The sequence below is a fragment of the Podarcis cretensis genome (genome assembly GCF_951804945.1).
Source record: "Podarcis cretensis genome assembly, chromosome: 3".
Classification (NCBI taxonomy): domain Eukaryota; kingdom Metazoa; phylum Chordata; class Lepidosauria; order Squamata; family Lacertidae; genus Podarcis; species Podarcis cretensis.
This window is the reverse complement of record NC_137172.1, coordinates 21,803,172-21,874,730: the sequence shown is the minus strand read 5'-3', so window position 1 is coordinate 21,874,730 and position 71,559 is coordinate 21,803,172. Positions and strand designations below refer to the sequence as shown.

Genomic DNA, 71,559 nt, shown 5'->3' with positions numbered 1-71,559 from the left:
TTCCACATGAACTACAGATGACTCTTAAGGGCGTGATTTAAGGGCACCAGCTATCCAGGATTCAGTTGAAGCATTACAATCTCCTTCAGTTGGACAAAGAGTCGTTCAGATCTAGTGATGGTTAGCAAGCGCTCAGTCTCCTCCCTAAAACCTTGCTTACAGTCCCCAGCCTGGATGACTGCAGTGGTGACTTTGTGGGGGACAAATTGGGTAACTGGCTGGGGCCCCCACACTTCAGCCCCCCCCAAAACCTTGTACAAAACCTCAGGTAAAGGTAAAGGGACCCCTGACCATTAGGTCCTTTCGTGGCCGATTCTGGGGTTGCGGTGCTCATCTTGCTTTACTGGCCGAGGGAGCCGGCGTACAGCTTCTGGGTCATGTGGCCAGCATGACTAAGCCACTTCTAGTGAACCAGAGCAGTGCACGGAAACACCGTTTATCTTCCCTCCGGAGCGGTACCTATTTATCTACTTGCACTTTTGACGTGCTTTCGAACTGCTAGGTTGGCAGGAGCTCACCCCGTTGTGGGGATTCGAACTGCCGACCTTCTGATTGGCAAGTCCTAGCGTCTGTGGTATAACCCACAGCGCCACCCGCATCCCTGTACAAAACCTTACCCGTATCCTTTATAGTTAGCCAGTCTCAGCCTGCCTTGTCTTTGGCTTAGCAACATTGCAGACAAGCACGTGCCTTCCTACAAAACACAAGACTTTCCAACCCCTAGAGCCAGACCCATTCACATCAGTACTACGCTACTTCCTTGACTAGGAGCTGTCCCTATGCCTTTTCTTCTGCCCATGCCCAATTGCCAACTTCACTCAGGATGTCAGGAGAAGGCAGCCATCATTTTGTATTTGTCAGAGGGGAAAGGAGAATAGATTCAACATTTCACGGGTTTCGTTTCACAAGGAAACCTAAGCAGCATGGAGAATAGAATAGAATTTATTAATTTCGGTCACAGGCCAATTCCAGCTCACATACAATATCAGGGAAGTCATAAAATACGATACGGATACAGTGGTATCTCGGGTTAAGAACTTAATTCGTTTTGGAGGTCTGTTCTTAACCTGAAACTGTTCTTAACCTGAAGCACCACTTTAGCTAATGGGGCCTCCTGCTGCCACCACGCCGCCAGAGCATGATTTCTGTTCTTATCCTGAAGCAAAGTTCTTAACTCGAGGTAAGATTTCTGGGTTAGCGGAGTCTGTAACCTGAAGCATATGTAACCTGAAGCGTATGTAACCCGAGGTACTACTGTACATTTGAATTTGCAATTGGGTATCACAGGCAATACAGATATAGCAGCAGTTTAAAATATAAGTTAAATCTTAATCACTAAAATATAACCTAAACTTGTCATTTAATGTCTTAGTCATTATGGTAGCACGGCTTGTTCCCTAAGTTTTATGGCAGTCGCACAGAATTTGGCCACCATTAGCATGATCTCTGGATCCTTGACAGAGTGGAAAGAATATTGTCTTCCGATCTCTTGTACTGGCTCTGACTAGGAGCTAAAGAAGAACGGGAAGGTGGCACTTGAGAGTAACTCAGTTGTTGAGCAGAATATCTGCCTGAGGCAGGTAAAAGGCGGGATCTCCACCCACCTAACACTGACCCCACAATGTATCTGTGCACCTTGAGCAAGGCATTGATTCAACAAAGTTGCTGAGTGAGATCAATTCTTTTAGGTTATCTCACCCTCAAGAAAAGCGTACAGCTTGTTAAGTCCTTCAGTGTATTTGTAAGTGCAGCATTCAAGGTACTTACCCTAATTTATGTGTAGTACTTCTCATGATTCTTGCTGTACCTGTAGCTTTAGAGTCTGGTGAGAGATCAACAACAACATTTCAAAAAAACTGCACCCCTGTCTTTACCCAGTACAGAATAAGGACATATATGCAGATTTGCTAAGCATACACAATCTCTTCAGATGGCACATTTTCTAGGGGCAAAATTTGGTTTGTCTTGAAACAAGTGAAATAAATAATAATAATATATTGGCAAGTAAATTAAGTTTAGTAATAATAATACTAATGCAGTATTTACACCCCTGAAATTATGACTTTTACAAAACGAACTTTTCAAAACTGCACACTGCAACTGAAATGTGGATTGATTTTTCTGGGCACCTTTGCAGTTGGTTATTTGTTAAATAGCTCTTTTAATCCCTTTCTAATACCAGCTACTGTCCTGAAAACACTTAGCCAAAAAAAGTTTACCCTACCAACATCCTTTTCTATTAGGGATCTGCCACAATAAACGTGAGATAAATCATAACAAATATCTGGTTTGCGAGAAATTCCAGAGCATCAAAACCCAAACTCAGGGAGACATACACAGACTTCTTCCTATGTTATTTGTAATGAGAAACTGCAGTATGGCCTGGAGGCACGATGGGTCCCTGTGGTTATCCAGCACCTCAAACACTCAGTCTGAATTAGGTGTACACATAAGCTTTCACGGGGAAAAAGAGCAAATGTATATACTGTGCTTAATGCAAGTGGCTAGTGAGATCTGTGGCATTGATTGAAAAGTAGTATTTTGCCTAAAGGCCTTTTATGAATGGAGGTTTCATATTGACTTCAAAGGGACTGGAGCATGTAGGGAAAGGGAAATGTTTGCAACATGCATCAGTTAACACTTTTCTATTTTTGTAGGCAACCCAGGAATGTGCTTTAAAAGCTGCAGGTTCACTTTTCCCTGCCCAAAACATGGAGAGAGGCAGAAATGAAATCGGCGAGAGATTGCTCCCCCTGAAACAAAGAGGAAATATGATGATACTTTTATTTGGACCAACTACTGTTTAAAGTGCTGGGAGCAAGTTTGCAAAAACCATACCTTTTTTTCTTTTTTTAAAGGCCTGGGGAAAATAAATCAATTAGTGTTGCATTACTAGGCTGATATTTACCTTGCTAGAGTGCCATATACGAAGTACATGGACGTAGTTTTCCAGAAACAGTCTGACCAGTGCAGAATACAGTGGTACCTCAGGTTAAGTACTTAATTCGTTCTGGAGGTCCATACTTAACCTGAAACTGTTCTTAACTGTTCTTAACTTTAGCTAATGGGGCCTCCTGCTGCCGCTGCACCACCGGAGCCCGATTTCTGTTCTCATCTTGAAGCAAAGTTCTTAACCTGAAGCACTATTTCTGGGTTAGCAGGGTCTGTAACCTGAAGCATATGTAACCTGAAGCGTATGTAACCTGAAGTACCACTGTACAGTGGAACTGTTAATTTATTTTAATCCGGACACCATCTTTCAGTTAATGCAGCCTAATAGTTTGCTGTTACTATTTTGTTCGTATTTATTATTTCTTACATCATGGAATCCAAGATGGTGGCACATGTGGTTCCCAAGAGGTCTCCCATCCAGGCACTGACCAGACCCAGACCTGCTTAGCTTCTGCAAGGTTGGTAGCCAAGCCAGATCTCCCCTAACCCTAATTTGCGCTTCTCATTCTTGGTGCCAAAATACAGGTCTTTGCTTTTGTCTCTGTTGGATTTCATCCTGTTGGTTTTGGCTGAGCTTTCCGGCCGGTCAGATTCATTTTTAATATTTATTCTGTCTTTTATGGTGTTAGCTACCCCTCCCAGTTTTGTGTCATCTGTAGATTTGACAAGCATCCCCTCTATTTCTCTACCCCACTCATGGATAAAGATGTTCAACAGTCAGGGGCTCATGACAAAGCCTGTTGGAACTCCAATTGAGACCTCCAACCATCCAAGGTTGACACAGAGCCATTAATGGGTATGGTTGTTCTATCAGCTATGCATCCACGCAACAGTAACATCATCCAGCCTGCATTATTTATTTATGTATGAGCAGCCCTCTATCAGTGATGAACCTGGGTCAGCATAACACAATATGTGGATGGCCCAGTAGTGGACTATTATTGTTTCAATGACATTTTGCAGAAGCCACTTCCAAACAAAAAACCCTACCAGTCTTTGAAGGGCTCCTAAATTTCTGGTAAGTGCCGTGCTGGATTTATGTATAAATTAAACAAGCTATAGCGTAGGGCCCCACTCTCTTGGGGGCCCCCAAACAAATTAAAGGAAAAAAACCAGGATGTACATTTCCAAAATATAAGACAAAAAACAAATAAAATAAAACCTACATACAGCAACAGTGTTTTGTGTTGTGTAGGCTCCTATGATGTAAGTAATGGGTCCGCCTGCTAGCCTGCTCCCTAAAATATCACTGGTTTGCTCCTTTCTATATATAGGGTGCCTACATTCTGCATGGACTGGTTGTATGGCAACATGTGCAAATAGATACCCATTAAGTCCATAAATGGGACGCGGGTGGCGCTGTGGGTTAAACCACAGACCCTAGGGCTTGCCGATCAGAAGGTCGGCGGTTCGAATCCCCATGACGGGGTGAGCTCCCGTTGCTTGGTCCCTGCTCCTGCTAACCTAGAAGTTCGAAAGCACGTCAAAGTGCAAGTAGATAAATAGGTACCACTCCAGTGGGAAGGTAAACGGCATTTCCGTCCACTACTCTGGTTTGCCAGAAGCGGCTTAGTCATGCTGGCCACATGACCTGGAAGCTGTACGCCGGCTCCCTCGGCCAATAAAGCGAGATGAGCACCGCAACCCCACAGTCGGCCACGACTGGACCTAATGGTCAGGGGTCCCTTTACCTTTATACAGAGGGTGCTTACATTCTGCATGGACTGGTTGCATGACAACATGTGCAAATGGCTTTAGATACCTATTAGGTCCATAAATTATAATATATTCCACACACACAAAAACAACAATTACTGGTAGTTGTTGACAAAGGACAGCTGGACATATAAAGGGCCCCATTACCTTCAGTAGCCGAGGGCCTCATCAAACCTAAATCCGGCCCTGGGTAAGTGCTTGAATCCTGATTGCAGAATTATGGTGGGCAGAAACTGACCCTGTATTGTCATTGGCCCAGTCCTGCAGAGCATCATTCAGCCAGCACCTTCTGTGCCAACTTTTAAATGCCTGCTGAAAATGTTTCTATTCTTCCAGGCCCAAGCAGTCAATTAATAGCACACACCCCACAATGGTGTGTTGATGTTTGTTTCTGATTTCTGTTTGCTCTTAACTTGTTTTAAACTTGATTTTATTTTATTTTCTGACTTTATGTTTTTATATTGTTGTGAACCACTGTGATATATTTTAACGATACTGTAGTAGATAAGTGATTTTTTAAAAAAATAAGTAAGTAAATACATAGATACATGCAGTGTGTAGGTACCCTGAAATTGCTCCTCCTCTCTGCCTTCTATTTCAGAGGGAAACCAACAGAGGACAGCTGTGGAAAATCAGTTCTTCATTCTGGCTGATCATGCCTGAAGTTATGAAAAGTGCCCAAATATTGCCCCCTGTAGCTAGGCTAACACCAGCTTCTGAAAGGGGAGGGTTCAAAGGTTGAAAGTTCTGCACAGGGCTTGAGTTTCCAGCTCCAAGATTTTCTCCAAGCTCCTTTCCAGCTTGATGAATTTTTAACCTTGAGTTTTTAATCCTATTTCAGTTATGAACAAGCTTTGGTAAATAGCCCAGTACTAGGAAGAAAGGGGACAACCCAAGATGGATGGAGGTTCTTTGACCTTTCCAGTCAGCCAAAGCGTCCGATAGGCAGACGCTTAATGGGGAAATCAAATAAAGTGACTCTAGCGGCTTTTTAAAAGTCCGCAGGGAAAACAGTACATATGTTACATGCTTTTCATTTCCACATTCCAAGAGCATCAGCAAAAGCAGTGGCTCAGGGGGGAACAGACCCATCATCTTATCCCAAACAGTTGTTTTTCTTGTCTTCAGAGCTGGAGTCTTTTTGCACATTTTAGCATGTGAGAGGAGTGAGATGGACGTCTCCAGGATTTGCTTTTGTAAAAAAAAAAAAAGGGGGGGGGAGACGCATTAGGAAAAGGCAGAACTGCCTCTTTAAAACCATGCCTTGTATGTCTCTAGGGTGTTTATTGTGGTCTGTGTACAAAATGGTACCTAGTGTCTTCTCTCTCTTTTTCTTCAGATGAACATAAAGGTAAAGGTAAAGGTACCCCTGCCCGTACGGGCCAGTCTTGACAGACTCTAGGGTTGTGTGCTCATCTCACTCTAAAAGCCGGGGGTCAGCGCTGTCCGGAGACACTTCCAGGTCACGTGGCCAGCGTGACGAAGCTGCTCTGGCGAACCGGCACCAGAGCAGCACACGGAAACGCCGTTTACCTTCCCGCTATAAAGCGGTCCCTATTTATCTACTTGCACTTAAGGGTGCTTTCGAACTGCTAGGTGGGCAGGAGCTGGGACCGAACAACAGGAGCTCACCCCGCCGCGGGGATTCGAACCGCCGACCATGCGATCGGCAAGTCCTAGGCGCTGAGGTTTTACCCACAGCGCCACCCGCGTCCCTAATTCAGATGAACATACATGTTTCAAAATCTGTTTTCTTCTATGTCATTGGCAATGTATGGAATAGTTCTCTGAGGTGAAACAGCATGCAAAAGTTGGGGGGAGGATGAACTTGAAGATGTGGTAGAGCCAGTGATGTTTTCTTTAAAAATGTTTAGGGCTACTCTCATTTTCCTACCCATATTGAGATACTGCCCCTCAATGAGGCCAAACTTAGATTCACAAAATGTTTAGGGGCGTGGGTACCCCTGTGTACCCCCAGAAAAAAAAGCACTGGGTAGAGCTGATTGCTGGTGTAAATTAGAACTGAACTGAAACCATGGTGTGGAACCTTTTCTGGTTCAGACTCCCTCTGGTCAACCTTCCAGGGTCCACATGCCAGATGTCAGAAGCACTGGAGGTCACTGTGGAAGAAGCAACAAATGTGAATTTTATCTTTACAGCAGACTGGCTTTGACATACACTCAGCCACTCAAATCTCCATTTAGGCAACCAAGCAGCATTACCAGAGTTCAAAGACACATTGCAGCCAGGCAAAAACATTGAAGGAGCAGATGGATTAGGGTTGGTAAAGTGGTGTGTCTTGAGGGGAGTTCTGGAGGCCAGATAGAAAGGCCTGGAGGGCCACTTTCGACCTGTGAGGCTGAGGTTTCCCACCCCTGATAAGTTTTTCACATTGTCAGAACAAGCCTCCTTTCTTCAACAGTGCTATGGCACTTCTTATTAAAATATTGAAATATTCCGTTATTCATTAAAATTCCCCTTTCTTGCTCATAACTCAGTTCACTCACTATACATGATGCTGCCACGTAAGCCAATTTGATTAGCTACCTGGCTTTGTGCTGAATGTCATCCCATTCACAACATGATCCCTTATTGTCCGGCCCAGGAAGCATTGCCCTTGCTCTCAACTGCCTTCAGTTCCCCTTAGTGATGTTACCATGTAGCCATATCTTACACAAAGTTCCAATGTCTTCCTGTTCAGTATATAATCCCCAATAGTTTGTGATCACCTGTCTTTCAGAATGCTGATGATGGTGAAAAAGAAGTGGCCACAACATGGATATTCTCACAGATAATTTTTTGGAAAATATTTCTGTCCCCCCCCCTGAATTTGCTACTTGTGAACTGAAAATTAAAATGGGCTAATATTCTGCACAATCTTACCGTAAAGTGTTATGTTTTATTTTGCCCTTAAGCAAGCCTAGACTTGCTACTAAAATTTGAAAACCTCAGATTTCAGAGCATTTTGAGGAGGGATCTACTAGTATTGAAATCCCTATACAAATTATTGCAGTGAATTTGAAAAATAGCATTTTTAAAAGGGGGGGGAGGAGAAATGTAATGGTTGCATAATTGAGCATTACTTCATTTTGTGATAAGTTCATTCTTATGCTATTTAGCCTTCCTCACAAACTTGCCACATATTACAGTATTTTTCATACCACATGCCTTTCTTCCAGACTCTCCAGCTTTCTCAAGAAAGGTCTGATCCAATCGTATGAACTTTCACACACACACACACAGAAACACCCTCTTTGGAATTTTATGAAGACTATGTTGCAGGGCAACCAATCGGTAAAACACATATTGTGAGAACAAGTAAATATTTGACCCATGATGCAGTGTGACTGTCAGTGATAGAAACGTGAATCTTGACACTGTAGCCTCCAATGACTTGGTAGCCTCTAAATGAAAATGAAACTAGCTGAAATCCATTGCTTTAAACAATTTTCTTTTAATATGCAATTTATTCTATGAGTTTTATACATCCCCAAGCAAGACAAGGAGCCACAATCCTCAAGCCAGTTCTTCTGCTCTTTTCTCTTGTCTCTTTGACCAAAGTGGGGATCTTTTGTGCCTCCAGCTTTTGCTGGGCTGCAGCTCCCATCGCCCTCAAGTCACCCAAGCATAGTGAAGATCTCAGGGAATATGTAGTCCAGCAGCAATACATAGAGACACATTAAGTTCCCTGTCCCTGCTTTTTTGAGATTACTTTTTTGGTAAATGTCTTAAGACACACATTCTTGGAATCAGTTACAGATAGGTAGCCGTTTTGGTCTGCCATAGTCAAAACAAAATAAAAAAAATTCCTTCCAGTAGCACCTTAAAGACCAACTAAGTTAGTTCTTGGTATGAGCTTTCGTGTGCATGCACACTTATCTGAAGAAGGTATCTGAAGAAGTGTGCATGCACACGAAAGCTCATACCAAGAACTAACTTAGTTGGTCTTTAAGGTGCTACTGGAAGGAATTTTTTTATTTTGTTTTGATTCTTGGAATCCTTTGATATCATCAAGTTGGACCAGATCAGCTTCCTCTTATTGCGCAGCCTGGGAGTCATTCTGGACTCACAGCTGTCCATGGAGGCACAGCTCAATTCTGTGTCCAGGGCACCTGTCTACCAGCTCCATCTGGTATGCAGGCTGAGACCCTACCTGTCTGCGGACTGTCTCGCCAGAGTGGTGCATGCTCTGGTTATCACCCACTTGGACTACTACAATGTGCTCTATGTGGGGCTACCTTTGAAGGTGACCCGGAAACTGCAACTAATCCAGAATGCGGCAGCTAGACTGGTGACTGGGAGCGGCCGCCAAGACCCTATAACACTGGTCTTGAAAGACCTACACTGGCTCTCAGTACGTTTCCAAGCATAATTCAAAGTGTTGGTGCTGACCTTTAAAGCCCTAAACGGCCTCTGTCCAGTATACCTGAAGGAGCGTCTCCACCTCCATCATTCTGCCCGGACACTGAGGTCCAGCACAGAGGGCCTTCTGTCAGTTCCCTCGCTGCGAGAAGCCAAGTTACATGGAACCAGGCAGAGGGCCTTTTCAGTAGTGGCACCCGCCCTGTGGAACGCCCTCCAATAAGATGTCAAAGAGAAAAATAACTACCAAACTTTTAGAAGACATCTGAAGGCAGCCCTGTTTAGGGAAGCTTTTAATGTTTAATAGGTTATTGTATTTTAGTGTTTTGTTGGAAGCCGCCCAGAGTGGCTGGGGAAACCCAGCCAGATAGGCGGGGTATACCGTAAATAATAAAGTATTCGTATTCGTATTCGTATTGTTATTCTTAACCATCTTTCCATTCAACTCTCCTGTTAATCCTTTTGGGTTAAAGCAGGTTTGTAACTAGCCACTTGCATATTCACCCGTGGCAAGTAAGAATTGTCTCCAGTCAATTAGTCAGACAAAATGTACCCTGGAGGAGAGTTGGTTGTCTCTCTCTGCCCACCCCCCACCTTCCAGTTTCTTGACATGTCACAAATTGGTTCCAGAGGTGTTTGGGAGAACGACAGGCTGGTCAAAAGAACTGGGAGCTAGTAGTTTTTGCGAACTTGTTCCCAAGGCTGGTTTTTTAAAAATGTAAATCTGAGATATTGTCTGCTGTTCTTGGATTAAAAGAATGATTTCTACTGCTGAGATTGGAGAAAGTTTATTTATTAGAGTTTTCATATCATGCCTTTCCCTCGTAAAAATAGATCCAGCAACAGTGAACAAATTTAAAATAAACAAAGGTCTTTATAAGTAACTTTAACTATGCCATATCAAAAAGCAACAGAAGCAGATTCAGAAAAGTCAGCACAACTTATTGGAATTAGGAATCATGTTTAAGCATGCTTGGTGTTAATCAACACTTACTATAGGAATAAAGATCATTCACCCAATGATGAAGTTATAATTTTTAATCTGTGATTGCAATTGTAGGAAGAGAACAATCTGGCTAAAGTCGGTCGCGACTGGACTTAACTGTCAGGGATACATTTACCTTTGTGACTCTCCCTTTGATTTCAATTGTACGAGGTGGGTGAAAATGCAATGTTTACATCGAGAAAATGCTAATGGATTTTATTCTGTGAACCGCCTGGTATAGGGTGGTATATTAATAATAATAATAATAATAATAATAATAATAATAATAATAATAGCTTAAAAGTGTAGATTGATAGCTGACATGTTTAACTTGCATGTAGAAGACAAAAGGTCACGTCTCAACTCAAGAATCACTGGGTGGCATTGAATAAATCTCACACTTTGTTTCTCCAACTGTAAAATGGGGAGCGTTGATCACTTATTTTGCAGGCTTGCTGTGAGGTAAGAGAGTTACAGGCTGAAAACAACTTGGCACACAGTTAGATAAAGAGTTCTGGAGAATGTGGAAACTTGCACGCTCTTTTGTGACATTTGGGTTGACCCAGCTGTGGATCTGCATGCAGAATTATCAATAGCAATAACTTTCAAAATGTTCATCCCAGCAGTGAAATGAACTGTTCTTCCGCAAACAAAGTGCTTGAAGGGTTTGTATGATAGAGATAATAGTCTTCTTTCCTCCTTTAATCCATTCATAATACAGGATCATTGTTGAGGGCAACTGTGCCTTTTCGACGCATTTCACGAAAGGGCCCAATTTTGCGCAGAGGCCTCTAGGCGCAACAGTGAGACGAAAGAATAACAGTAATTAAAGAAAGCAAGAAAGGAAGGGTTTGGTGATAATTAGAAACAAAGTAATTAAGAATCCAATAAATTATATGCACACATATAATTAGAACACAGGTAAACACACTGGGCATTTGCTCTGTTGGGGAATGGAGTAGCAGAGTGTTGAGAATGCAGAGACTGAGATATAAAATTAGCTGCCGTGAAATGTTTTCCACTTGGTTTATTGCTTGTCCAGCTCTGACTGGTGTAACTTGTAATTAGCTTCTCTGCCTACACTAGTGTGGTTCCAAAGAACTATGGATTAAGGAGAAACTCTAGAATTTCTCAGCGTCTTGACAAGTTACAACCTGAAACGCTACACTTAGTCCATTAAAGGGTTTTTTCCCCCCGTCTTCCTTCCCCCCTTCACAGTGACATTTTAGTGTAGCTAGGGAAATTTGCCATCTCGCCATTTATCATTTTCAGGGCATGGATAGAAAAAAGGAGGTTGCTATGAAGAACACAAATAAAATGGATTGCATGTATAGAGGTGAGCTGAAGAAAGCTGATAAATACACTCCCCTGAATGTCAGCAAATGTCACTTGAGAAGCCATTTGCTGCTACCATAAGAGCCTCATGAACCAACAAAGAGGAGTAGGGAAACCAAGCACAGCAGGCTGGGCGGACACGTTTCTACATGAATAAGCAATGAGCGTGCTCAGAAGTTACACCAGAGAAGTTGTTAAACTTGATAGATGAAGCTTTTCATTCGAACCTCTCTCCTGCCCCATAGCCTTAAGAGGCATCAGAGAATATAGGAGACCTCTTTGCAATGCATTGTGGGGTTTAAAACATTACATTTCATTCCTACTTGCTCAAAGAAATAGCTTTATTAAATCACTGTGTTAAGCCACCCTAGCAGCACACACATTATCTCGGAACAGAACAAGTCGACAGCGTACAGAAAAAATGAACAGGAAGGAAATAGTATAGCACCATCTACTGGTTGGAGGTGCAACAAACCAATCATTATGCTTTTATTTTTATCTGACCACACCCTCCACACTTTCATCTCTTCCGTAAGAGCAAATTTTTGTCTGCATGGCTATTGATTGATGAGTTCAGTGGTGGTCCTTTGGTTCCATATGCTTCCTTACTTTATGTTTAATATTTCCTTCCATCAATTTTTCAGGAACAGACATTAGGCTAACCACCCTTGCAATTTTCAAAATCTGTTTGGATTCTCTTATAAAAAGTGTTTTGCATTGGCCACTTCCCATTCCTCAGATATGGCTGACCTTAGGGACAACTTACATTTTTTTTTTAAAAAAAAAAGATCAGCAATTTCCTCCTTTCTAGCATAGGGCCTGGGGATCTGGGGGTTGTATTTAGTCCAGATCAACTAGTGTGGAGCACAAGATTCCACAAAACTAAAGAAAAAAGTATCCTAATCAGGTCTCAGTCATTTGATGTTGCAAAACCTGAGTGGAATTTAATTCTTCTAAGGCAGCAAATTGCGGACTTCAGTTGGCCGTGAGGCTAAGTAGACACTGGGAGAGGAGCGGCCAAAGTGCCAACACACCATTTGGCCAAGAGTTATAATCATAGAACTGTAGAGTCAGAAGGGACCCTGAGGATCATCTAGTCCAACCCCTTGCAATGCAGGGATATGCAGCTGCCCCATATTGGGATTGAACCTGCAACCTTGGTATTATCAGCACTAACGCTCTAACCAACTGAGCTATCCAAGTACTTTGTTAACATTTATTTTTATGCTTGCTGGGTTGCTGTTTTTTAATGTGCATGACTCATCCGAAGGTATGAGTATACATACCGAAGGTATACAAATTATATAAATAAAACATTTGTTGGCTTGTTGTTATATTGTCTAGCAAGGCGAGCATGCACCATTATTCATCAATTTGCCCCCTTTATGGGATCTGCCATGCACAAAACATGCTTCCCTAGCTATACAGTCATACCTCATATTACGTCCGCTTCATGTTACGTTCTTTCAGGTTACGTCCCGCGGCGACCCAGAAGTACCGGAAAGGGTTACTTCCGGGTTTCGCTGCTCACGCATGTGCAGTAGCGCAAAATGATGTCATGTGCATGCGCAGAAACGGTGAACCACAACCTGTGTGTGCGCAGACACGCCGCTGCGGGTTGCACTCTTTTCATGTTTCGAACGGGCCTCCGGAATGGATCCTGTTCGCAACCAGAGGTACCAATGTAAAGTCATTTGTTTCAATGGCAGGGTGCATACAGCCTTTGCATGAATGAGTCTCCCTGCACTGACATTAGCAAGGCAGCTCCTCCTGTACATCAAAACTCTCTGTATGCAGATTGTGCCCAGATCCTTGGCTAGTGGTAGCTGTGTTCTTTGTTGGATGGTGATTGTGTATGTTTCACTTTCCAAATAGAGGAATAAAGTGTCCTATGAACGGGGTGCAGAACAAAAACCATACTGTGTATTTTTAATTTAAATGGCCAAACACTGTAATGCTAGCTAACCAGCCATTCTTGTCTGTTAATAGCATCCATTGGTTTGTAATAATAATAATAATAAAAATGGGAATACTAATGACTAAAATTTTGTATGCATTGCCTTTTTGTGTTTTCATTTTTTAGGCCTCATTGGCATTCAATATGGCACACTTCCTTTGAAACATATTTATAAAATAACTACGGTATAATTAAATCAACAAAGCCATCTTTAAAGACACTTAATAGCTCAGTTTTTCATTCCATAAATTTGTTTTATTTTTTAAAAAAGAGGGGAAGACAAGAGTTCTGCCTCAATTCAACTATTCTGTTTCCTTGGGATTTTTTTTCTCGTACTCCTTTGCATCTTAAATCTGTGTATATCTAATTTTTTGACAACTATTGATTATTAATAAAGTGCTCATGAAAGATACGCTTCATAGCTGCTTCAACAGGAATAATGTTTTTGTTAATGGGGAATGTAACATATCTTGACAGATACAATATAGAAAATACACCTCTCCCCCTCTAACAGCCCACATAATCGCTAATGTTGTGGTTCTGAATACACAGGAAGTGGCTCAACAGATATGGCAGGTAATAATCAGAGTGGATGCTATTTTATAAAATGTAACTAAAAATATTTTAATGATATAAAAGCAATAGATAAATAAAAGCAATTACATTTAATTTGGCTTTCAGCTTGTGAGCAATTTTTTGTTAGCTTTAATAATGGAGAAAGCTCATGCAGAAGGGCTAATGGTAGATTTGGTGTTAGCACCATTCATCAGGGTTTCTAAGTAGTACTTAGCCTGGGATATTTCCCAAGTAAAGGTAAAATATTCTCTGGGAGGGAACCTGGGACAATAATGCATTTACCAGTATTTCCCCTAACATGCAACTTGATGGCATTCTTCTCGGGAGTTTGCAAATATTACCGTTGATTAAAATAATGCACAGGCTTTGTAAAGATAAACAAAGACTCCATTCACAGGAACAAGAGTAAGCAGCATTAGGTACTTCTGTGGGAGTTGTTCAGGAGTATGTGCCTGTTTTTGTACTGTTCCTGTGCCTTTTATGCTCAGGTGTAGATTCCCAAAGTTATCTCCACAAGCAGAGACATATTTTCATTGAAGCCGTGTGGAGGTATTACATATCTCTCTCTCCAGGGCTGGCCCATGTATGAGGTAAAGCAGCCTGCCTCAGGCGGCAGAATACTGTGGGACAAAGTCCCCACAGGTACCCCACCCACCCAACTAGGGTTGGGGGGTGTAACTTCCAGCAATATCTCGCAGAACTCTCATGAAATCGCATGAGATAGCCATGCCAACCCCGTAAACAAGGCTTCGAGGGAGCAAGGAGCAATGGGGACAGCAACACCCTGGTTTGCCTCAGGTGGCAAAATGAGATGGGCTGCCCCTGTCTGTAACCCCAGAAGTAGTAATTTCCTAGCAAAATATAATAATAATAATAATAAATAATAAATTTTATTTATACCCTGCCCTCCCCGGCCAGAGCCGGGCTCAGGGCGGCTAACACCAGTAAAATCACAATAAATCACATAATGGGGGAAAAACAATTTATAATATAGGTTAAAATGCAATTTAAAATGCAGCCTCATTTTAAAAGTAACCCATGGATCAAAACCGTAAGGGGAGGGAAAACATAAGGGTCAGACTGAGTCCAAACTAAAGGCCAGGCGGAACAGCTCTGTCTTGCAGGCCCTGCGGAAAGATGTCAAGTCCCGCAAGGCCCTAGTCTCTTGTGACAGAGTGTTCCACCAAGTTGGGGCCAGTACTGAAAAGGTCCTGGCCCTAGTTGAGACCAATCTAACCACCTTGCGACTTGGGACCTCCAAAGTGTTGTCATTTGTGGTCCTTATGGTCCTCCGTGGGGCATACCAGGAGAGGCGGTCCTGTAGGTACGTGGGTCCTAGGCCGCGTAGGGCTTTAAAGGTCAAAACCAGCACCTTAAAGACTAGTCTGGGATAGGTTTTCCCATGGGATATTTCCTGGTAAAAATTATCAGTGCTATCAGCTCTGGGTCCCACCCACTGGGAAGCCATCCTGAACAAGACACACTGAAATGCGGTAGAACTGGAAAAGGACACATGGATTAACATCTCATGGAGTTCAGTGGTGCCTGTCCTGACTGACTTCCTGTTAGCTTGTGACCTTCCAAGGTGGGCCAGGCTTCAAAAGTGGGGTGAAGCTGGTCTTATGGCAGCAGTTGAGTTGAACGAGAAGGGGGCTGGCACAGGCAGTGCAGGCAAGCGAGCTGGGCTTGTGGCGATAGGGCAAGTTGAGCGAGAGGGTGATACGGTGGTATGGGCAAGCTGCAGAACTGTGGCGAGGAGGAAGGGGAGGGGGTTAATGGGAGGGGGGCTTGGGCAAGGAGTAAAGGGAAGGGACTCCAGCTCAGAGTAAGTGGAGGAGGCTTTGGGAAGGAGTTGGATTGTGAAGTGGGGGTAGGGGAGTTATTGAGTGAAGTCAGCAGGGGCATCGGCCACTTGCATACCCAGCCTACTCAGATGTTCAGAATAATAATAATAATAATAATAATAATAATAATAATAATAATAATAATTTATTTATACCCCGCACATCTGGCTGGGATTCCCCAGCCACTCTGGGCGGCTTCCAACAGAATATTAAAATACAATAGTCTATTAAACATTAAAAGCTTCCCTAAACAGGGCTGCCTTCAGATATCTTCTAAAAGTCTGGTAGTTATTTTTCTCTTTAACATCTGGTCGGAGGGCGTTCCACAGGGCGGGTGCCACTACTGAGAAGAGTTTGGATTTGGATTTGATATCCCGCTTTATCACTTCCCGAAGGAGTCTCAAAGTGGCTAACAATCTCCTTTCCCTTCCTTCCCCACAACAAACACTCTGTGAGGTGAGTGGGGCTGAGAGACTTCAGAGAAGTGTGACTGGCCCAAGGTCACCCAGCAGCTGCATGTGGAGGAGCGGAGACATGAACCCGGTTCCCCAGATTACAATACTACCGCTCTTAACCACTACACCAAACTGGCTCTCAGAGAAGGCCCTCTCTGCCTGGTTCCCTGTAATCTGGCTTCTCGCAGCGAGGGAACCGCCAGAAGGCCCTCGGCACTAGACCTCAGTGTCCGGGCAGAACGATGGGAGTGGAGACGCTCCTTCAGGTATCCTCGTTTTAACTTGTTTTAGTCTGTTGTGGTTTTCTCTTCATGTAGGGACGTAGGTGGCGCTGTGGGTTAAAGCCTCAGCGCCTAGGACTTGCCGATCGAAAGGTCGGCGGTTTGAATCCCTGCGGCGGGGTGCGCTCCCGCTGCTCGGTCCCAGCGCCTGCCAACCTAGCAGTTCGAAAGCACCTCCGGGTGCAAGTAGATAAATAGGGACCACTTACCAGCGGGAAGGTAAACGGCGTTTCCGTGTGCGACTCTGGCTCGCCAGATGCAGCTTTGTCACGCTGGCCAGGTGACCCGGAAGTGTCTCCGGACAGCGCTGGCCCCTGGCCTCTTGAGTGAGATGTGCGCACAACCCCAGAGTCTGTCAAGACTGGCCCGTACGGGCAGGGGTACCTTTACCTTTACCTATGTTTCAAATTATAGCTGTAATTTTTTAGCGGTGGATTTATTATTTTATCATTTTTTAAAATTGCTTTGAAGTTTTTTCTGCAATCAAGTGGTATATAGAGTTTATGAAATAGATAAATAGTAAATGTTTGGATAGATAGATAACACACACTTATAGAGAGAAATATAGTAGTTCACTAACTTTTATAGATATACAGTAATACTTTTGTAATATATTAAATTTTTAATTTATAGATATATGTGTATATATGTAGTTGCTTATATGTATATTCTTGGATATATTAATCTACTCAAAGCAAGCCAGCCAATCACCTAAACACACATTAATCCAATGTCAATCCTGGAAAAAAACCAATAAAAATGATGAAATTCTAGCTACTCAGAATGTCGAATCCGCCTTTGATGTTTTCTTTAAATTCATTCTCTTACAGAAGCAATAATTCTTAGGCTCCTCCTACTGCAGAAATACGGTAGACATCATTGTTAGATTCATTATTTAAATTGTTACCAAGGTTACAAATTACCATCACTGTGAGCAACAGGTCCCTCTGAAGCAGTATCATTACAGATTAACTGTAATGTGTGGGATTATAATAAAAGGCATAAGGGATTAGGTGCAAAGGGAGGAAAATGTTAATAATAACTCAGATACAACCAGTACATATTATGCAGGCATTGGCTAAAGGCACATTTCTAGTGCTCATGTTGTGTGTGTGTGTGTGTGTGTGTGTGTGTGTAGCTTGGGCATTTCCAAAGGGCTGTCTTGTAACATGTAGAACTGTTGCAAACTTCAAGAGCTAAAACAAGGCTGGCCTTAATGGAGGTTGTTAAAGTGTTTTCCTCAGGTGATGTGTGCTATTTGGGAGTTATCTGGCTGACAGGAAAATATGTTCCAACAATGTGGGAAGAAAATAGAAATTAAGATGCGGCTGCAATCATATAATGCACAATGATAAGGGAGGTTTGTGGAGGGTGGCCAAGGCATTTTGCCACCTTAGGCAAAGGACAAGATGGCTCCCCTTTTCCCAGTTCCATGCACAGAAGGTGGCTGACTTGGTGGTTGGTAATGAGGTAGCGTTGGTGGTGGCTGGGGCCTATTGGGACTGGTGGGGTGGAAAGCAGGGAGACCAACGATAGATGAAGCCACTTTCAACGAGAGGTAGAGCCAACCAGCCTCCACTGGCCATGTCTTTCACCCTACCTGAGGCCAGCAGACAAGTTTAGGGGGTACATAGGCAGTTGCCTTACTCTGTCAAATGGTAGGGCCATCAAGTCGTTCCTTTGCACCTCTCCACTTCCTCCGGTGTGTGTAGCCGCATGACATCTGGAGCAAGAAGGAGGGGGAAATGCCATACAGACTCCTGTTTTACTGTGGCAGGATTTTTTCCCAGCCAAAAACCTGTATAAAATTGCGTAAGGTACGGTAAGTTGGGAAAACCCTAAGGGATAAACTAAGTTAACAAGCTGCCTGGGATCAGGGTATACTAATCTTCTTTAATCCAAGTACTTTTGCTTAATTGGGCTGTGGATAATGCGTGTATTTGTACCTCTCCAAAAAGGCAATGTGGGATATCATCAGCACTACCTCCACTGAAAACTATAGCACTTGCTGTTTATCTGGCACATCAAGGTATTTGAGGTGTTGCATGTATCTCAGACATTCTAACATCCTCCTTGTAATTAGAGGGCAAAATCCTCATTCCCTTATTGCAGTTGGTTGGGTGGGATGATGATGAAGTCCCACTGTGTTCAATGGGGCTTAAAGGTAAAGGTAAAGGGACCCCTGACCATTAAGTCCAGTTGTGGCCGACTCTGGGGTTGCGGCGCTCATCTCGCTTTATTGGCCAAGGGAGCCGGCGTACAGCTTCCGGGTCATGTGGCCAGCATGACGAAGCCGCTTCTGGCAAACCAGAGCAGCGCACAGAAACGCCATTTACCTTCCCACTGGAGCGGTACCTATTTATCTACTTGCACTTTGATGTGCTTTTGAACTGCTAGGTTGGCAGGAGCTGGGACAGAGCAATGGGAGCTCACCCCGTTGCAGGGATTCGAACTGCTGACCATCTGATCAGCAATCCTAGGCTCTGTGGTTTAACCCACAGTGCCACCCACGTCCCTGTTCAATGGGGCTTACCGCCAGATAAATGCACAAAGGGTTTCAAACCTAAGTTTTGTGATTCACAGCTCACACTGGGTTGTATCCAATGTTAGTGTTGCTCATAAGGGACCCACTGGAATCAGTGGACATGATGAACTTAGGCCCATTAATTTCAATTGGTCTGCTCTGTGCAGGACTTGGTGGTGGTGTTTGGAGTTAACTTGGAAAATTAATGGAACAGAGAATCTGTGCTGGAGGAGCACACTTTATCCTTCAGATAATCACACTGAGACTCGGAGCGTAGTAAAAATAAGAGAGCTAAGTTTATTAAAGGAAATACATACTTGATAGGAAAGTTCCTGAGGTGGAGATACAAAGAGTCATGCTTGCATTTTGTCAGAAGCACGAGATTCCCGAAAAAGATGTCTCCTCTTCCAAGATGAGGTTGAAGTAGCAGGAAGTAGGAAATGAGGTCAGCAACCTTAGAGTATCATTCTAACACATCAGCACAAAAATGGCAGTCTAGGAAGGTTGAAGGTCTAGATACCCTTCCCATTTGCAGTGCAAGCTGAGTTGAATCCCAACACTTCCAACACTTAGTGGGGGGAAACAGAATATATCAGTGCTTGCAGATCCAGCGTGGCCTTCAGGGACATCTCCATCCACTTGTTACAGCAGCGTCTGATACTAAGGACATGCCCTGTGTGGTATAATGGCTAGGGTTGGATCTGGACTGGAAATCTGAGCTTCAAGGGCCCACCTAATTATGAAGCTGATTAGATAACCTTACCTGACCCAGCCTGGCTATGCAGAGAGCAAAAGATGGTGAAGTGCCTGAAAACCAAGTCCTCTGAATAAAGGTTGAATGAGCTGGAAATGCTTAACCTGGGGAAGAGACAACTAAGAGGTGACATGACCGTCATCTTCAAATGTTTGAAATGGTGCCTCATAGATGATAGTGCATATTTGTTCTCTGTTGCTCTCGAGAGTAGGACACCAAACCAATGGGTTCAAATGACAAGGGAAAGGGTTTTAGCCTATGCAATAGGGAGAAATTCCTGACATTATGAGCTGTTCAATGGTGGAACAGAGCTATCCAGATACTATAGCACTAGATATTCTGCGTCAACAGGGGATTGGATTAGGTTACCTTTGAGGCTGGTTCATTTGTTTAGGTTGTGCGTGTTTTTCCATGTCCAAATATGGACACTTCTCTGCTGGCAGTAATTAGATTTGGGGGAGGAATCTGAACTCAAGAAAACTACTCTATGCCATTGTTGTTGTTGTTGTTGTTGTTGTTGTTGTTGTCCTTATTGAAAGATAAAACGTACATAATTACAAGTGTACAGAGTAAGATATTTTTGTTATGCAGCATTTTGCATGATTCACAAAAGTGACCCAAAATCACTTACAACACAGTATAAACACAAAACCAATTAAAACAAACAGACAAAGCCCTTTAAAATCGCATCTATACATCTAAAAGGCGGCTCCTACAGAACCTGATCTACTGAAAAGGGCCACAAGGACTTGAAACTATTCAGATGAAGAGTCAAAAGCCTGAGGGAGGCGAGTTTTTGCCTGGTACCTAAAAATGAATAAAGATGTTACCCTGCAAACTGGATCAGGCCAAAGGCCCATCTAGTTCAGCTTCCTGTTCTCAACGTAGTAAATCAGATGCTTTGGGGAATCTTGCAAGGAAGACCTGAGGGCAACAACACCAGCAGCTGCAATCTGAATCTTCCATGGAGGAAAGGCAAGTGGTCCTATCTACCTCTAAATGTCCAGGCATGAGAGGTGCAGTTGCTTCCCAGCCCTCAAACTTGATGAAACTTGAATCATTTAGAAATTATTATCTCCCAAGGCATTTTTGTTGGGGATTGTAGGGAAAGACCTGCCAAAAAAAGCTGAAAAACATCTTCATGTATGCGACAACGGCTGCGAGAGTTCTGGTAGCACAAGGATGTAAGACTGAAGAGACCCCAACTAAAGAATCATGGCAAGAAAAATTGACGGACTATGCAGAACTGGCAAAACTGACATATAAGCTAAGGGACAAGGATGACTGTGACTTTAAGGATGAATGGGAACCCTTTACAAAGTATCTGAAGACGCAACAAAGCGAACTGGACTCCTTGGCAGGTTTTGAATAAACATTCACAAACTTTTTATTGATAATAATCAGCTAAATAGTTTGAGGATCTATACAACACATGCAGAAAACAGCAGTCTCAGAGAAACCAAAGACTGGAACTGAGGGAAGTCGGGGGGTGGGGGCGGGGGGGTTGTGTGGGAGGGGGGAGGGAGGAAAAATGGGGGGGAAACAAAGATGATATGTTTTTGGATAATATGTCTTGTTTTAATTTTGAATATATATTTTTTTAAAAAAAGAAATTATTATCTCCGTGGATTAAGGGCAGGGACATACCAGAAGCACATGGAATGAAGCTTGACCATCACCAAACCCCAAAGAGATACCGTATTTTTCGCCCTATAGGACGCACTTTTTCCCCTTCAAAAATGAAGGGGAAATGTGTGTGCGTCCTATGGGGCGAATGCAGACCCAGCTCTCCCAGGGCTAGCAGAGAGCTTGCTTGCACCCAGAAGCTTGGGGCGCGCTGAGCTCCACACGCCCCAAGCTTCGGGATTAGCACAGCGCTCCGCTAGCCATGGGAAAGCCGCGCGGCTCTCCCAGGGCTAGCAGAGACCTTGCCGGCAGCCAGAAGCTTGGGGCGCACTGAGCTCCGCACGCCCCAAGCGTCGGGATTAGCGCAGCGCTCTGCTAGCCGTGGGAGAGCCGCGCGAAGTTGCGCGGCTTTCCCAAGGCTAGCGAAGACCTTGCTGGCACCCAGAAGCTTGGGGCGCGCTGAACTCCGCACGCCCCAAGCTTCGGGATTAGCGCAGCGCTCCACTAGCCGTGGGAGAGCCACGCGGCTCACCCATGGCTAGCGGAGACCTTGTCGGCACCCAGAAGCTTGGAGCGCGCTGAACTCCGCACGCCCCAAGCTTCGGGATTAGCGCAGAGCACCTGGGGGGAAAATAAATTTCTTTCCTTTATTTCCCCCCCAAAAAACTAGGTGCGTCCTATGGGCCGGTGTGTCCTATGGGGCGAAAAATACGGTATGTGTAAAGGGGACTAAGGGCTGGGGAGACAGATCTCAGTTCCTACAGTCAAGGAAGAGGAAGGGATTATGAATGGAGAAAATGAAATAGCATTATCTTTCCCTGCCCCCAAAGAGCCATCCTATTAATATGCTTCTTATTTAAAGAAAGCCTAAATAATATTTATTATTTTCTGCATTTATTTGTCACTTATGGCATAAGGTAAAGATAAGGGGACCACTGACCGTTAGGTCCAGCTGTGGTCGACTCTGGGGTTGCAGTGCTCATCTCGCTTTATTGGCTGAGGAAGCCGGTGTACAGCTTCCGGGTCATGTGGCCAGCATGACTAAGCCCCTTCTGGCGAACCAGAGGAGCACACGGAAACACCGTTTACCTTCCCGCCGGAGTGATACCTATTTATCTACTTGCACTTTGACGTGCTTTCGAACTGCTAGGTTGGCAGGAGAAGGCCCGGTAACGGGAGCTCACCCCGTCGTGGGGATTCGAAGTGCCGATCCTCTGATCAGCAAGCCCTAGGCTCTGTGGTTTAACCCACAGTGCCACCCGCGTCCCTCACTTATGGCATAAAACGCCTCAAATCAGCTTACAATGCAAAATTCAAAATACATCAAAAAGATACTTAAAGGTTGTTGACGAAAAGTGTTCGCCATGCTGCAATGTTAAAACAACAACTCCAGTTCCACCTTCCTGGAAGATGAAGAAATAAAATAACAATATAATATAGCCTTGTGCACGACAACCCTAAACACCTTTATTCGGAAGTCACATTGTCTCCAACAAGGCTTTGCTTCTGCGGGAGTTTGTATAGACTTCCACATTTACAAGGGAGTCCCCTTCAACTCAGTGGGGTTTATTCCTGGGTAAACATCCTTTGGGTGTGGAGAGGAGCTGCTATAAAGAGAGAAGATGAACATGATAGCAGCCCTGGAACTGGCAGGACTATCTGTTTGTTGTTTCTGGGAATATATCCCCCCCCCTTCAAAAAAAGAAGAAACGAAATAAAAACTGTTCATATTTTTGTAACTGGCAAATCTATTTCAAATCTAGGACTGCCTCCTAGGTGATGGTAGGACTGTGTCTGAATGGGGTGGAGATAATTATTATTTTTCTTGTATAAGGAAGGAAGGAAGAAAAAAGGAATGAAACGGTCCTGCTGAATCAGTCCAATGGCACCTCTTGTCCAGAATCCTGTTCTCACATTGGCCAACCAGACCAGATGCCCCAAAGGAGGACCTGAGCACAACAGTGCTGTCCCCACTTGTGATTCAGGGGCCCACTGAAAGCTAGTGTATTGTGATGGTTGGAGTGTTGGCCCAAGATGTGGGAGATGGGCTGGAGGCGAGCAGTTTCTAGTCCCCCACTCATGAATCTTACTGGGTGACTTTGGGCCAATTACAGTCTATCCGCCTAACCTGCTTCACAGGGTTGTTGATAGCATAAAGTGGGGAGGAGGAAAGCCAGATAAGCACCTTGAGCTCCTGACGGAATCGTAGAAACTTAAGAGCTGGACTAGAGGACTCTGCGGGTCATCTAGACCAGTGTTTCCCAACCTTGGGTTGTCAGCTGTTTTTGGACTACAACTCCAATCATCCCTAGCTAGCAACACCAGTGGTCAGGAATGATGGGAATTGTAGTCCTCAAACAGCTGGAGACCCAAGGTTGGGAAACACTGATCTAGACCAACCTGCTGCAATGCAGGTATTTCAGCTAGACCATACATGACAGACAGCCATTCGACCTCTGCTTAAAAACAAAGGAGAGTGGGGATGGAAATGAAATGAAATGAAATGGAATGAATGAATGAGTAAATGATGCCATGGACAGCGGAGGTAGAGCATAGTCACTCTGGCTGGCAGCCCTAGGAACCAAATCCTAGGGGGCTTAGATTTTGCCCCAATAAAATATTTGAAGAGGCCACTCCCCAAAAAAGTTGATGGGCATTGCCATTCAAATGGTGTGCGTGCACAGCATCATGTGATCGATTGTGCAGGGCAGGGCTTAGCAGCCCCCCCCCTATTTTATTCAAGTTGGCACCCCTGCTGGTGTGGGTGAGGGAGAGGGAGACGGAAAGGGAGAGGGAGGGAGATTTGCTAGCGAGTGGCCGTCTTGCCTCTGGTGTTTGATCTCCTGAAGATTGACGTACTGAACTCTTGAGCTGTCCTTTCCCGCTGCCGGCGTCCCTTTCCGTCCCGGGGTGGGGGGGCATCTAAGAACAGGAGGGGGGGTGAGTTGGAGGTTGAGCCAAACAATTCATCTTAGCGCCGCCGATCTAAAGAAAGCCAGAGAAGGACCCAAGACCCGGGAGGAGACGTGAGAGATGACCGCCTGGCTTGGTCATGAACTCTGCTTGTTATTTTGCCCCCTCTTCAAAGGTCGAGCCCGTCTACTTTTAGATGAACTTGGGCGGGCAGCGTGGCCTCCATCCTCCCCAAACAATCCCTGGACGGCGCTCTCTCTCTTTCGCTGCCCTCGCAGAGCGGGACCAGGGCAGCAGGAGGAGGTGGCCGGCCGGTGACGCCACCACCGCGCTTGTTTTCTCCTTTTGGGCCGTCGGGGGGAAACTGGAAAAACAAACAAGGCCGCGCTGGCGTGAGAAGGGCGGGGAGCGCAAGGGAGGGGAAGAGAGCCGGGCATGTCCTCCGGGAGGAAGGAAGCAGGGTCCCCAAAGGGAGCACACAAAGGAGGTCGAGGAGGAAGGAGGAGGTGCCTAACCCCCTGGTGAACCGACGGCCTCCCCGTGGACCTGGGAGGGCTTCTCACTGTCTCCGTCGGGCGTTGGGCTCTCTGCTTGGACGCAAGCCAAACTGGGCTCCTCCTGTTCTTAGATCTTGTTCTTAGATGCCCCGATGGGGTTACGCACGTCCTCGCCACTCCCCGAGCATCTGGACTGAAAAGCGCAATTGGGCGGACGGTGGGGGGGGGGGAGGGTTAATTTCTAAAGCTGGGGGCTTGGGATTCATGCCATCAGCCCCTTTTCACCCAGAGGTCCATCTTTTTCATTCCTCCATCTTCTGTTGAGCTGGAGGGAAGGAGCAGGTGGAAGCCGTTTTGGGTCTTAGATGCGCTTTATAGACCGTACCTTTAAAGCGCACACTCATCCTGTAGTTCACTCTTCACAAGCTAAGATTCCCAGCGCGAACTACAGTTCCCAGGATTCTTTGGGGAGCAGGGATGCACGCTGAATGCGTTTTAAAGCCAGGACTATCACAAAAACCCGTTTAGTGAAACCCTTTGCAACATGGGTTGATTGCCCAGCAAAATTTTAAAAGCATATATATATATATATATATATATATATATATATATATATATTCAACCTATCCAGCTTTCGGTTTATTTTGCATTCCGTACACGTATAGATAGGGATACGCGTGGCGCTGTGGGGGGCACAGCGCGTGGCGCTGTGGAGGGCACAAGGGGGAGAAGGGGACGACAGAGGACGAGATGGTTGGACAGTGTTCTCGAAGCTACAAACATGAGTTTGACCAAACTGCGGGAGGCAGTGGAAGACAGGAGTGCCTGGCGTGCTCTGGTCCAGGGGGTCATGAAGAGTCCGACAGGACTAAACGACTAAACGACAACAACAAACAAGCAAGCAAACAAGTTAGGGCAGATCCACACCACACCTTTAAACCAGTGTTCTTCAACCTTGGCTTCCCAGAAGCAGTTGGACTACAACTCCCATCATCCCCAGCCAGCTTAGCCAATAGCTACAGGTGATGGGAGTTGTAGTCCAGAATCATCTGGGAGCCTAAGGTTGAAAAATGCTGCTTTAAACTACATCCAATGTGCATTTAAAGCCCACATTTAAATCCTGGGAACTGCAATTTCCCCCATTACAGAGCTACAATTCCCAGCATCCTTAACAAACCACGACTCCAGGGATTCTTTTGGGGGAAATGCACGTGCTTTATATGTGGCTTGGAGTGCCCAGAATTCTTTTTGGGGGCGATGGAGAATGTGCTTTGAATGGGCTTTAAGCTACACCAGCGGAAATGCATTCTTCCTCTCAAAGAATTCTGGGCACTGTAGTTTACTCCTTACAGAGTTGCAAAGTACTGCAAGAATAAATGCGATATGGGTCTCTAAAGAACTGGAAATAGGAATTTTAAAAATCACTTATTTTGCCAAGAACATTATCGGATCATAATTCATTAATTTTAGAAATGCAAAAAAAAAGCAAAAAAAAAAAAAAAGCTCCACTTTCAGATGGAGGTTAAATGAAGATCTATTAGATAATCAAAACATATTACAAAAAGCAGAGAAAATACTGAAAGATTATTTTGAATTAAATGTAAATCAAGGAACAGAGCTCCAGACAGCATGGGACGCCAGTAAGGCGGTGATGAGAGGGTTTTTTATACAACAAAATGCATATCCCCAAAAAATTTGAGGAAGGAGGGGAAAAAGAGAGATTCTGAAGACTCTGATTAAAAAAAGAAAAAGAATTTATAGATAAACCAAATAAGGAAAAAACAAAGCAGCCAATTAAAATGTTACAAACACACAATGATTTTGCAGGCCTGTTTGAAGCACATTCTTCCCCTCAAAGAATTCTGGACGCTATAGTTTACTCCTTACAGAGTTGCAATTCCCAGCAGCCCTTAGCAAACTACGATGCCCAGGATTCTTTGAGGGAAAAACTATGCCTCCACTGTGCTTTAAAGGTGTCATGTGTAGACATTTGTAGTCTACTCCTGCTGAGAGTTTGAGGGCCCTGCTCCTGCCTCTTTCCACCAGGCCTAGGGCAGGGCTTGATGAACTACAAAAGGATTGCTGCAGCCCAGCAGAGAGTGCACTTTATGTTCTTTTATTTTTATTTTTTTAAAAAATATTTTCAAATTTTATAATCACAATAATTCATAAATTAAACTGTTTTTTAATTGTGTTTTTTAATTTGTAAAATTGTTTTTATGCATTGGGGGGATTATTCAGCTGTTTCTGTTTATATTTTGATTGTGTGTTTTGTGTTTTTATATTTTAATTTTATTTTGTGAACCGCTGTGTATATATAGGGTGGTATATAAATTTAATAAATACTAAGACCAATACTCCAGCATCATCGGGGTTCAGTCAGGCAGTGCAACGTTTCTGTTGCAGTCGCACCGAAGGTCGACGGCAGTTCTTCCCAACCCTTTCTTACAGACGTTGACCTAGCAATCAGGCCCTCTGATTCCATCCTACATGCCAGGGATGTTGTTGGGCTCCAGTTCCCATCAGCCTCAGCAAGCATGGTCAATTGTTCAGCGATCATGGGAGCTGCAGTCTCACAACACCTCAAACTTGGGTCCCCAGTTGTTGTTGGACTACAACTCCCATCATCCCCAGCGAGCAGGACCAGTGGTCAGGCTAATGGGAGTTGTAGTCCAGTCCCAAGCTGGAGAAACACTTGGACGTTAAGTCCCCTTGAGCTTAATTCCGAAATGACTGTGGATAGGATCCGGCTGCAGACCGAGTGGAAGGAATCGCGCCAGGGTCAGTGGACGGGAACCTAGCTGCCCAAGTTTTGCCCAGCGCGCATCCCCACCTGAGGCCGCTAGCGAGACAACGGGGCCCCGCTGGTTTTCCCAGGAGGGTCTATGCCCCCCTTGTCTTCCCGGGTTCTTTGCTCCAGACGTGCACGTGGGAAGCCGTGCCTTAACCCTCTGACCCCCAGTTGGCAAGGGAGGAATCGCTTCTGCTCGGCTAGCCCTGCTGGAGGCAAGCGGTGTCTGTCTCCAGTCCGACGGCGAGGTCCCCAAGGTGGTGGGAGAGCGCCTGGCTTGCCTTTCCTCCAGGAAGGCCTGTTTAAGCGAGGGAGGCTCCAAACTTAATGCAGCCACGGGAGGTGCCTCTTTCAAACAGCTGTTCCTCATACATATTCCATTACACCATCAGATAATGCGTCCCACCACCTTCTCAATTATTCCCAGATAAACATTTTCGAGACGTTTTGACATCTGTCTTAGTGCCTGCTATTAATTTAGTAATCACGGGAGTTGGGAAAATAAATGGAAAACGTGTATGTGTGTTAGTGCGCGCGCCTGTGTGTGTGTGTGTGTGTGTGAGAGAGAGAGAGAGAGAGAGAGAGAGAGAGACTTCAACCACGCATCGATCTGCAATCCTATGCGCCCTTCTCGGATGGTTCACTCCGTTTAACGCAGATGGAATCGGGGGCCTTAAACTATACGAGTTGAACCCCGAATAAACAGGGAATGGAACCGGGAGGAAGCCTGCACGTCCACGCCCAGTTTGCGTGGGGCTAAGCGCGCCGTGGGAGTAACGCAGCGCGATCCTAAACCATGTCCGCACAGAAGCAAAAGCCTCTTGAATTCAGCGGGGCTTACAATCAGGTTAAAGTCATTTCGGACCAAAACAGAGACCGTGTGTGGTGCAGTGGTCAGAGAGCTGGGCTAGGACTTGGGTTCAAATCCCCACTGGGCCGGTCTATTTCTCTGCGTTAACAAGACCCCAGGGTTGTTGTGAAGATGCAATTTGGGGGGGGGGGGAGAACGATGCACTCCGACATTTGGTCCTTGGAGAAGAGGAGACCTCTAAATGTAATCACTAATTAATAGCTATAATAAATAAAGCAAAACGCGTTCTTCGGCGTGACAGCGAAGACACAGAAAACATATAATCGCATTTCGAAGTACGCGAAGTAATAATGCACATTGCCACCTAAAAAGCGTGGGCTCTCATCCATAGCTGTCAACTTTTTCCTTTTCTTGCGATGAATCCTATTCGGAATACGGGAATTTCCCTTAAAAAAAGGGAAACGTTGACAGCTATGCTCTCATCAAAAGAGAGGGCTTTTCTTTTTTTAACGTAAAGAGTGCCTTTTCTGTTTATAGGCTGGTTGTTTTATAGCACCGATGATTATATTTTTATTTTATTTTATTGATTTTAAATTGCCAAGCAACCAGGAGACCCAGTGGATCGGGTGGCGTAGAAATGCTGAAATAATTAAAAATAAAATAAAATGAGGCCCATTAAGTCCGGAGTCTGAAATCCTCTAACTGCATCGCTCTCTCCACTTTTTCTAAAGGGCAGCTGGATGCAGCCCGGAGCTTCCGAGAAGGCTGAAGAAAGAGGAAAAGCACAAAGAGGGAGACAGAGACCCCTTCCCTCCCCCAAGCTGACCTCTGCAGGACTAACACCTCATCCAAAACACATTACGTCGGAGGATACCCCATTCATCCATTTCAATGGATATGTTTCGGATCCGGGTGACCCGCTGCGCCTCGTAACACTCGGGAAGCCCGTTTCCCTGGAAGTCGATGGAACTTAGAGCCACGTCAACGCTTCGGGGACTAGAACTTAAAACCAGTTTCACCATCTACCCGGCATGTCGGCTCTCGCTGCTTCAGTCAATCCGAATCCAAGCTACGTTTACTCGGGAGTAAATTCCCGATCGGCGCGCGCAGGGGTGCCGGAGGGGTCTGCCCATAAGGCCGCTTAGGGCTGGGGAACATTCGGGTCCCCCCTTTTCCTCTCCTTTACAGAATGGCGTTTATGGAACTTAAAGATTTTGGGCTTAAAATAATAATAATAATAACCCTGCCTTTTCTACCAAATGAACGCCAATGAGGTTTTTAAAAGGAATTAATACAACACACAGGATGGACTGCTCTGATCCACAGGGATATGCCTTCCAAAGAAAAGCCGCGTGTACCACCCCCTTTCCAAGCTTAATTCGAAATAAAATCCCCACTGATTTTTTTTATTCCAGTTTAGTTTCCTCCTACCGTTCTACCCACCAGATCAGCTGGAATGGACCGCTAGGCCTCAGTTCTATGCACACTTAAGGAAAGATGCGCCAAAGGACTGAGTGAGGCCTAGAAATCAGATCCTGGACACGTTTTCCTCTTGATTCAGTGGGGCTTACTCCCGAGTGAGCGGGCATCATCGTAATGTCGGGTTGGACATGCGGGCGGCTCGCTGCCAAAAGAGGCTGCCAGTTCCGAGCTTCAAAAACGAAGCCTTTTGCAGCGGGATGCGCCCACTTGAACTCTGAAATGAGGAAGATAAATAATGCGGTTCCTGAACGCGAGAGGCAAGAGCAACTTCGCTTCCACAGGCGAACTTTCGCAGTGTGAAACCAAGGTGCCCTTGCCCTCCCAAAACAACTCATTCAAAACCTCTTGCCAAACAGAGCAAAATTATTATTATTATTATTAGTTGTTGTTGTTGTTGTTGTTGTTGTTGTTAAAGCATTTTTTTCTTAGGCCATGAATACAAATGCAGAATGGAATGGGAGGCATTTGGGCAGCGATCCGCAAGCCTGTTGTGCCGAATAAAAGCTCCTTGAAGATTAAGCTTAAGGCCTACCCCGGGGTAGTTTTGCCCAGGGTCCTTCCCAACGTATTTCGATACCTTCATTCAGGAATGGGGCGCCGTGCCTTTCGCCGCTAAAACGAAACTCTTTTGTGTCTCTATTTCCTGTCCTTAATCCCTTTTTCTTGTTTTTTTTAAAGAAAACTTTTCCTAAAGTAACAGCTGTTGCCCATTCTCCATAAAGCGAGCAAGTCAAATGCAGGATGAAGGTAGAAAACGGGGGATGGGGAATAACTTTCAAGCTCTCCCTGAGCTTTCCTGCTTCTTAAATAAACCTTTCAGCGCCTGCACCCTAAACTCGTCCCCTACATTTTTATCTAGGGCAGGAGAAACTTGCTGGAAAAGTACGATACGTCTTTCAGTCCAACCTGCCCAGCTCAGGTTTACTAGCTCATTTTGTTCTCGTTCTTAGAAATACTTTGCTCTTGGTTCCTTTTTCTTTTCTTTTTTCCCGAGGTCCTCAAAAGAATTTAATTACAGTTAGATGGAGAGGAAATACTTGCCAATAAAATGAGGAATTGCTTTTTTTTTTTTTAAGAAAAGCTTTAGAAAACATTTTTGAATAATTAAAAAAAGACGGCAAAATCGACACATTAGGGGGGTATTTCCTTTGCTAAACCCTCATGTTTATATCCAGAGGTGGGGTTTTTTACACGTCTAGATTCCCTGTTTGCACATCTGGGAAGGTAAACCCTTAGTTCCATGCACATCTGGTTGGAAGCAAGACCTCCTAGTTTCAGTCAAGACTCGGCCTGGCCTTGCCAGAATAATAATTAAAATAATTCAATATCCCATGGATTTCAATGGGAAAGTTAAGCATTAAATCTTCCGGATCAAAGTCGGCCGGAGGTTCAGAGCTTCGTTCGAAACCAATTTACCCACTGATTTTCACAGGGTTTATTCCCTAATAAGTGTGTTTAGGGTTGCAGCCTGGAAAGGGCATTGATTTGAACTAGATTCTGCCCCTTGGTATTTCTACATAAATAATACGCAGACGGTAGCAGACTTTTCTCCACAACTCCAGGTCCCGAGTGTGGTTTGGCCTGCTTTGAAATTATGTTCCTTGTCGGATCTACCAGAGTTTTATATTGAAAATAAGCCCACGCAGAGATGGGTTTACTTAAAATGCGTAAATACACATTTTTCTTCAAGAGGACAGAGAAAGTTGCTTTAAAAGAACTTGTCAATAATGATTCCCGGCAGCAGTCTTTCTATATGCACGTTTATCTGAGAGTAAACCCTATTGAGTTCAATGGGGTTTATTTGCGAGCAGACAGAATTGATCTGTAAGTTGACGCGAATCTCTGTGACCACATTAATATTCGCTAACGGGAATTTGCAAAACAGAATCTCCCTGTTTTAAACGGGCCTCTCCTTTGTCTGCTCCTACTTTCAATCATTCATTTCAGCCCAGATCTATACCCGATTACCCTAAACTGCAAAAAGCATCTTGAATCTTGACCCCCGGTTGTCTGTCAATCACTCCAAACCTCCCACTAACGTTCTCACGTGCCCTGTGTATTGCGCTTGCGCGGATTTAAATGCATGGTGTGTGTGGAATTGTTTTTTTTCTTCCCCATGCGAGTGGGGAAGATCCGTTTCACAGTTCTATTCATTTGGAAAATGTAAATCCTGAATGGAAAAAAGGCTTCCCCTCCTCCTGTACAAACGTTTGTCTTTAGCTTTCAGTGAGTCAACCCAAATAGATAAACGAGGAGTTCTTTTCCTTCTTGCTTTAGGAAGAAGGGACATCGCTGTGGAAGTTTATTAAAATTAAGCAGGGTGTGGAGAAAGTAGATAGAATCTAATAATATATCATAATACTAGAACTGGGGGGTGGGATTTATGAAAAGGACGTTCAGTTAGATTTAAGCGGAACCAAAGTTATGTACTCCTTAGTCTGACTCATAATTATCCTACGGAACTCCCTGCCACAAGAGGCGGTAACAGCTTTTGGCACAGATAGCCTTTAATGGGTATGCAATACAGATCTCTCGCGGCTGTTAACGGGATGGACTCCACCCAAGTTCAAAGCCTGTCTATTTTTGAATACTAATCGCCTGCGGGGAGCAAGGAAAAACGTGTGTTTTAAAAAGTATTATCCATGGCCTGCTTGTTGCCTTCCTAGGGGCCTCTGGCTGGCTGGCTGCTGAAAATGGACTAGAATCTAGATCAAGAGTAGCCAACCTGGTGCCCTCCAGATTTTGCTGGACGCCAACTCCCAACGTCCGAGACCACTGGCTAGACTGGTTGGAATCTGTCTGATCTCTGGAGGGCGCCCTGTTGGCTAACCCTCTTCCAGATGGACCCTCGGTCAAATCCAGGTGGTCATCACATTCTCACACCTTCTAATCTTTCTTTGAAGCGCTTCGGAATTACGCATTTAAGATCAGGAGGGATTTTTAAAATGCGTTTATTTCCAACCTTTTTTCTCCAAGCGGCTCAAAGATGGTGCACATTGCTTCCCCTTCCTCATCACACATTGCTTCCCCACAACAACCCTGTGAGGTAGGGCTGAGAGGCAGTGACCAATATCACCCAGTGAGCTTCATTAGTGGCCAAGTGGGGATTGGTATCCAGGTTTCCCAGGTCCTACACTCTGCCCACTGCACCGCATTGGTTAAACGGATGTGAAAGGTGAACTCGCGGATCAATTGGTTGGTGAACAGGAAGAGTTATATATTGCCAAGAAACCATTCGTTTTCTCTAAACAGGTTTGGTCACAGGGTGGTCAAAATAATCACCCTATAAAGTCAGGAGACAATTAACAAGGGGAGCAGTCCTATCCACAAGCCATTTAAGTAGGAGGATTGGCTCTCAATTGTTTTAAAGCGGATTAAGTGACAGCTTGTATAGGAGGCATAGATATGGTGAACATCTCCATCCGCATACGTTAAACTGGAGGATTTGGGAGTCAGCTAGCAGCCAGCCCCTAACCCAGCTAAGGCCAAGCACTTTGACTGAAACCAGTAACCCGCCCCTTCCAGTTTCCTCCCAAACCGACTCAGTTGTCTGCTATGGTCCGTAGCTTCCCGTTTGGTAAATCGGGCATCCCTGAAGCCTATCTGGGACCTCAAGCCTAATCAGGCACAAGGACTGGGCTGCATAGGGTATCCTCTTCCTGGAAGTTGAAGTGGATCATGGCCACTCTGTTGACTGATCGCACTTATATATCACCTCTCCTCAAAGGAGCGCAGCGTGGCATTCTTTGTTCTCCATCCTAAGCCTCATTATCCTCACAAAAAACCTAGGAGACAGGTTAGGCTGAGAGACAGGTGACTGGCCCAAGATCTCTAGGTGATTCGAACCTGCGCCCCTTCAGACAGACACCCGACCCTCTAACTACTGCACCGTACTCCTATGTTAGACTCAAACTTAGAAAATAAGCGTTCTTTGTTCAAGTCCTTTTGCGTTCTAAAATAGGAGAGGAAAACGACCCCCCCCATACAGCCCCCACTCCGTCTAAGAACATACTTCGACGTTAATCCCTCTATGGTTAGTGAATGGAGTTTACTCTCAAATGAAACCACAATCTTCCGTGTAATAACTTGGGAATAAGCTCTAGTGAGCTCGGCCGAATTTCCTTTCCAGAAGAGACGCGTAGGATTGGCTGCGTATGAATTTATTAGTTATATATCTGGTACCTTGGGCTAGACGTACGTCTGAAACCCTAGGGAGCCTCTGGTAGTCTAGACAAGATTGGCATGACTTGGCGTAAATCAGCACCCCATATATGTTCCGGTATTTCCAATTGTTGTTGGCCGCCTTGCGCCCAACATGCAGAAAGGCGGGGTATAAACTGAATCACTCGCGTAGGGACAGGGACAGTCAGATGGCGAGGAAAGCCATACTCACAAGAATCCGGGAGGTGTGGCCAGTGCCACCATACATTAGCTTGTTGCAGCAAAAACAAGATTTGCGGACACGTTAAAGAATAACCAAATTCAGCTATCCGTTTGTGCCTGTCGTCGAAAGAGTTGCTTCTGCTTCCCCAACCAAATGGCAGGCTCGCTATTTTGAGGCGCGTTCCCTCGGTTTAAGGCAGAAGGAAGCACCCCCACATGGTGAGTTTAGGTGTAGTGTAGAGGGTGGGTTTTGAGCTCCACGTCGCAACGCCCTGAAGGAAAGAACACGGCGAATTCTGACGTTCTTGAAGTGGCTTTTGCAATGAACGCCTTTGAAAGTCAGCTGAGGGCTAGCCATGTTTTCAGGGCGATCCCTGTGCCCCTGGGTCCGCAGTGCCTACTCAGAAGTAAGTCCTATTGAATTCCGCGACTCTTACTTCCAATTCCGTGGGGTTAGGATTGCAGCCTCAAAAGTGCATTTACTCCAAAGTAAGGCTGCAAACTTTTTATTCACTTAATTTCCTGCCCCCCACCCTCCTCCCCAGATGTGTATAGGATTGCACTGTAATCCTACACTCTGCAATCCTGCTCAAGTTCCCATGTAATTGGGTGTAGGATTGCAGCCTTAAATCTCCTCGGATTTCGGCAGAACTCCCGCTGGGGCTTTTAGAAGACTCGCAACCTGCTTGCAAAAAAGAAGTGTATCCTTGATTTCAGAGCGGAGAGCGCAGGGGCAGAGGATAGGTTGCAGAAGCCTAAGTCCCTCGAGAACGGATGGTCCCTCCCTCTCTATTTAAAAGTCTTGCGGCGACTTCAACAGAGGGGTGGATTTGCTCTGCCATCCGAAGCATGTTTCCTTAGAAGTATGTCTGGTTGTGTTTAATGGACTTACTCCCTTGTAAGCGCGCGTGTGTTTAGGACGCGTGCCTTGATTGCGGTGTGTAGGCTAGAACGAGAGCGCCCTTTATCTGGTGCAAAGAGTCCAGGGCGCTTATCCCGTATTAATCCGCCGAAGGTGCTATCCTTGCATACCCGGAAGTGAATATGATTCATTCCTATGGAACTTGAAATGCAATTCTACATCTATCCGCTCGGAAGAAAGGACCATTGAGCTCGATGGAACTGGTGTCCAAAATAAAAGCAAACCCCCACTTATCTGGGTGGTTTGTCTATTGCTTATTATTATTTATATTCCGCCTAATATTATTTATATCCTACCTTTTCCTCCAAGGAACTCAAGTTAGTATACATCTCCCGGCTTAGGATCGCGCTGCTGTAGGTCTTTAAGAAGACACAAGATTCTTCCCACGTGGCTAAGACGTTGGACGGTGAGCTGGATTTGGGTCGCTTTCTCCACAAGTGACCACCGCCGAACCTGGGCTATTTGATCGTATGAATAAACACGTACGCGTATATATGCCGGTTTTCTTACAGTAGGGTCCTAGCTCGGTGGTGTTTTGCATGGTCCCAGGTTCCACCTCTGGCATGTCTCCCGTGAGAAAAGGTCAAATGTTGATGGACAGACAGTTCTGGGCTGGTCTGACTCGGTTGAAGACGACGAATAGGAAGGATCTTTGAAGCTTTGGAAAGAGATGATGATTCACTGCTAGAGCGCAGAACTTGCATGTTGAAGGTCTTCCCAGGTCCAGTTCTCAGCATCTCCAATTAAACAGGATCAAGAGATGGGCAGGACCTGTGCCTCAGACCACCACAGGGTTGCTACCAGTCAGAGTAGACGATATTGGCCTCGATAGAGAACCGTGTAAAGCAACTTCCGATGTTCCTTAAGTGGTGGGACCTGCTATACTACGGGCCTTGTCCCGTTTAACCCTTTGTGCTATGGGGATGTCTTCCGTTCCCGGCATGAATTAAAGTTCGTTGAAGTGAGAGCTGGACCATAAAGAAGGCTGATCGCCGAAGAATTGATGCTTTTGAATTCTGGTGCTGGAGGAGACTCTTGAGAATCCCATGGACTGCAAGAAGATCAAACCTATTCATTCTTAAGGAAATCAGTCCTGAGTGCTCACTGGAAGGACAGATCCTGAAGCTGAGGCTCCAATACTTTGGCCACCTCATGAGAAGAGAAGACTCCCTGGAAAAGACCCTGATGCTGGGAAAGATGGAGGGCACAAGGAGAAGGGGACGACAGAGGACGAGATGGTTGGACAGCGTTCTCGAAGCTACAAACATGAGTCTGACCAAACTGAGGGAGACAGTGGAAGACAGGAGTGCCTGGCGTGCTCTGGTCCATGGGGTCACGAAGAGTCGGACACGACTAAACAACAAATAGCTGCAGCCTTGGATCCATGGGCATAGCCAAGTAAATCAATAAAAATACTTAGCTAACTGAGGTTCTGTACCCCACCCCGCAATCCTGGCTACGCCCATGCTTAGATCTGTTGTTCTGCGGCAGAGCAATTGAGGTTCCCGCTCTACTTCGGATGGTGGCATCAGAGCAGGACTTTCGGACCATAGCTGTCAACTTTTCCCTTTTCTTGCGAGGAATCCTATTCGGAATAAGGGAATTTCCCTTAAAAAGGGTGAAACGTTGACAGCTATTTTTCGGACAGAAGTCCAGGACCCAACTCAGCAGTAATATACATTAGTATCTAAAGAGGGGAGCGGAGCACAAGCACATTAACTCCAGAGTGTTAAATGCATCTCTCTCTCTCTCTCTCTCTCTCTCTCTCTCTCTCTCTCTCACACACACACACACACACACACACACCCTCTCTCTGAGCTGAGTCGTCCATCCTTCCTTCTCCCTATTGATTGCGCTCTATCCAAACAGGGAGAAGAGATGAGAATTGTATTGGACAGACGCTGCTCACTCGTGAATAACAGGTTCAGTGCTTGTGCTGGCTCTCGCCATTATCCTGTAAGTTAGTATTGAGTAGCAGTAGCTGTCTAAATAGCAAAATCTTTCAAGAGGGGAAAGCACAGCTATGACCCTTTCTAGTTGACCTTCAGCAACTGCACTCTGGATACAAGGGCAGAAATGACAGGGATGTATTGGAGGCTGTGGGAGGGGGGGGCCTATGTCCCCCTTCCTTCCTTGAAAGTCAATTTCCACTTGCAATGATGCGATCCTAAGCATGTTGTTGTTGTTTAAATCACCTTTGGTTCAAACTGACCTGCTGCAAGCCTAACCATGTCTACTCAGAAGTAAGGCATATTGAATTCAATGGGGCTTACTGTGGGTTATTTACAGTGCAGTCAAACCAACAATGCATGCTTGCTAGATAGGCACATGATAGGAGCTGAAGCTCACAGAGTTTTCCTGTAAGTTTCCTAGAGAGGGCTCTGAGCGACACACCCACTGTGCCCTGTTAGGGGGAGGGACTATACATACATAAAATCTCACCTGGCTAGGCGCTTCCTCTTTGCCCTTTGCCCTCTGCTTTCTGAACTTTATCTCAGCAATGTAGAACATCTGCATGTCTGAGCTCCATTGCTCAGACTCCATTTTAAACTAGACTAAAGTATGTTTTTGTAACTGGATTACCATTTTAAGCCTGCCTGGACAAAGCTGCTGTATCTGCTACTCTTCAACAAGTATTCTGAGTGAGTAAATGTTATTTTTTACATTTTAAAAGACTGTTTGTGTGACCGAAGGACTTTTCTTTTTGGAAGACACCTGTGTGTGAATTTGTTTTATGTGTGGAGATCAGTGCATGCTGATCAACACACGGTCTTCGCAATAAGGTTCTATTCCGATGGCATGAGTATCTCTACGATTGATAGTTTCTTATCTGCTGCAGGCTTCATCCACCTTCACAGCCATTGTAACACGCCACTTGTTATCTTCCACCTGTTCTGCTGCTGAGGACTTCTTGGATCATTCTTTGTCTAGATCCTCCCCTTTGACCATACTGTCTTGGGTGACCCTACTGGGAGTACAAGACCCTTGACGGCTTTGCTCACAAGGATCATAGGAACATGCAAGCCCACTCACTACACAAGGAGATGATCCCATGAGTGAGTACCGAAGGACTACCACAGCTTAATTGGGTTGGCAGCCACTGGACATGAATTGGTTTTCCTATACACAACCCCTTTCAGCTACTGGGCTACACGGATTTAAGTTGATCTGAGTTTAAATTTACTTTATTGAGTTTATTTACTGCTTCCCACAACCAAAGGAAGTCCAGAAGGACAGCGAAAGTGTGTGTGTTTCAGTTCTACAACATATTTGCTCTCTTTTATGGTTGAGGTTTATGGGATCAGTTTGTTAAATGATTATATATACATGTATTGTATAGCATTAGCACTCTTCCTCCCACTTTTCAAGTAGCCAAATTGTATGGTTAAAAAGATTATCCCCTTTAGACTTTGTAGTTGGAAATGCAAATGTGTCGGCTAAAGTCGAGGGTGCATGGATCAGGGTCTTTAAAGTCTTCCATTCTAAGTGTGTCTTGGTGAGAGCAAGGTTCATTCAAATGAATGGTTTTTTCACTTCCAAGTATGTTGCAAAAGGCAGGGCTATGGAGATTTACAGGGCTTAATATTACTACTTGCTTTGAAGTGGCGGGGTGGGTGGGTAAGGGAAGGAGTTGGTCAATATTTTAATAACCCTTAAATTTTACACAAGAAATATACTGGTGGGAGCAGGCTGCCTGTCTAAAATGATCATTTTTCTTCATTGAAGAAAGATCTATCTGGTCAACTCTATTTCTGAACATTCACTGGAAAGTTAATGTGTTTTCCAGATGATATACTTTCAAAGTTCCAAGAAACAACGTGTTTAGGAGGGTATGAACACTAGGCTGCATTCCTCCATGAAACTTTCTTCTGAGCTGACTTGCGTAGGATTGTACTGTTGGTGAGATTTTGGGTAGGGGTTAACGAGTGGATTACACACCAGTTCTACACTCTTTTATTCCATTAGCTGCATTTCCCAGCACTTTTGACTCACATGTGAGTCCAATGAGCTTACTGTGGATCTTGTGCAGCTTGGCATCAAAATTCTGAGAGCATCTCTTTGAAAGGAAGTCTAAAAGGGTTCAGTGGGTGTTAGGGACAGGATGGAAGGCTTGTTCAAAGTAACATCAACTGAGACATTGTGGTTGATGATATCTGTAGACTAAATAGTATAGGCAAATGGAACAGTAGGTACCCTCCTCCTGAAGCCCATCATAGACCTCATCATAGCTGAGATGTATTTTGTTATGAAAATCCATGGCAGCGTATTCACAATGAGTTAAACCCTTTGTGCTCGAAGTGTTGGGATGCAGCTCAACTTTCATTGGAGTCTGCATGGGAAATAATAAATAGAGGAAGCTCCAAGTTTCCTACACTGTCCTGCTTAACACCTTCTCTCAGGTGTTAGACAGTTGCCCTTAGGGTTGCTGACTTCATTTCCTCCTTCTCTACCTTCACTTTGGAAGAGGAGACATCTTTGTGTGTGTCTCCTGCTGAGAAAGAAGAGCAAGCATGGACCTTGTATCTCCACCTCAGGAACTTCCTTATCAAGTATGCATTTCCTTTAATGAACTTAGATTTCTTATTATTCCTAAACTCAGAGTCTCAGTGTGATTATATCCAGGGTAAAGTGTTCTCCTCCAACAATGATTCAGTGCTCAGTTAAGCTTCCAAGTGGTGTGATCTCTAAAGACAATCACTAGGTTATACAGTATCTATTTACTAACAATGAAATCTCTTGACTGTCTAGACAGGTAGAAACCGATGTCCTATGCTGTTATCTATTTGGCTGCTTTGACAGTCTCTCTTCCTTTATACCCCACCAGAAAACCCACCCTTTCCATCAAAGTCTTTGTCTCAGCTCCCTTGTCCTCATCCCCAGCTGAAACAGAACCGATCTGGGCATCTTGAGAGCCAGGGATCAAGGCCCTACTTTGTCATGAAGCTCACTGGGTGACCTTATAGAATTCTAGAGTGGTAAAGTTAGAAGGGACCCCAAGGATCATCTAATCCACCCCTCTGAAATGCAGGAATCTCAACTAAAGCATCCATGACAGATGACCATCCAACCTCTGCTTAAAAACCTCCAATGAAATAGATTCCACCAATGTCAAATAGCTCTTACCAATCTTGAGATTAAAAGGGAAGTTTTGGTCTATATTTGGATACTATCATCCATCATCTTGATGGATGAGTACACCCACTATCCTTGGATATTGACATTGCTGTATGGAGATGCTGGGAATTGGAGTCCAGGTGGCGCTGTGGGTTAAAGCCTCAGCGCCTAGGGCTTGCCGATCGAAAGGTCGGCGGTTCGAATCCCTGCGGCGGGGTGCGCTCCCGCTGCTCGGTCCCAGCGCCTGCCAACCTAGCAGTTCGAAAGCACCCCTGGGTGCAAGTAGATAAATAGGGACCGCTTACCAGCGGGAAGGTAAACGGCGTTTCCGTGTGCGGCTCTGGCTCGCCAGAGCAGCGATGTCACGCTGGCCACGTGACCCGGAAGTGTCTCCGGACAGCGCTGGCCCCTGCCCTCTTGAGTGAGATGGGCGCACCAACCCCAGAGTCTGGCAAGACTGGCCCGTACGGGCAGGGGTACCTTTACCTTTAACATAGAAGCATAGGGACGTGGGTGGCTCTGTGGATTAAACCACAGAGCCTAGGACTTGCTAATCAGAAGTTCGGTGGTTCGAATCCCCATGACGGGGTGAGCTCCCATTGCTCTGTCCCAGCTTCTGCCCACCTAGCAGTTTGAAAGCACGTCAAAGTGCAAGTAGATAAATAGGTACCACTCCAGCTGGAAGGTAAATGGCGTTTCCATGCGCTGCTCTGGTTCACCAGAAGCAGCTTAGTCATACTGGCCACATGACCCGGAAGCTGTACGCTGGCTCCCTCGGCCAATAAAGTGAGATGAGCGCCGCAACCCCAGAGTCAGCCATGACTGGACCTAATGGTCAGGGGTCCCTTTACCTTTACCTTTAACATAGAAGCATAGAATCATAGAGTTGGAAGAGACCTTGAGGATCATCTAGTCTAGCCCTCTGCAATGCAGGAATATGTAGCTTTCCTTGATGGGGATCAAACCTGAAACTTTGGCATCATCAGCTCCATGTTCTCATCAACTGAGCTATCCATCTGGAAGGCCACAGGTTCCCCAAACTACATAAGAAAAGTGATCAGTGTGGTAAAGATGACAGTTTGAAGGCGAAAGAGTTACTGAATGGTAGGAAAAGGGAGAGAAATTGTGAGGGTAGGCCTCCTGCCCCAAGCATACTTGCTAGGGACTAAGCCCCCATTGGACATGTAATGAGACTTTGTTCTAAGCAAGCATGAAAAATATGGTGCTGAAAGTCAGGTTTCATGGAGACAGTGGAAATACAATGCAATCCTTTATGTGCCTACTCAGAAGGAAGTCCCACTGAGTTCAATGAAGCTGGCTCCCAGATAAGTGAATTGCAGCAACAATCCTATACTCTCTTAGCTGGGAGCGAGCATCACTGAACTCCATGGGGCTTCCTTCTGATTAGACAGGTGTTGTAAAAAAAAAAACTGCTCCTTTTCCCAGTAAGGGATTGTGCCTTTAGTCTGAAAAGATCGGGTAAAGTCCATTCAGCTATCAAATCACAGTAGTAGTGTCTTCCCCACAACTGTTCTCTACGGCTTACCCTTCATCCTGAAAATTATTCTCCCCACTTTCCTGGAAGCTGCCAAGAAATGGACCCACTACCTCAAAGTCATGCACAGATTCCCTGCCTCTCCTCAGAGTATTGCATGTGCAAAGGGCTTGGGAACCAGCTGGGGAGGGGAGGGGTGAACCTGCTCACAGGCCAGGGGAGGGCGTGCCTCACTCTGAAAGGGAATGTCCTAACTCTGCCACTATCCAAATTAAAAAACAACACCACTGAGACTTTCTAACCTAACCGTTATGTTGAAGTAGTATCCCAGTCAGCTGGCCTTCAATGGTACAATTAGGCCAACATTTCCAGGGCATAGCCCACTCTATTGCTCTGTCTTCACTGGCAGGCAAGGAGTGATCGGTTTTGCTAGGTTCTGGGTCAGTCGAATATATTTCTCTATCTTTTTCTTCCTGGCCATGATTCTTTCCTTTAATCCTCTTCTCTTGCAACTGGTAAGCCTGGACAGATGATGTATTATTGCTGCTGCCCTGCGCACCATTTAGCACTCTGTCTGTGCTTATTAAGTGTCCTAGTTCAATTAGTGTCATGAAAACTGAATGTTCTGCACCTAAATGACTCAGTATAGTGTAGTGGTTAAAGCCCACTGAGCCTCTTGGGCTTGTCGATTGGAAGGTTGGTGGTTCAAATCCCTGCAACGGGGTGAGCTCCCGTTGCTCTGTCTCAGCTCCTGCCAACCTAGCAGTTCGAAATCACAGCAGTGCAAGTAGATAAATAGGTACCACTGTGGCGGGAAGGTAAACGGCATTTCCATGTGCTCTGGTTTCCGTCATGGTGTTCCGTTGCGCCAGAAGCGGTTTAGTCCTGCTGGCCACATGACCCGGAAAGCTGTCTGTGGACAAATGCCAGCTCCCTCAGCCTGAAAGCGAGATGAGCGCCACAAGCCCATAGTTGCCTTTGACTGGACTTAACCGTCCAGGGGTCTTTTACCTTTTTACCTTTAGTGGTTAAAGTGACAGACAAGAACCTAAGTGACCAGGGTTCTAGGATATCCACTCAGCCATGAGCTCACTGTGTGAACATGGGCCAGTCACTATTTCTCAGCTTAACCTACCACACAGGGTTGTTGTAATGAAAAAAATGGGCAGGAGGAGAACTACATATGCTACCTTGATTTCCTGGCAGGAAAGTTGGAATCTAAGTGCAAGAAATAAATTAAATTAAGAATAACCCTGCTGGATCAAAGCAAAGGCTCATCTAGTACAGTGGCCAACCAGATGCCTTCAGGAAGCCCTCACCCAAGACCTAATTGCAACAGGGCTCTCCTCACTTTTGACTCCCAGTAATTGGCTTGCAGAAGTGTCCTTTCTCCAACAGCAAAGGTAGAACATTGTCAGCTTGGTCTGTCATTGATCTCTTCATTGTCTTCATTGTCAGTCATTGATCTCTTCAGCTATCCCTTTATAGATGGGGAGGATACTGGCAGAATAAAAGCTGAACAAGAGGGGAAAGTTACTTGGGCCTCTCTGTGTGAATAAAGCTGGTAGGGGGAGAAACACAGCCTACCCAACAGAAGTGTGTGGGGACCTTAGCTCAGTAGCGGAGCGGAGCACGTGCTTTGAGAGCAAAAGCTTCCAGATTCAATCCCAGGTATCTGCAGTCAAAATCACTGCCAGTTTTGGACAAAAGTTCTGCTCAATATTATGTTCATATGCCATATAATTTGCCTTCCTGTGTTTCACGTTTATGATCTGATCCCAACAAACACGCTAAATGGAAGTTGTGAAACATTCCAAATACTTGGTATCTGCAAGTTGACCCTCGACTGGGATTTGGAGAGCAGTAGAGTGAAGTGCCACCTGTAAGAAGAGCCCGGCTGGATAAGTGCAAAGGTTATGACTCACAGAATTCCTGTATTCCTAGAGAAGACAGGTCTGTGTGATGTCATATCCCCTACTTCCTGTGGTGGGAAACAGGACAAGGGATCTTAATCTTTTCTCCTTCCTCCTTGCCTCAGTCTCTCTCTTCCTTTCAAGCCAGTGATATGAGCAGACATACATGCCTGGGCTCTGCTTAGAGCTCAGGCTCTATTTTGGAAACTAATTTTGTATTTTGTAACCAATCAGTATTTTTACCTGCATATTTGCTGCCTACATTGAAATGTAAGTACTGTAAACCTTTTTGTTTTTACTAAAAAGTGGTTCATTCTTAGTAAAGGGGACAGAGAGGGGAAAGATCAGCTGGCCACAAATAATTGCCTAATTCCTATCTTCCAGTAAGTTGCCAAAGCGCAGAAGTATTTTTATTCTGCTATAAAGCAGTTCACAGTCTGTTTACTCTCATATTTCTCTCACACACAGGGACGGGAAATTTAAATTTACAAATTTAATCTTCCATCAATCTCCATCATTGATGAGGCCTGCATACTAACTAAAAGACAGCTGAAATCCATAAGAAGGCAGGGAGTTGTTGTTGTTGTTGTTGTTGTTGTTGTTGTTGTTGTTATCTCTTACCATTTTGTGCCTTAAGACACTTCCCTGGCCAGCCTTACCAGATGCAGATTTGTGGTGTTACTACCAACCAAGCATCCTGTCCCACTGCTTTGCTTATTATCCAGTCTATTGAAGAGGTCTGGAGAACTCAAAAACATGACTAATGTTTTGTGATATTTTGGCTGATCTAAGAGAGGCAATGGAGTTGTCTATTAGGGCATGTGAGGCACTGTTCCAACAACCTCTGCCTTCTTCATCCATCTCCCACCTATCTACCTTCTTAATAAGCAGTCCAGAGGGGGCTGGCACTACCTGTCAGGTTCCTCTTCCTTAGGCTCAGTTGCCCTTGTAGACTTCAACAGGGAGGAGGAAGGGGTGGGAACTAGAATTAGTTGGCTTGGCTCTGCCTACTATTTGGGCTCCTTGCATTTGGCCCCACTGCATTCTCAGTGGGCACCAGCCACTACTGAATAAAGGCATTGCGTTCATGAGAATGTTTTCATTTCTTATTCTTGTATCTTGTATCTCATTCATCTACTGGCAAAAGTATTTAACTGACTTCTATAGTGTATTCTATGAGGGCCAAAGACCCTTCCCAACAAAAACACCTTGCTCTGGGGCACTTTACAAATTAAGACCACAATCCTATTCAATTTTTTCTGGGAGTAAGCTCCATTGAACCCCATTGTAGCATTTAACTGGATACTGGATCCAGCTGTTTCATTAAAATCCCTGATAGTCCCTCCTTGATTGTCCTTGTGCAAGCAGCTCAACCCTACCTGAATAGGGCTTTTCCATTAAGGGGAGATAGATTAAGAAGAGGTCTGCATGGATTTCAGCTGTTGGACAAAAAGATGCTGTTCGTTATGAAGTTAGTGATGCTGGTTTCAGTAAAAAAATTGGTATCGGTGTGCTTCTTGAACCTAAATGCAGTAAGCAGAAATAAATCATGTTGGAAAATGAATGGATGAAAAGCTGGGAGCAGATCCTGCTGAATATGTGTTTAATAAGGGGCTAGGCCAGGGATGGCTAACCTGGTAATCTCTAGGTATTGTTGTTGCACTACAACTCCCATCGTCCATAACCATCTGCAGTAATGGCTGGGGCTATTGGGAGCCGGCCTCCAAGTACATGTGGAGTACCATATGGGTGAAATAATCAGTCTTGGTTCTTGTTCTGAATGGGACTATTTTCTGTGTAAGTGCATCCAATGTTACTTAGAACTAAATGTCATTCACCATAGGCCTGCTTGAATAGTGCTCAACAGCCCAATCCCAGCTACTCAGAAGTACTCAGAAGTAAGGAAGTTATTAACAAGTCCTTAACAGGGTTTTCCCCCAAGTAAGGGTGTATAGAGTCGCAGGAACCTAACTCTAATCTGAAAGGTTCCAAGACACAATGCCTTCAGACCTGGAACATCTTATTTCTTTTCTTGAAGTCCCGGCTGCTGTATCTGTTGCTCTTCAACAAGTATTCTGAGTGAGTAAATGTTGTTTTTAGCTTTTGCAAGACTTTGTGTGGTTATTGCTTTAAAGGGGGAAATACCAGGAGAATCTACTATGCGTTTGAGCATTCTGGATTACTTAAACTAAAAGGCTAAAACTAGTCTAGCAAAGCTTCCTTATTTCAAGCTGTCTTCTCTGGATATTGATTTCTGATATCTAGTCTTGTGTGATACCAGACATAATATGGGTTCCTCTGTATACAAAATCTACACAGCTGTACTTCCAAACTCCAATTTTACATTTACTTAAATAGCTACATGTAAGGGTATGTCATGCAGGCAATCTATAGATATGTGTACAGGCAGAAAGAATTGTGTGTGCATGTAGGGGCATGTTACATCCATCATACACCTGTGCAAATACCTGTAAAATTAAATTTTGGGCATAAGCACGGCCGGTTTATGGAAATTGTTACACATGCAGTATATATATATTAGACTACATGGGTGTGAGTAAGCATACTTAACATGCATGCCAACTCAGAAGTAAGCTGTGCTGACTTCAATGGAACTTCTCAGGGTAGCAGCCTCATAGGGTTGCACTTTTACGTGAGAGTAACTCCAGTCAAATCCATCGGGACTGAAACATCTAGAAGTGTGTGGGAAATCGCTTAAAGGGTCCCTGCATGTTTTGCGAACAGTGAACACCAAGACAGGAGAAGAGACCACATGTGAAAGTGGTCCAAAAATGCTGTTTGCTCTTGTCAATTTGTCTATAGTCTCCCACATACACCTACTTAGACAGGAAGGAGATAAGCCCTCTGAGTGAGTTGGATGAGACTGAATCTCCCCAGGTTCCCAGCTTCACCCTCCAGCCTTGAGCATCCTTCCCTGGAAATTAAAAGTCCCTGGAGATTAAGAACAGAAGAGGAGCTTGTTAGATCAGGCTCAGCATCCTTTTCCTACAGTAGCCAGCTGGGAGCCTCTGGGATATAGGAGCCAACTCCAAGGGGGCCACCCCCCCCCCAAAGTTGATGAGTATTGCCGTTCAAATGGTATGTGTGCACCACGTCATATGATTGATTATGTGGGGCGGGGCTTATTTGGCTCCCCCCAATATTTTATTCAAGTTAGTACCCCTGCTCTGGGAAATCTGCAAGCGGGACCCCAGCTCCTGCAGTTTCCAGTACCTGTTACTCAGAAGCACAGCCCTGGTGTCCCCTAGGGCTGTTAACTTCTGAATGGACCCGCACGCTCCTGCTGTACGATCTCTCCGTCGCGCGCGGGTCCGTGCCTCTTGTCTGCCTCAAAAGCTGCCTGCCACCATCGATGTGTGCAAGGCAAAGGCACACTGAAATAACTATTGGTGCGCCCTGGGGGATAATGGCCTTTTGCAAAGAAAGGAAACAGCCAGATCGCTTCGGAAAGATTCAACCTGCCCCTTCCCTGGCTTGGATCTGGGGTGAGGAAGAAGGTGGATCGATGGAGATGGAGGTGAAAGCTCCTATGGATTTCCGGATACCCTGGAGGGAAAAATTGGGGGGGGGGGGAGGTTCCTATGGAAGGCAGTGGAGCTGTTATTGTGTTTCTCCCACCAAGCATCCATTGCTCAGTCAAACGGGCCAAGCCAAAGTGCACGTGTGAAACGCAACTTTCGTCCTCTCCTTCTCCTCCTCTCTCCCCTGCACCCCGCTCCCCGTCATCCCTCGATTCTGCGTTTTGTTTGGCTCTCCCCCCCCCCCCAGCCCCAAACTTTGTCTTCTCTGCTGACTGAGCCCCTCATATTAAGCCGCTCCGGCTCCTTTCTCGGCGACTGCTAAGAAGTCAAGAGCGATTCTCGTAGCCCCTGGCCTTTCATGCCCCCAGCCTGTTTGTTAGCCCGCTGAGGCCCGCCTTAAAAAGTTTATAGCAGAGGAGCAGGAGCGTCACGAATGACACTCAGTCCTCCCAGGGGTCCGTGCATGGTACTTTGTGGTTCTTTTGGAAGGAAGGAAGGAAGGAAGGAAGGAAGGAAGGAAGGAAGGAAGGAAGGAAGGAAGTTGGAGGGGGTTACCCAATAAATAGATTAAATCCATCTCCCTAGATTCGAATTGCTGTATTTTATGGCTGCCTAACTGCATTCGGATGATCTATTTGTCTCCCTATTTACATGCTGATTCAATCACGCTCTGAGAAGAAGAACCTCTGAAACCAACGTCCGGTCAAACCAGCCTCTCTTAAGTCCATTGCTTTCAATGGGTTCTTCTCCGAGCGTGACCTCTTTTGCAGTCACCCCTTGTATTCTTCTCAGATAGGAATTATCAGGGTTGAGGTCCCCCCCCCCGCCCCACTGAATTCATAGCGACTAATTTGTAATGAAATCGGAGCCTCCTCCTCTGTTTATCTAGATCAGTGTCTCGGGAGCGCTTTTTTCCATTTGAAACGCAAAGAAAATTGCACCTGACTTCCCGGCCCAAGCCTATTTGTTGAATCCAAACAGGGATTGTGGGCTGCTCCTCTTGATGCAACATTCTCTGAAGCACCTTTCAGCGGCTCACAACTTTTAAATACCTTTCTTCCCTTTGACTGCTTTAGAAGGCGTAAGAGGGAGAGAGAAATTCCTGGAGATGTTTCCTCTTCATATATGAAATTCCCCTCCCCACCGTTCTCTTTCCTTAAGGAAAAAGATATCCAATTTCCCTGCGCTCTTTCTCTCACTCCCTTGCTGATGATGTGTACACATCTTTTTAAAAAATGAATAGAGTACAGAGCAATTAGCGGTTTCAGAAGACAGAATTGAAATTTCACAGAAATGCACCTTTAACTGGGAATGCGTGTGTATGTGATTATTTAGGACCTTTGATAAAGACGCATGCAGTGTGCACAGCGAGAGCAATGCTTTTGCTACATGCAGGGTGCGATCCGTGTCATATTGTTATGATTATCACCGGATCCACAAGCAGACTCGTGACTTCCCTTGCTCTCAACAGATTTCTCGGGAGAAAATTATACCACTAAAAGCAATGGCATCTCAGATCGGTTTAGAGCCTGCTATTATATATATATATATATTTGTGGAACAGTTTTTTGGAGTTTGGAGTGTGTAGACATGCACGTGTATCAATTATCTCTATCGTACAGATATAAATCAGGCACACAAACACGCCTTTTCTTGTTTTTCCCCTATTTTATTTTAACCTAATATTCTCAGTAATCTAGCCTGACTGAACTAATATGTGTGGGCATATGGATCCTGAATTTAAAATGCATATATATTAATACCACATCCTCAACATATTGACTTTGAAGCATAAGGGACTCCTGATTATAAATACGGAACTGACTTACTGACCAGCAAGACTGCCTAGGGCAGTATCTTTATGCCTGAAATTTCCCCTACGTTTCATGAATGGTCATTTCCCTGACACAGCCGAAGATGATCAGCGTTCTCTTTGGGGAGTTTTGTCAAATATTTGTTTAGTCCTGAGTAAGAGCCTTACAAAAGTTCCCCAGTAATCCAGGACCGAGCTTGATCCGCTGAACGGGGGTGTGCGGTGTCAAGTGAATGGCAATTTACATGATAAAGAGGGCAGCCCATTTTGTTCAGGGTGGAACTGTTACTCCTGGGCCGTCGTCAGCGAGAAATTGAACACTTGTAGGAAGAAATCATCATCATCAATTGATCATGCCTCACCCAGTTTCCTTCTCCCCAAATCCTTGCATGTGCTAGGAGTGTTAAGATTTTGAAGAACCTTGGACGCTCCTTGACAGTGAGCCAAAGTGAATCACGAATCATCCCCATTTACTTCAATGGAAGAACTTAGCCAATATTCATGCCTTTTCCTTTGAAATCAATGGAACTGAAAAGTGCTTTCCTTTGGCTGAGTCCTGACCTGGGGTGGTGGTAGCGACGGCGGTTGTTTTATTATTTAAACATAATAATAAAATGTTTACTTTCAATTTTCGTGGGAACACTAGTTCATATATGGGGATAGCAAAGCCATGCTTTCACCCGCTGAGTCAGAAGCTCCAGTACTTGTGAAAGATCGCAGTGACATCCACAACTCACTTCAGCCGATGTCAGTTGATTCTGTAACACAGTGACCGTCTCAGCTTAAATGTGCTGTAGCAGGAGAGAGGTGTATGGAAAGCAACGGAGGCGTTATCTTGGCTGGCATGGTTACTTGCAATTTGGAAGATATTTTCATTTAGTTTCGACCTTCCACAGCACTGCTGATTAAAATAAATACAGGGATGGTGCGGAGAGAGGCGACACACCTGCGTGCTCATCGCGTTATTCCGGCGCCCTCCAAGAAATTCACACATTACAGCGTGGTGTCTGCGTGGAGTTCAGTGCGGAATCCACCCCACTCTAGAGCTTGGCTTGTGTAGACCTATCTTGAATAATTTCACACACACACACAAGCACTAACTTCAGCCACACTTTGGAACCTTCCTTTGAAATATCTTGCAGTTACGGGACTTGCCATGATCCCGAAACTACTTACTCCGAAGCAGATTGAGTAGCATTTATACTGTATGGCGCCTCCCCGGTGCTCCGACATAACAGCGCCATTCTGTGTGCGCTTAAGGGGTGTCCCTCCTAGTGAAATCAACATGACTTACTTCGGAGTAAGGGCAGATAATGGACCAGGATCGGTGGATGTAATAATCTGCATTTAGGGCTTCCTATTGTTTGAATCGAGCTCTCCCCGCTCGCTCGCTCTCTCTCTCTCACACACCCCATTAGCACTTGCGGCTTTTCTGATATTTGTGGTAGTTGCTTTATATTCTTGTTGTACTTTGGCAAATCCAAGGCCATAAATCCCCCCCAAACAAACATACACCCAGACCCGCGAGCTCCCACCCCCAGTATGGGGGTACTTTCGGGCGAGGAAGAGAATGGCTGGCATTTAATTGGCGCTGCCCTCTTCTAGTGGCTTGGAGCTCCTCTGTGCTTTGTTACTTTTGGGGAGGTGTGTGTATTGGAGGAAGGGGGGAGCCGAGGGGGAGGAGGAAATCAGGCTAATCAAACCTTTTGTCATGGCCAAATTCCCCCCTCGGGGTCTTTCCAAACATTTGTTTGAATAATTTACCTCCAGAATAGAAAAAATACTAATTGATTTTAAAGGGCGGCGTGCCCGCCCCTTCGGAGAAAAGCGAAAACGCAGCGCAAAGACTCTTAAGTGCTGCAAAGTTCCCTTACGGAATGTTGGCGCCCCGGATTTAAAGGGGCCACGTCCCGTTTCTTTGGCCGACGCAGCAGGCGCCACGCGACCGCCCCGTCCCCCTAAGGGTGCTGGTCCCAATCCAGGGAAGGTGGGTTCAATCTTTTTGGGGGGAGTTGGGGAGATCAGTCCCTTCGAAATGTAGGGTGGGGTATTTCTGCCTCGTCTCACCCGTGAGGCAATATGGCCTGGCGGCCGCCCTGCCTTAAACTCCAATGTACCTACTTAACAAATGCACTTCTGATTTAATGTGGATAAGCCTGGGTCGGAATTCCCACTGAAAAGAAAAGCCAGGGGTGGCGTCGGGGCTAGAGACAAGCGCTGCCTACGGAGATGGTGGGTTCAAATCTTTGCCCAGCGATGACGCGCTTCGGGGCAGGCACCCTCTGTGCCTGAGCCTACCTCACAGGGTCGTTGTGAGGGCCAAGTTGCACTGCCAGTCGCGGATTGCTTTAGACGGATCGGGGCCACCGAGCGTCGTCTCCCACCCCCCTCCCCGAGACCCCAGAGCTGCGTAAACGTTCCTCTTCGAAGGCGCAGAAGGCAGGAGGTGGCGTTGGTTGGATGAGCCGGGAGCAGGCAGCCCAGGGTGGTTGTAGTCGAGAGCGGGGCGGCGAGGGCGGAGGGGCTGCAGGTTCAGCGCCTGCTCCCCGCTTCCCATTCAGGGCCGGGTTTTGATGCGATTCATTAGAAGTAACGAGTTGACATTAGGTAAATCGGCATTGAGGGAGCTTTTCTTCGAGTGTATGGCGAAGCTTCATTACAGCCATCACTAACAAGGCGTGCAATCGCTCTGATTGGGCAGCCTTCTTCCAACGGCGGGGCCTCGAGCAGGATGCCCCCCTAATGAGGGTCACTGCCAGAGATTGATAAGATATTCAGGGTCCCCCCCCACTCCTCCCTTCTCCTCCTCGCGCCAGGAATTTGGGAATTAAAAGAGAGAGAACAATTTGGAATGGAAATCGTAGTACTCTGGTTTTTCTTGTTTAGTTCTTGTTTGGAAATCCGGAGGAAAGTGGAGAATCGGACTTCAGCCATGCCTGTGCTTTGCCTGCGCTCTCTCGGCGTCTTCCTTTTCAGGCCTGTGGACGGAAGAAACTTCTCTGGGCTGCCAGACCTTGTGCGTCTTTCCTTGGGCTTGCTGGGCGCGGAAGGGCTTGTTTCTGTTTAAAACCCAGCGTAGGATCCGGCTAACACCGTCCCCTACATTTTTGCATGGGAACGGTAACATTTGTCCTCCTCCCTGATGGCTAAATCATGAGGCGGCTATCAGTCCCAACGGCCTGGCTGGCCCTTGTCAGCCCTTGTCAAGAAGCCCGAGCGTGTCTTCTACTTAACATAGCTAAATTACAGCTTCTAAATTAGATTAAGGATCTCCCTTGCACCGATTGGTGCGGCCTGATCCGGAGCCACTCAGAAGTAGAGCCCCGCTGTACCTGGCGATATTTACTACCGAGGATGCGTATAACAATAGCATCCTTAAAGCACGTTTTCTTTGGAGTAAGCAATAGGTACTGTTTTCCAGTAACTGTAACTATTCTTTAAAGTTTACGCCTGCACTGATATATGCACGCACGCGTGTGTGTATGTTCAATAACAAAATTTAACGGTATTCAAGACCGTGCAGGGAAACGATTTCCAGGTTATGGCTGCAGTTTGAAACACAGTGACTTAGGAGATCAGTTCCACCGTACTCAGTGGGGTTTACACAATCAGGATTTTGTCCGCAGGACTGGACACCATTTTCTGATCCTAAACACATGGGGCCATAACCCAGTGGGCAGGTGAAGCTCGATCCCAAGGATTGTTTACTCGGGAGTAAGTGCCACTGAGAGAAATGCTGCTCTCCCCCCCCCCCCACGTATAATGGGACTGTAGCCTGAAGCCAGTTTAAGTTCCACGGAAATAATTGGGCCGCTCCTAACTCTAAATTGAAGCCATAGGGTGCGGATAAGTCTACAATTTTATATACACTTACCTGGGCGTAATTACAAGTAAATAAGGATCAACACTTACTTTGGAGTAGCTTCGTTTGCATAAGATCAGTCTGAGCGCCTGACTGTTAGTCACTTGGGACTGAATTTCTAAGTACCTGCATTTAATCAGGGGGTATTGTTACTTGAGATACAGTCCTCTGAAATGTGCGTGAATTATTGCGAAGCATAAATTGTTTGGGATCCCGAGTAACCGGGGAAAAGTGCAAACCTTCAGACAAGCAAACCCAAGGTCCCCGTGGGGGAAAGTTGGGTGGGTGGTTGAAAATAGTGCAGAAATCGGAAGACTTGAAGCAAAAGACATTCCACCTGGAATCAGAGTGCCCTTGTCAGGAACTGGAAAAAAGAACTACCCGGACAAACTATAGGAGAGAGGGTTCGTTTTCGAGTCAGAGAAACAGGATTTGCGACCAAAGAGACCTTTTAGAAAACGAGAGCTCTGAATTCCTGCAACAAACTCATTGCAAGGGAGAGGGCTGCTTTCGAAACGCAACTATTCCTTTTAACAGAAGAACAACTTTTTCCTCCGCACAGAATTTATTGGCTTCAAAACTAGGCATACACACACGTTTTGCATTCTTCCTAACCGAAACCAATTCGGTTTCTTTTTCACTCTGAATAGCACAGTCCTACACGTTTGTCTGCTTAGAAGAAAACCTCGCTGGATTCAACCACTAGATAAAGGAGTTTAAGGCTGCAGCCTTAACGTCGATATTACCAGCAGAAAAGAAATACTGAAATAAATAAATAAATATATATATATATATATATATATATATATAAAGTTTCCCCTTGAACCTTTGGAGGTGGCTTTGAGCCAGTTAATACAAACTTATCCCCACCAGCCCCCCCCCCCTGCCAGAGTCCTTTGCCTTCGGTTTTTACACCCGCGTGCACAACACACCCTTCACATCAACCGGATTGAATTACAGCTGCCGAGTGGGTCAAACTTAAGAGGACGTCTAACATATGTATTCGTTTCTTATTTATTCTGAAATGGGGAAGGGAGCCTTCTTCTTTTTAAGGATATAATTGTACCAGGACATAATCACTGCTTGCTATTAAGTAATTCAATGAAAACCCTGTTGTTGTTGTTGTTGTGTCTAGGGGTGTGTGTGTAATTGTGACTGATCTGAGTTCTCCTTTCCTTTTCCTTTTATTCCGGTTTCCCTTTCTTAATTCTTCCCTGTTCTTCCCAACACTTTTTTAATTTCCAGAGGAAGCCTAGAATTGTACTTTAGCACACAATCTGAACACACACATAAAAGAAGGGGAGAGAATCTGACCCGCCTGGTAGGTCGTTCCGGACAGAATCAGGATTAAAGGAAGGTGGGGGCTGCAGGAAAGAGGGATAAACTGGGAAGCACAAAAGAAAGCAATCTCGCAGACAAGGAGAGACACCCCCACCACCCCTCAGTTATTACATTTGAACCAAAGGAGCTTGGAGTCCCAAGACAAGGCGCGGTGGAGATGCTAAGTGTTAAGATGACGCTTTCAGGATCCGCACTTATGGTATCACGCTCCATTCACACAAATGGGATTTGCCTCTCGGTGGCGCGGGATGGCATCCACCGAGTTGCCCAAAAAGAGACTGGATTTTACAGCAAACACGCGCAAGAGGAGCGCCGCCTCCTCCCCAGACCCTGGACGACCGGGAAGGAAGCCCCATTGAATTCAAAGGGACTGACTTCCGAGGAAGACAATTACTTGGGAACCCGCTTCCCTCAAATTAGGTGCTCCAGCTAGTTCCAGCACTGGGGAAATCGTCTCCGGGATCTAAATGCTGAAACAACCCCTTCCAAACGAGTGATGAGGTGGAAGAGCGGTCAGAGACGGCTCCCCCCCCCCACTCAGCGCGCCCCGCCATCCTGTCCAAAGCACGTTATTTGGGAAGCAAGCCCCACTGATCTCTCCCGGGGAATTGACTTCTATTCCTCTTAGCCTGTTCAAAATGAGGGTGCAAAATGCCCTTTGGTGAAAGGGATTGGGGCGGAGCGGGTAAATAAATGCAGAGCCCCAAGGAAGGAGAAAGCGTGTCGAAGAAAAGACAAGCAGGCTGCGAGCAGAGGCGTTGTACCCGCTACGACCTCTCTCCTCTCCTCTCTCTCTCTCTCCCCCTCCCTCCCTCCCTCCCTTCTCCTCCCCTCCCGGGCTCCTTAGCAAAGATGGGGATCGAACTCTATCCCCGAGTTCTTAAGCCATCGGGTCACGGAAGTGAGATGCTGGGGGGGGGGGGGAATGGATCCTTAAAAAGAAAGAAAACATAACCCTGAACAAGCAAAAAAAGCAGCAGCTTTTCCAGTGGGACCTGAACGTATGAATTAAAACAAAAAGAAAAACACAACCATCCCCCCAAACAAACCGCCACTTACAGGATCCGGAAAGGATTTTCAAGGTCAGCATGGCTTGCTGTCTTTGGCCCGGGTGAAGAGGCGGAAGAGCGGACGGCTCGGCTGCTGGGATCTTTCCTCCGATCACTCTTTCTCTTTTCACCTCCTCCTCCTTCCTTTCTGTCTATCTCTTTCTCTCTCTCTCTCTCTCTCTCTCGCTCGCTCTCCGGCTCCAGCGGCTCTCAGGCTCAGCAGTTTGCTTGCAAAAAAAAAAAAGGAAAAGGAAAAAAAGCGCCTCTCTCCCCCCCCCCCCTCTCTCTCTCTTTTTCTTTTCCGGGGGCTCTGTGTTCGCCAATTCCATTGACAGTTTTCAGCCAGCAGCTGCAGTCATTAAAAGGCATTTACACCCTGGCCTCCTCCGTACAAAGATAGCGCGCCAACAATTATCTGCTTGTACGTTTAAGGACAGGAGAATGTGTCCCTAACAGGCTTAGGCGAGGGGAGATGGAGAGCTCCAGTCGCCCTGCTTCGGGCAAAGCCTATCCTCGCTGTCCGCCCCCCCCTCCCACCCGATACCCGGTAACAATGCCCAAAGTTTGTCGGTGCGCTTGTGTGCGCGCTCGGGTGTTTGGGGAGGATAACCTCAGCAGGGGCCACAAAGGCACCGGTATCCAGAAACGAGGTTGGGGTCGGCATTGGGGAGATGGCTGACGCTGCGTTAGAAACAGAAGTCCGGGGCTGTCTGCAGAAAGTCGCCTTGGGGACGGCCGAGCTAAGAATCAACACGTCTTAGTCAGAAGAAGACGACGACCCGGGCTTGTTTCCACCTGCTGAGATGTCCTTTCATATTTTGCCCCTTATCCATCTTAGTCCCTTGTATGGGAAAAGGAAGCCCCCACTGCTTGTGGGACGCATCAGCCAGGGAGGGCAGAAGCTTGTTCCATCCGATTCGTGAAGACTCAAGAGAAAGATATGGGCATTTATTCTTTTCAGGATGTTTCTGCGCTAGGAGAGAATCGGAGCTCAGCTGAGAAGTGTAATAAACCCCGTCTTTTTTCCATAGTTTGTCGATTAAGCGCCTGAAGGGGCTGGGTGAAAGTTAGCGGGAGAGAGAAATACAACTTCTGTGTGGGTCCCCCATCTCTATCCCCGCAACCCCAAACGCCTTAAGTCGAAGTCAAACCCATCCGTGAACCCCACGTTTAAAGTGTATGGAGACCTTTTGCTCGAGAGAGGCAGGATTCGAAGGGCGGCCCAGGCCCAGGCCCGATTACTCCGAAGGAAGGCCCGTGGATCTCAACGGGGCTTAACTCCGGAGCAGACACGTGTAGGATCCAGCTGTTACGAAGCTGTCCCGCTGAAAGACACGGACGGGCACGAAAGGTTCTTGGGAGCAGGCAACGTCTGGGTTGGAAGAAAGTACAGTTTGGAGACTAGTGGTAGTTTTTCTCCCCAACTGCTTTCTTCCTAATCGTGTAAGACGAACAGAGCGAAGAAAGAAGTCTTGCCCCGCTTTTCCATTTCCCGAATCATTAACCTCATTTCTCCCCCTTGTCTATAATCCTTTACCTATAAGAGAATGCTTGTAATGATGAGGTGCTCTGTATAACCCTACTCCCTCCCTCTTTTTTTGCTGAACACGATGGTGGGCAATTCCTGGCTTTCATAAAACCGACCGCGTAGGGCTGAAATTTGAGCTGGGGCAAGGGACTGAGGATGGCGAGGGAAGGATTCCTCAGCTCCCACCCCAGCCCACCCCTCCCGGCAAATACGTTAACAGAAGTGTTTAAGTACATCACTAAAAATTAAGAGGGTGACTTGTTTTCATTAGGAATATGAACCAACGTAGCACACCCCCGTTGACAGTTTGCTAGAGAAGTGATGAATACATAATCCAGCCAGGATCTTCCAGTCCAATAGCTATTCCAACTGGACCTATTCATCTGCCACTTGGCATTTATTTCATGGGGGCTGCGCAGTGAAAAGATCCCGACCAGTTTGGGAGTCCGGTTAAAGACTCTCTCTCTCTCACTCTCTCATTGCAGCATTGCGAATTATGATGATGATTATCCCCCCGAATAAGCCAAGTCACGCGATGTTTCCCCATTTTAATTGTACATCTGCCCCCACCTCTTCCCTCTCCGCTCCCATTGATGTCTGCAAGGAGTTTGGGCTCCATGTCTCACCCCCCCCTAGCCCTCCCCTCGTACTACTAGATCTGCATCGGAATGCAGAGCAAAGTTTCTCCCCCCCCCCGGGTTTTTTTAAAAAAGTTTTGAATTCCTCAATCATTCTCCCCCCCCCCCCCCCCTTCTTCTTCTAGAAAGACGGCTTAGGATAATTATTTCAGCTTTATTGAGGGCAGATTAGGAAAAGTCTGGATGCTGCGTTTCAATACGCGTTCTACATGCCTTGACAATGTCCGCATTGTTTTGCTACTGTGTGTGAACCCATTCAAAATATACACTTTTTAACACCAACCAAAGTCCTGTCTAAATATACACAGTAAGGCTGGAAAGACATCCATGACCCGTACAAATCTCTGTAAATCACACTTCCATAGCCGCAGCTACCAAACAAAAGGAGTTACCAGCTCAAGATGCCGATTAAAATCGCCTTAAAAGGAACGCACCTAAAGGATAAATGGAGGCAGGCGGCTGGACGGAAAAGGCCGGCTTAGCTTTAGGGCCAGAGATAAGCATGCAGCGATTTGTTTTCACCTATAGATATAGGTGTAAATATGGGGTTTCCACCAGACTCCGCCCTCCCCGAATATTTTGATTACTCTTCGACCTTTAAAAAAGAAAGAAAGAATTGAGACGGGTGAGAAACCTACGAAGAGATGCAACCAATCCTTAGGATATTATATCAGGGCAATATCCCCGGTGGGTTTACGAAACTCGCTTGGGCAGGGCGAAAGGTCTGCGGGAAGAAAATCCGTGAGCAGCGTCCAGGGGCGCGCGGGGGAGGGAATGAGGACCAGTTTGGGGGAAGTTCTGGGCTTCAATCCGAGCCCACCCACCCGGCCCCTGAAAAAGAATTCACCAGAGCCTAATTATGTCTGCCACAATCCTCAAACAAACAAACAAATAAACAAAGAAAGGAGGCTTGATCGGAGCCTCCTGTGGCCCCGCGCGTCAAGACTGCGGAGGGTGGCCTGTGGTGGCCACATTCGGAAGCCAGAGCTCCACTGGCTGCGTTGGGCGTTTGCTCCCGGGTGAAGGGCGCGTGGGAGCTCGCAGCCGGATTTGGAACTCAGTCCCGTCGGCCTCAGTTTCCCGCGGTTCCTTCTTGGGACTCTCCCAGCACCAGATCCCGGCGATCCAAGGGAGAAAACGAGTTTGGCAAAGTTTTGTCTTGTGATGCCAGCCTCTCAGAAACTCAGAGCGGGGTGGGGTGGAGGGCAGGGGAGAGAGAGGGAGAAGGAGAGAGGAAATACATAGGAAGCTCACCCTCTCCTCCTTCTCCCTCCACCCCACCCTCCCCGCGCCTCCCCTGCATTTAGATGCTGCTCCTGGCAGGGTCAGCGGCCTGAGGATGGGCCTAATGATCTCATCTAGCTTTTCTTCCCCAGCGCTATTAGTGCTCAGATAGGCAGAATGAAGCGCAACTACGTGCAAATCATGTGTAAATGGTCTCCGTTCGGAGCCCGTTCTCTCGAAGACCGAGCTGAGGGCGGGCTGGTTGGCCCAGGTCTCTTCGTTTTCTCTACTTTCTCCCCGCTTTCCTCTCGCTTCCTTTAGCTCGAAGGGGGGTTCTCCTGAAAGGCGGCGGTCATATTCCGCGTGTAATTGCTGATCCCATTCAAACGAGGCGCTGCGCACTGCCTTGCGCATCCGCCTCCCACCAAAGAATTTATTTAAAAACCATTTTTATTTAGGGAATGGAATGGTGGGGAGTGTTGTAAGGGGGGGGGGCGAGAGACGCAGCGAGAGAAGTGGAAGTGCTAAGATTAGGAGTTGCAAAGATTAACACACATACACAAGCTTTCCTCCGATGGCCCTCCCCCCCCCGCCCCTTCTCCCGGCTGGCTGGCTGGCTTCTTCCTTCCCAACTCCCCTCCCCTTCGCCTTTGGGCGCCGTGGTAAGAGCCCTTTTTCTTACGTAGTCCCCCATGATTGGCAGGCCTGACAGTGATTGGCAGGGCGCTGCCATGGCGACGCCACAACGACACCCGGCGGGCCAATAGAAAAGCGAAACAAAATGCTTCGGCGCTGCACTCACGGTGGATTTAGGAGAGATATTATGAGGCTGTTGTCATTAGGGCGATCGCGGCCGAATCACTGAATCGCTTTGCGCCTCGGCGGCGGCGGCGGCGGCAGCGGCGCCCGGGTCGGGAGGTGTGTGTGTGTGGAGAGAGCCCGCAGCAGCGCGCGGATGCCTGCCTGCCCGCCCGCCTGGGCACGCGTGTGCGTGTGAGTGAGTGAGCGAGCGAGCCGGTGCCTGCCTGCCCGTGTGCGAGTGTGCGTGAAAGGTGGTGGGAGTGAGTGAGGGTGTTTGTATGAGAGAGAGGGGGGAGTGCGCGCGCGCGGCTGAGTGCGTGTGTGCGTTTGGATGAGGGTCTCTATGTGGCTGCGCGTGCGGGTGCGGGTGTGGATGCGCGTGGGGTGCGTGATCCCCCTGTCCCTCCCCTCTTCCTCTTCTTCTTTCTCTGCGCCTTCTCCGTCTTCCTGTCTTCCTTTCTTTTCGCTTTGATCCAGCTCCTCTCTCTCTCTTTCTCTCTCTTTTCCTTTCTCTCTCTCTCTCTCTCTTTCTCTCTCTCGTTTTCCGACCCCCCTTCCCCGTCCGCCAGGCTGGGTCCCATGGTGTTCAGGTCCCCTCTAGAGCTCTATCCCACCCACTTCTTCCTGCCAAACTTCCCCAGCGACCCGCACCACCACCACCGCTCGCTCCTTCTGGCCAGCGGTGGCAGCAGCTCCGGACCTGGAGGAGGAGGAGGAGGCAGCGGCGGTGGCAGCGGCGGCAGCGGCAGTGCCGCCACCGGTTGTAGCGGAGGATCCGCCGGTGGCGGCGGCGGAGGAGGAGGCGCCTCTCGAGGAGCCCCGGAAGAACTGTCCATGTTCCAGCTGCCCACACTCAACTTCTCCCCGGAGCAAGTGGCCAGCGTCTGCGAGACGCTGGAGGAGACGGGCGACATCGAGAGGCTGGGCCGCTTCTTGTGGTCGCTGCCGGTAGCGCCGGGGGCATGCGAGGCGATCAACAAGCACGAATCCATCCTGCGCGCCCGGGCGGTGGTGGCCTTCCACACGGGCAACTTTCGAGACCTTTACCACATCCTGGAGAACCACAAGTTCACCAAGGAGTCGCACGGCAAGCTGCAGGCTATGTGGCTGGAAGCGCACTACCAGGAAGCCGAGAAGCTCCGCGGGAGACCTTTGGGCCCCGTCGACAAGTACCGCGTGCGCAAGAAGTTCCCCTTGCCCAGGACCATCTGGGACGGCGAGCAGAAGACGCACTGCTTCAAGGAGAGGACTCGCAGCCTCCTGAGGGAGTGGTACCTCCAGGACCCCTATCCCAACCCCAGCAAGAAAAGGGAACTGGCGCAGGCCACCGGCCTCACCCCCACGCAAGTGGGCAACTGGTTCAAGAACCGCAGGCAGAGAGACCGGGCGGCCGCCGCCAAGAACAGGTCAGTGCCAGCCGGCTGAAGCTGGGCGTGTGTGTGTGTGGGGGGGGGGGGTGAGGCTTGAAGGTGGGGGTAGGCAGCGGGAGTGCGGGGATCACACAGCCAGGACACAAACCCATGTCCATCCCACGCGGGGCCAGCCTTGCCTAGATCGGACGCCTCGCCTCCTGCAAGTCTCCCAAGAGTGAGAGCGCCTTGCAAGGGCGGCTACCCTTGACCCTTTGAAAAATCGCCTTTGGGTTCAGTTCTGCGTGTGTGTGCGTGTGATATGGGGGACCTTAAATCTTGTCCTAGAGGGCTCGCTGGCTTCAACAGCAGGGATAAGGAAGTCAGTGGGCTCTGTTAAAAAGCAAAACGAGGCCCTTAGAGGGTTCCCTCCCCACCTGGGAGCTATCAAGGGGACTATGCTCCTCACACAGCCAAAGACAGGGCTCGCTTCCCCTTCCCGAATGGGCTGCTCAACAGAAGCAACTCGATTCCGCCACCCGTTCAAAGTTTCACATTCTTTCCAAACTCCATCCCTCTCCTTCACAGTTCTAAATAGGACAGCCCGTCTCTCAGTAAAATGCTTTGCAGTTTTCTGAACGCAGAATGTATGTCTCTGTGTGTGTGTATGCGTGCGCGTGTGTGCCTACTCTAACTAGGGATCCAAAAACCACAAAATAAAGGGACTTTATCTGCAGCCGAGTCCCCACACCCAGTGGAACCAAGTGAGAAGAATGGGTGTAAACCCTCTTAGCTCTGGATGGAGCTCTTAATTTAATTAAAAATTTCATTCTCCTTTTCGCACGTCCTCTTTCTTTTTGTTCATAGATTGCCTATTATTTTTACCGCCATGATTGTTATTGCTACATCAACAATAACAACAGGGACAACTCCTCGCAGCGAAATGCAGAAGGGGTGCGGATTAGATGTATTTTTTTTTTTTATTTGTGCCGTGAAAGCTGTATTTGGCAACTTAACTTTTCTCCCCTCCGCCCAAGCTATAAACAGTTTAAACAAACATAATAATGCGAAGCGTTCTTCCACAGAGAGAAAAGAAGGCAGCTGTTCCTCTATTGTTCTTATTAATTATATAAAAAACCAAAACAAATTCATTTACCGAAAGGAAGACAGGCGAGAGGGTGGGGGTGCGGAAATAAAAATAAAATGAAGGGAAAGCATTTTTTTAAGCTATCCGCCCTCTCCTATCTCTGTTTCCGGATGTCATTAGTTTGAGTTATGCATGTTTATGAGTATGTAAATAAATATGCAGGGGTTTGTGTGAGCAGGCGTGATTTTATTGTGTCGGTGTGCCACGCAGAATCTTTTTGCCATTCCTTATTGCTCAACGTGGCTTTAAGAATGTTGGGGTTTAAATAATAGCTTTGAAAATAAATAAGATCACAAATAATTTTAAGGGTCCCATGAAACAATGCAGAAAATATAAACAAAGGGTGGCACTTTACCTCTTCCAATTGGACTTTCCCAGTTTATATAGCAATGTATATTTTGGTAAAGTTTAATCTGAAATGTAGAGCAGGGGGTTGAGGGGGAAGCAAGAAAGCATAAAAATAAAATAAAAAACCACCTTTCAGCTTCATCAATGGAGGGAGAATAGATCCACTCATAACAGAGAAGCCGGAAAGTTGCTAAAGGTTTGGGTTGACTCACCGAGTTGTCAGTAGGTGACTAGGAACTGTAAGGCAGCGGTGGAGGGGGGGGGGAAATAAGTAAATAGTATGGAAATAAAAAGTGCAGAAACGCAATTTAAATATGTAATATATTTAAAATCACTTCACTGCGGAGGTGAAAAGGGGGATTGAAATCTTACAGGATCCAGTTGCCCGAAGGCTGTCTTTCAAAACATTTTACAAAGGATTTCAGGGCTCGGCACAATGTTTGTTTTGTTTATTTGTTGGCTGTTTTCTTTTGCCTCTGATCCTACACTTTTTTTAAAAAAATGCACTGGCCTTTGGGGGTGTGCAATCAACTTCTCAGTGTACTCAGCGCCCCCCACCCCCAGCTCTCTTGATCTGAACGGCTCAAGAGTTCATAACCGTCCAGCGCCTTGTGTGTTAGTATTCAGAATATTCTGCTGCGGTTGCAGATTGTTTTTTCGCTGGGCTTGGTTTCCCCAGCCACCCACCCTATAGAAATCCACTTAGTTGTTGACTGTTATAAAGAGCAGCGGCCGAGATTCCTTTGTCTCTTGGCGGTCTGTATGTTTCCAAAGGCAGTCTGAGAATTCGGCCGTCGGCCCCAACAAAAGCAATAAATAAATAAAACTATAAATGCATTGCTGGAAAATACACGTGTGTGTGTGTGTGTGTGTGTGTGTGTGTGTGTGTGTAAGAGAGAGAAGACTGAGCAGGCAGATGACTTGGGAAATGCTGCTCTCCGGACACCCTCTCCCCACAAAACAGTGTCCTCACTTGGTTTGGGTGCTTGTTTATTTTATGGTTTTTTTTTTTAAGTGTTGCAAGTGAGTATGTATGTTTGTATATAGGTACGCATTTATTTAAGTGATTCACGGGGGCTATCTGGGAAGGCGCCACCCTTTGCTTCTACAGACCACCGTTTGTGACTGTCCACGTTTGTTGTTAGGGCTGGACTGTCACTCAATGGGGGCGGCGGCGGCGGCAAATGCGCTAGAGGTTAGATCGAGGCCCACAGATGGCCGCTCCTCGCAAGTGAAACCGGCCACAGGGATAGAGATAGTGTGAGTAAGGGGAGCGTTAGCTTGAAACGGACTAATATTTTGCAAACCAACACTATAGCGGCCCGTTTGTGCGTTTATGTGCCTGCCTTGGCGTCTCTCTCTCTGTGTGCATTTCTGGATGTGCCAATTGCTTTCCTACGCAAACCCTCTGTCTTCTCCACCCCGCTCTTTTTAAAAATATAATTACAGCGTTTCTTTTACTCTGTGCTTTGAAGCGACCTTTTCTCTCCGAAGTCCCTTTGCTTGCTTTTAACTCTCTCTCTCTCCCCCAACAACCCCCCCACCCCCTCTCCTTTGATTTGAAACACTTTTTGCGGAGGGAGAGGGCCATTGCAGGCAGGAAGCTGGCTTGCAGCGCCGCGCTGGGCAGCAAAGAGAAGGCGGCAGCGGGCCCCGTGGCTGGCCTGAGATCAGGCCGAAAGAAAAGAGAGAGAGAGGGAAGGAAGGATTCTCGATGAAGCAGGCTAAGCGGTTGTTTGAGGGAAGGGTTTGCTGGAGAAAAAGGGAAGGTGTCTCCGGATAGATCCGGATTGTTGCGCCCTCTTGTCAAGCGCCTTTGGGATCCGGGTCCCCTCCCTAGCCATGCGCTTTTACGCGCCTGGATTGCTGCGTTCGAGGGCCGCGTTTTCGGGGAGTCTCGCCTCTTTCCCTTTCTGTGTGGCTTTCCTTTCTGAGCAAGGATCTGTGTGCTCTTCCTTTGTCTCCCCACCAACCCCCAACCCCCAACCCCGCGTCCTGCAGGCTCCAGCACCAGGCGATCGGACAGAGCGGCATGCGGTCCTTGTCAGAACCGGGCTGCCCTACCCACAGCTCGGCGGAGTCTCCGTCCACGGCGGCCAGCCCCACCACAAGCGTCTCCAGCCTGACGGAACGAGCCGAGACGGGCACGTCCATCCTCTCGGTAACCTCCAGCGACTCAGAATGTGATGTATGATAACGGAACAAAAAACAAAACAGAATACAAAAAAAAAATAACAAATAAAAAAAGGAGAAAAAACAAACAAACCCTTAAAGGAGGAAATAAATAGATAATGATAATGATGATGATAAACCAATCAGGAAAAAAGGCAAAAATAACCCCCCCCTTTCTCCACCAACCCACCTACCTACCCCGAGCGAGCGAGAGCAGCCGCCCCCCTCTCCGAACTGCCCCGGCCTCCGAGGAAAGAAAGCAACAACGAGCCGCTTTCAGAACACTCGTAGGCAGAGCAGCGAAACAACGAGAGAGAAAATTACAAAAAGACCTTTAAAAGAGTTGTTGTTGTTGTTTTAAAAAAAAAGGACTTAAAAACCCAAACCTTTACCAAGCAAATGATTGAAATAAGAAACAAACCATCCACTTAGGCAAAAAAAAAATAAAAAAATAAAAACATAAAGGAGCAAACCACAACTTGGACAGTTGCTGATTCTGGAGGGGGGGGGAAATAATGCTAATGCTCATACTTTGCTATTATAAATATTATTATGGCGAAAGGAAGAAAGAAAGGTGACATTTGTATTCTTTGTAGGACGAAAGCACGTTCCAGCTCTACTTTTCTTTTCCTCGTTTTGATTTTATTGTTCGCGCTTTCCCATGGACAGCATCTCACCCATTTTGCATGACGATGATTCAATTTGTATCTGGGGAAAAGGGAGGGGGGGATATGCTATTCTCTATAATAAATGAACAAAAAGGAAAAAAAAGACTGGGGTGTGGGACGGGAGGAAAACTCCGATCAAATTTGTACAAAGAGAGAGAGAGAGATGCTTTTTAAAAAGAAAAACGTTTAAAGGAACTCTTTGAAGAGGGAAATAACAAATGTTTATCGCCTTTTTTGTTGGGTTTTTATCAATCTTTGTCTCTCTGGATCTGTAATCCCAACCCCCCCCCCTCAAAGTCCAAGCGATGGTCTAATCTAGATGCATCCCCCCCTCTCCTGCTCCGCCTCCTCCTTTTCTTCCCCCTCCGTCGTTGTTTTTATTTTATTTTTATTTTTTAAGAATTTTTATTCTTTTGTTCAACAGACAATCATTTTCTTCGTAAGCACCTTTTTTTCTTCACGTCTGTCACTGCCTGTGTGGGTACTGGTTATAAATGTGGAAAAAGAATAGTTATGACTGTAACAGATTTTTATTTTTATTTCAAAATTTTATATGAATTATGTATATCTTAATGATGCGGTCATTCCCCCCAGTTTGTAATATATGTGTAGAAAATTGCTTGTATATTATATTTGCTCTTCTCTTTGACTTTTCTTCTCTCTGTCTCTTTGCCTTCTTTCTTTCTTTCTTTCTTTCTTTCTTTCTTTCTTTCTTTCTTTCTTTCCCTTTCTTCTTCTCTCTCTTTTCCCCCTCCTCCGTCTTCTTCTTCTTCTTCCTCCTCCTCCTCCTCTTTTTTTTTTTTTAAAGAAAAACATTTTCCCTGACTTGAGTTCCTTGCACAAACTTAGTTGTCAAGAGGTGATGGACTAGGTTTTCAAAAGGGATCTCAACGGTAGACGAAACGAGGCTTAGAGTGCCACTGTCCTCCTCTTATGCAAAAGCATTTTTGAGTATTTAAATAGCAGCTTTGGGGGTCTCTTCTAAAACTCCACGTAGGACACTTATACCACTGTTTCCCTTACTGCGTGTTTATCTATATGTACAAACTTTCTTAAAAAAAAAAAATCAAATACAGTATTCCATTTTTCTTATCTATTCAGTGACGTTGGTGTTTTTCCTCTGCTGCACGTAGAAACAGCCGCAAAGAAATGCTGCTTCGTTTTTTAAAAATCTCTTCTCGTGTTGATTCAGTGATTCCACCCCTTTATGCAAGCTAGCAAGCCCGTTATGCCGAAGCACTCGGAGTTAAGCCAATTTTTGCTCCCTTAACTTCTCAAAAAAAAAAAGAAAAGAAAAAAGAGCTTTCTCTGAAGCAAGTCACGTTAAGTCCGGTAGGACTTCTCTGAGCTGCAAAGGTTAAGCCCCTGAGCCTAGCTTGGTCGACCGTATAGTATGCCTGTGGTTTGCACAGGGCTAAGAACGCTGCCCGAACCTGTAACCTCATGCAAATTTACTTGGAAATAAATTCCATTGACTTCCATGGTAATTTATTCCAAAGGAGTGTATGTTTAAGGATCGGGATGCAAGCCTGCAAGGCTACTTGTTATACAGTGCAACCCTAATCATGTCTACTTAGAAGTAAGTCCTATGGCATACAATGGGGCTTACTAGCTGGTCAGTGGTGTTAGGCTTGCAGCCCGCTAGAACCCCATCGCAATTCGTGAGGCTTTCTTCTTAGTCAATATTCTTGAGGTGCTGGGTGCGAAATTGCTCAGAGTGGGCATGTACGTTTGTACCCAGACAATCGGGTGCCTGCACCACTGTAGATGGGTGAGTTGAAGCGAGGGGTTACGTGGTGTTTTCTCTCCTGTGTGGCATGTTCCTCTCTGATGAAGGACCTGTGAGAAAACGTTGGGACGCCCCACGTTCCGGACAAAAATATAACCTGAGGTTTGCAGGGTCTGAAGTGCGTGCGTAAACGTAGGCATATGTGCGTGCGTATAATTCCTAGCCCGCGCTCCCTTCTAACTCTAGGCTGCTCGGATACTCTTCCTCACTGTGTGACACCAAATCAATTTTCCTGCAAGTAAGTGGCATCGACCTAACTGGCGGTCCTTACTTCGGAAGAAGCACGGGTCGAGAGGTTCTGCTTAGGCGCTTGGGCTGGAAAGTGGGCACTGACCTCGAATCATCGGCAGAACTTCTCTCTTGAATTCTGCACCATTAGGAAATGGCTTTCCAAGACGGTTTCTCCATCGTGTTTATTTCCTTCTCCCTCCCCGCCTCCCAAATCAGTTTGACAACTTTTTAATTTGTTTTGCTTAAGTAAACTCCAGAGTGCAGTTTAGGACACTTTAGGGTGTTTGGATATTTTGGGGTGTGGGGTGATGGTGGGAGTTTGGGGGGGATGAGGGGTGTCTATAGCTTTAAATGCAAACATGACAACCAAGCAGCCGTCCGAAGCCACCTCACAAACCCCTTCTTCCCTAATCAGTTGTCGGCTCCTCCCCTCGAGTCCTAAGTAGATGGTTAATGTGTTGAAAAGAGCCTTTCTCTGCCCTCGCGAACAGGGGTCCCGCGTCACCTTTGGCGCATTCAAAAGTTTTCGCTTGGCCCCGGGGCAGGTTAGTCAGGCGTGAATTAAGAAGAGGTGAATTCTAAACTTGTTTTTACTTGAAAATACAATTTTGAAACTTTGATTGGGATTAAGGAGCAACGTGCCTGGAATTTTTCTTGACCATTTCCAATCTCGTTTGGGATTTCCGAATTACATTGCTCCCGTGGCTTGTTGTGAAGGGACGTAGGGGGTGGGGAAGCGAGTGCGTGTGCGTGTAAATGGGACTTTTTCATTTGGGGAATTTTCTTCTTCTTGCTAAGCAGAATGCGGAGCGTTTGTGCGTGTTTGATCGTGGGATGTAAACCGCATTCCTAGTGAAACCCCGACCCTTGCCACCTTGCACGCCAAATTAAGGCTTGCAAGCCTATGCCCGCTTGCTTGGGAGTAAGCCCCGATGGACTTACTTTTAAGAAAGGGGTCGTGGGATCAGGCTTGGCACTTGATCCACCCGTCGTGAAAGCCCCACTAATTTCCAGCAGAAGAGGTCGAGGCACGTGCTTCCTTCTTTCTTTGACGGGACTTGGTCTGGATCGTGACCCTGTTTTATGTGGGCCTTAGGTAAACGTGGTTTTTAAATAGGACTATCCAAGACAGAGAGAAAGGGGAGAGAGAAACCTACTTACTTTGATTGACTTTGACTTATCCGTTTGTTAGGAATATCATGATTTCGAGCTTAACCGAGGTAGGAAAGGTATCTAAAAGACAGAAAAGCTGGTATGTTGCAGAAATAGTAAAGCAATTCAGGAAACTTACTGGAATATTGAGAGAGGGGGAGGAACCAGGCGAGAGGCAAAATAACTCTGGTCCTTGAAAGATTTGGACCCTGAATGTTAAAATGTTAAAACAGGAAGCTATCCGCTAAGTGCATGATGCTTATGAAGGTGTATTTCAGCCTATCGCCACCTTGCAGTGGTTCATCCAAAGTCCTGTTCCACTATCAAACTGGTTTAGAGTTGGATGTTTTTTGTTTTGTTTTGTTTTGGTAAAACCACAACAGATACCCATTTTCCCGGTTAAATCGAATTACCTGCAGTTCAAACAGGTTAGAACCAGCAGCAGGGACTAGTAACCCCTTGATCCTAAATACTTCTCCTTGGAAAGCGATTCTGTCCGTGTGCTCAGGATCGGCTCAAATCCAAGCTCTCGGATATAACGATGCTTCCCCCTGCCCCCAGACCTTGGCGTAAGCTAGGAGGGCTCCCGATCCACGCATGCTTAAATCTCTCTGTGTTCCATGGGACTTACTCCCAGGTAAGTACAAGTAGAACAACAGCCCGAAAAACAGCGACCTTATGCCTGGGAAGTCCGTCCCATTGACTTCAATGGGGCTTCAGCCCTTGTAAGCGCGCGGAAGTGTAGCCTTGGGTCGCGTTCACTTCCAGGGGACTAAATCAGCCGAAATGGATTTGCTGCTGGCCCTTAGCTGGGTTCTGAATTGAGACGGTAAACTTGAGCTAAAGTCAGGTCAGGATCACTTACCGCACCCTCCTCTCCTCGCCTCCTCTTATGTTCATTGTAGGAAAAGCGGAGGCTGAGATCGTACCAGCTCGCAAGCCAAGGGCAAGGTCTGTGTTAAATGTGTTGGCCGAACCAGTCAGGGCCACCACATTTCATGCACAGGATTTTATTTCTCCCGTTTCCAAGAGTAAACCCACTGGAGTAAGTTGGGGGCACCCCGCTTTGTCCCTCAAGTAGCCCCGAAGACCAGGAGAAATCGGAGGGCGAGGCGAAGGGCTCCGACCCCTGCAGTCTCATCAAAGGGGGGAAAAGTCGCAAGGGTTGGGGATTTTCTGGGTCCCACAACGTTTTAACAAATTTGGGCATTTGCGGGAGTCAAACCCGCAAGACTAGTGCCTTGACCCAAACTTCTTTGTGGGGGCGTCCTGAGATTTTGCTTTCACTACTGGAAGCCTCGTGATTTTTTGCGTGAGAAGTAGCTTGAAATTATCACAAGATGTGAAAGGGGTCCTCGGATCGCAGAGATCCTGTTCTCACGTTTTATTTCGGATGTTTGGGGTCTGCGGCCTGAGACTAACCACGTTTGTCTTGATGTCAGTCTCTGGCTTCCTTCCAGGTATGGATGTTTAGGCGCCTTTTAGCCAACCGGGTGCTTGATCCGAAGCACATTTGGAATCCAAAGAAAGTTAATGCGAATCAAAGCATGTTTACGTAATGGATCTTAATTAGGACCTACCCTTCCTGTTGCCAGGAATTATTTTCCCTGGTGCGTTTGGAGGTAATTTTATTAAACAGAGTTTACGTTTCTAGACTAACGCCGCCCCCCCCCCTTTTTAATATATATTTCGGCGCTCGGAAACCATTTCCATCTCTGGAACAGTCTTAGGACCAGGCAAGATGGTGCGAAATGTTTCCCTTCCCTTTTTATTGTGAGTCCCTATTTTTTTTTCACCATCAGGCGGGATATAAATTATTATTTAAAAATAATAGTTCAGGCGGAGACTCTGTGCCCTAAAAGCAGTGCCCCTCCGCAGACAGAACAACCATCTGGAGTCCTCTTGCAAGTATTACAGCCGCCGGCTCCTTTATCAGAAGCGACGGAATTGTTGTTTTGAGTTGCCTTTCAGAAACGAATTTCTGTCTGTTTTCTTCGTTGCTTTGTGCCGTTGGATGCAGAGGCCGCGCAAAGGTTTCCCACCGAGCCCCAAGCCTATGCGTGTTTACTCGGAAGTAAGCCCCACTGTGTTCACCGTGGCTTAGTCCAAAGCAAGGCCGCCTTGGACTCCAAACCTTGCTCTGGGGTGGATGGATGGCTGGAAGGAAGCAAATGCCCTTGAAATCGATGTAACTTACTTCCAGGTAAATGCACTTAGGACTGGGTTGCTAGGCTGCGTCTTCTTCTTTCTCCGCTCGCTCGCTTTTTTCTTCCTTCCCTGCTTCTTGCAAGACACAAGCGCCTTACTCCGAAGTAGCACCACCAAGTGCGGGCTGGAGGATTTGGGTGATTTTTAGCCCCCGATCCCAGACAACGCTCAAGTTAATGAGCATTTCCCCCCTCCTGCAAACGTTAGTTTCCCCCCACCAAGCTGATAAACGAAGTTGCTTTAGGATTTGCATTCGAAACCTAAATGGTTGATTGAGGTGTAAATCTATGAAAATCTGCATTAAAGCCTTCTCTCTCCGGCCCCCGCTTTGCTCTCCCCACCCCCAACTAAAGCCATCTGCCCTGGGAAGATAGGGCCTATCGAAAAACTCCAAACTGGGGGGCTTACCTCTTCCCCCCTCCCCGCATCTCCTTGATTTGGCCGATCGTTATCGACAAACCCCTTCTCCTATATTAGTTTATTATCCGGGACAAGCTGGACTGTTGATTAAGATGAAATTACTCGGAAGCTGAAGTGCGTTTGATCAATAGGCAAGAGAGAAGCCACAAGACCTAGCGCGCCAGATGGCAGACCAGGCGCGCAGCGCCAGAAAGCCCCGACGGGGCAGAGCGGCAGAAAAGCACTAGGGGGCGCTGCAGAGAGGGGTGGGGACGACTTAGACGGAAGTCTAGGTTTCCGGGCTTGGGAATTTGGGTCTGGGTTCGGACGTGTGTCAGTGTGGAGTGTGATTTCTGTTGCTGCGTCGGGAAAAAACCCGCTCCGCTCGCGAAGGCACGTTCCCATGTCTGGACTGACATCAAATGTCTCCACCAAACTAGTTGATTACACCGGTTTATGGCTATAGATTTCTATATGCACTTACTTGGAGATGACTTGTGGAATTGAAAATGCATAGGATAGGATTTTAATTTTAATTTTTTTTAAAAGTCCAGAGTTCGGCTAGATTCGGTTGTCAGATTCTATACGATCTCCCCGCTTGGTCTCTCA

At 46.3% G+C, this 71,559-nt stretch overlaps 1 protein-coding gene and 1 long non-coding RNA gene across 2 annotated transcripts; one reads left to right on the top strand and one right to left on the bottom strand.

Moving 5' to 3' along the window:
- Positions 1–18,627: 18,627 nt before the first annotated feature.
- Positions 18,628–55,475, bottom strand: LOC307212058. The gene is made up of 3 exons (XR_013836782.1): positions 55,307–55,475; positions 22,703–22,770; positions 18,628–20,226 (listed from the first exon to the last, which is right to left on the bottom strand). It is a non-coding gene; the product is annotated as an uncharacterized lncRNA (long non-coding RNA).
- Positions 55,476–59,499: 4,024 nt separating this feature from the next.
- SIX3 (SIX homeobox 3) lies at positions 59,500–65,971 on the top strand. The gene is made up of 2 exons (XM_079971402.1): positions 59,500–60,893; positions 64,333–65,971. The coding sequence occupies exons 1-2, from the start codon at positions 60,067–60,069 to the stop codon at positions 64,523–64,525; spliced, it is 1,020 nt and encodes a 339-aa protein (XP_079827528.1). The 5' UTR covers positions 59,500–60,066; the 3' UTR covers positions 64,526–65,971.
- The last annotated feature ends 5,588 nt before the right edge of the window (positions 65,972–71,559 follow it).

What these genes read in the sequence shown, in the direction of transcription:
- SIX3 (XM_079971402.1), top strand. Translation starts at nt 60,067, where the DNA reads ATGGTGTTCAGGTCCCCTCTAGAGCTCTATCCCACCCACTTCTTCCTG. An exon ending in GCGGCCGCCGCCAAGAACAG is followed by an intron (nt 60,894 to 64,332) that starts GTCAGTGCCAGC and finishes CGCGTCCTGCAG; the next exon opens with GCTCCAGCACCAGGCGATCG.